This window comes from Malaclemys terrapin, chromosome 21, assembly GCF_027887155.1.
Source record: "Malaclemys terrapin pileata isolate rMalTer1 chromosome 21, rMalTer1.hap1, whole genome shotgun sequence".
NCBI lineage: Eukaryota > Metazoa > Chordata > Testudines > Emydidae > Malaclemys > Malaclemys terrapin.
The window spans coordinates 8,428,719-8,490,831 of record NC_071525.1 but is presented as its reverse complement, the minus strand read 5'-3'; the positions used below and the strand labels follow the sequence as shown (position 1 = coordinate 8,490,831).

General features: G+C 47.6%; 2 protein-coding genes across 5 annotated transcripts; both read right to left on the bottom strand.

The window, feature by feature from the left end:
* Positions 1 to 5,976: 5,976 nt before the first annotated feature.
* Positions 5,977 to 25,184, bottom strand: RFX5 (regulatory factor X5). 3 transcript variants are annotated; one of them, XM_054011304.1, is made up of 10 exons: positions 24,915 to 25,184; positions 22,855 to 22,989; positions 20,122 to 20,155; positions 19,500 to 19,582; positions 18,904 to 19,026; positions 18,021 to 18,137; positions 14,048 to 14,129; positions 12,977 to 13,175; positions 8,045 to 8,142; positions 5,977 to 7,487 (listed from the first exon to the last, which is right to left on the bottom strand). In XM_054011304.1, exons 2-10 carry the CDS (start codon positions 22,971 to 22,973, stop codon positions 6,195 to 6,197), a joined length of 2,148 nt encoding a protein of 715 aa, XP_053867279.1. In that variant the 5' UTR covers positions 22,974 to 22,989; positions 24,915 to 25,184; the 3' UTR covers positions 5,977 to 6,194. The 3 variants fall into 3 exon arrangements, with proteins under 3 accessions (XP_053867279.1, XP_053867280.1, XP_053867281.1); XM_054011305.1 differs by having other exon boundaries at positions 22,855 to 22,985; XM_054011306.1 differs by lacking the exon at positions 24,915 to 25,184 and having other exon boundaries at positions 18,904 to 19,028; positions 19,501 to 19,582; positions 22,855 to 22,911.
* Positions 25,185 to 36,980: 11,796 nt separating this feature from the next.
* On the bottom strand, positions 36,981 to 60,844 carry SELENBP1 (selenium binding protein 1). Of its 2 annotated transcripts, none has more exons than XM_054010719.1 (12): positions 60,713 to 60,844; positions 53,581 to 53,634; positions 52,647 to 52,759; positions 49,986 to 50,171; positions 48,514 to 48,634; positions 46,951 to 47,133; positions 43,611 to 43,789; positions 42,015 to 42,093; positions 39,777 to 39,898; positions 39,503 to 39,595; positions 38,954 to 39,072; positions 36,981 to 38,102 (listed from the first exon to the last, which is right to left on the bottom strand). In XM_054010719.1, the coding sequence occupies exons 1-12, from the start codon at positions 60,714 to 60,716 to the stop codon at positions 37,940 to 37,942; spliced, it is 1,416 nt and encodes a 471-aa protein (XP_053866694.1). In that variant the 5' UTR covers positions 60,717 to 60,844; the 3' UTR covers positions 36,981 to 37,939. The 2 variants fall into 2 exon arrangements, with proteins under 2 accessions (XP_053866694.1, XP_053866692.1); XM_054010717.1 differs by lacking the exon at positions 60,713 to 60,844 and adding an exon at positions 54,791 to 54,875.
* Positions 60,845 to 62,113: the final 1,269 nt, after the last annotated feature.

The following is a 62,113-nucleotide window of genomic DNA, read 5'->3' as shown; positions in this document are numbered from 1 at the left end:
CTGATAAGGAAGCATGTGCATGTGCACGTGTGCTTGCGTGTGCATGCACATATGTGTATGTATATGCGTGTGCATGTGCACATGTGTGCACGCATATGCTTGTGTGCATGTGTGTGTGTGAGCATGTGTGCATGTGCATGTGTGCATGTACATGCATGTATGCACTATCGCCAGCACCTCGTTCCTCGCAGGAGAGTCAGAGGAGCCCGCTGTATTGTACCCAGTCGCCCGCTCAGATCTGCTGTTCTAACACCAGGGAGAGCATGGGGCCTGGCCGCGGTGATGGATCCACCCCAGAGCTGGTTCGGGGGCTTCTCTGGTCAATGACCAACATTCCCCTCCTAAACCCGAGAGCTCTCCCTGCACCAGAGCCGAGCAAACGCCTTTGGCACAACCCAGCCCCCAACTGGAAGAACCAGAAGAGCAGGAGATTGAGATGCATGTGTGGACATAGCAAAGTCAGGCAGGTTCCCCAAGTCACTCGGCCCACCTGGGCGTGGGCTGGCTTTGGCCAATACGGCTCCGGGCCTCCCTTTGCCCAGCTCAGCGATGAGGCTCCTGACCCTCCTGGTGAGTAATTAGTGTTTGCAAAGTCCAGGGAAAGATCATCCCCTTTGAGGAAACTAAGACACAAGGAGGCTGAGGGACTGGAGCCAAGGTCGCACAGCAGGTCAGTGTTAGACCTGGGACCAGGGCCCCAAAATCCTGACTCCCAGACACCAGCTCTAACACTAGACCCACTCATACCCTGCGGGGAGGGGAGCTGTGGGGCAGGCTTGAGAGGCATCGGTAGGGCTGTGTGTGTGTAGCACAGGATTGGAATAGCGGGGGGGTGAGTTTGGGATTGAGGGGGGGAGTGAATCAAGGGCTGGAATGGTGGGCAAGGGCTGTGGGGCAGTGTGTGTGTGTGTGTGTGTGTGTGTGTGTGTGTGTGTCCCAAAGCTTGGGTAACAGGGGGCTGTGGGTTGGATGAGGGGCACCAGCAAAGCTGTGTGGGGAGAACTGGGTTGGAAGTGCAGGGATTTGGAGGTCAGGACCGAGCTGCATTAGCCGAGAACGGGGGGAAGTGTGTGTGGGGGGGTACAGGGGGTGCTTGCACAGCCTCACCCACACCACACCTGGCTCTAACCTGGGCTATCAGCCCCCTGAATTACCCCCTCCCCCATTGTCACACAGCCAGACACCAGGTGCTCACACGGCTTATGGTGTTCGCCAGGGAGGAAGAGTCCGTTTGCTCCCCGTCCTCCCACCACCCCAGAGCAGCTAAGGTAACGCTTTGGCCTCACCAGCCCTTAAGGGGCCGGTATGTGTGGGGTGGGGGGCAGGGGCGCGGCTCCTGTTCCCACCCTGGGTCCCCTGTGCCACAGCCTGGCAGATGCAGGGGCCCTCTGCTGGGGTCTGGCAGTATTGAGCCCTGTGCTTCAGCTCCCTTGCAAAGCTCATTCTGCACAGAGGAATCGCACTGTTAATTAAAGGCCGGGGGCCAGGGAGGTATACATTTAGGACCACACACTCTCCTCAACCTACAGCGGATCTCTCGGCCCTAGGTTCGAGGTTGGAAACTGACTGTCACATAGGACCAGAACTTTGAGCTGTTATAATGAAGTCGGCATCAGTCGGAAAACATGTTCTTCTTGAAGTCCCACCAACATCTTCCCTTCCCTACATCCATTTCCCAGTCCCCTACCTGTGGGATTCACACCCAGTCCCTTCCTCGTATCACTGCGACAAAACAAAAGGCAATGAAATAGTTAATGCTGACATTTAAAGGGGTAGCATTAGCATCAGCAACCCCGGGGGGGAGGGGGGGGGGAGGGGGATTCACGGCAGGTGGGGAAGTTCACACCTCTCCCAGCTCAGTCTGGCTGCAGCTTCAGGCAGACACTGGGGCAGGGGCGGATTAACAAATTTGCCGCCCCTAGGCCATCAAAAAATTGCCCTTTCCCCTTGCCCCCCCACCAGCTCTCCTCCGTGGCAAGCCGGGGAGGTAGGGGGGAGAAGGGGAGTTGTGGCGCACTCGGGGGATGGCAGCAGTGGAGCAGGGGTGAGCTGGGGCAGGGAGTGGTTCCCTGCCCCCCCTCCCAAGAGTTACTCCCCGTGCCCGCCGGCCCCAGCTCACCTCCACTATCCCCCAACGCGCCGCTACTCGCTTGTCCTCCCTCCCTCCCAGCCCTTTCGCGCGGCAAGCCTGGGAGGGAGGGGAGAGAAGGGGAGTTGCGGCGCGCTCGGGGGATGGCAGCGGCGGTGGAGCAGAGGTGAGCTGGGGCAGGCCGGGGAGCAGTTCCCGGCCCCGTTACTCCCCGCGCCCGTGGGCCCTAGCTCACCTCTGCTCCGCCTCCTCCGAGTGCACTGCAACTCGCTTCTCCCTCCCTCCCAGCACGGCTAGCTTGGGAGGGAGGTGGAAGGAGGGAAGTGCGGCGCGCCTGGGGGAGGAAGCGGGCCGGGGATTTGGGGAAGGGGCGGAGTTGGGAGGGGGCAAGAGCAAATTTGCCGCCCTAGGCCTAGGCCTTGTTGGCCTAGGCAAGAATACGCCGCTGCACTGGGGGAATCAGCTACACTTGCTTCAAGTCTGGATGGTTACTGAGACACCCCGTGAGGGGTGCAAACTCCCCTTTTCTCCTTAAAATCAAAGCTGAGATGCTGCAGATGGTGGCCATGTGGGCCACATAAATACACCATGCAGGCTGGACCTGGCACTGCTGTAAGGATTCCCAATCCTCAGATCCACCTGGGCCCCACAGACACTGAGCTTCTAAGATTTATTGTTTTAAAATGGTTTTATTTGAAATTGTTTTTAAAAACAAATATTCTGAGCCAGGATCTGCTGTATGTGGGGCAAGTTTTCCAGTTCACCTCTAAATCCATCTCAGAGAAAGCAGCTTATAAAAACCCTTAAAGGTTAGACCAAAACCTGGTTCTCAGATCCACAGGGGCAGCCTACTCACCGCTACTCCTTTCTCCTGCCTGGGCGAAGGCTGGAAGAACAGTTTCCAGTCCCCTCCCCTCCATCACCTCCATGCAGGACAGTATGGAGGGCTTTATTCATGATGCAGACAAAACATCGCTGTCACTGGTTTGATGTAGCCCCCACGCTGGGGCTAGCGGCAAGTACAAGGGCACCAGATACCAAGCACCCCTCTGCATGGCAATGCTAGAGGCTGGCTAATGCAGTTGGAGAACGATTGCTCAGCCAGCCCATCACTTAAAGCTCCTGTGGAGCAATGACACACCTGAGGAGGGTGTATCAGACAGAGAGAATCTGAGAGGTTCCTCCTTATTCCCGCTGTTAGCTCTGAGCGCAGGCCGAGCTGGCTGGTGGTGGAAATGCCAGCTGTTCAGCTGTACTAGCGCTTCCCGCTCTATGCAGCTGGGGAAGATGCAACAGTGCTAGGGGATAAATAAAATGTGAATGCAGACAGGGCCTGGGTGGGCACGAAAGTTAGTGAAACAGGGACATCAGGAGAGCGAACACTGAGCTAGTGAGAGGGGTGTAATCAGTTTTTTTTAGGGTGAGGCCTATTTAACTCCAATGACTAACTAACAGTTTGGATACAGGACATCTTTGTTAAAGAGCTAACATCCCACGTCTTTCGGTTAAGGGAGAAACCTCCTCGCAAAACCCGGGCAGACTGGATTTGACATCCCTGATTGTTCCTAGGATTGAAAAACAAGAGATGCCTTCTCTACGCTCTTGTTCTGCACAATCAAAGGTTGTGGGGGATTCTCCATCTTTTTTAAATCAAGATTGGCTGACCTGCTCTGGGAATTAGTTTAGGGCCTGTGTTAGGCAGGAGGTCAGGCTAGATCAGTGGTTCCCAAACTGGGATTCGCAAACCCCTGGGGGTTCGCAGAACGTTACAGGGGGTTCGCCAGAAAAATTTCACTAATGGCGGACAGAGGACCCTGGGCATTGGAGACAGCAGGTGGGACCCGGTTGCAGGGCAGACACCCCGAGCCCCAGGGAGAGTGGAGCCAGGCAGTTGGGGCTGGCAGCCCGAGCCCTGCCACCGTGAGCGGGGGAGCCGGCAGCCTGAACCCCAGCCCGAGCCCCAGGGAGAGAGAACAGGGCCAGGCAGTTGGGGCCGGCAGCCTGAGCCCTGCCCCAGTCAGCGGGGGAGCTGGCAGCCTGAACCCCAACCCGAGCCCCAGGGAGAGCGGGGCCAGGCAGTTGGGGCTGGCAGCCTGAACCCAAGTGCTCTGTGGGGGGCTGGCAGCCCGAGCCCCAGGGAGAGCAGGGCCAGGCAGTAGGGGCTGGCAGCCTGAGCCCCGCCCCCATCAGCGGGGGAGCCAGCAGCCCGAGCCCCAGCCCGAGCCCCAGGAATTTGCCAAATCTCATCTAAAGCCAGAACCACGGCCCTCCTTGTTACCACCAGCCACAACCTCACCCAAAACTAGAGGTGGGTGAAAAATACCAAGCATTTTTCACAGAAACTTTTGAATTTTTTTCACATTTTTCAAAATTCCCCCCCCAAGAAAAATTTACAAAAAACTGAAACGGAAAAATGGTCCATTTTCAAAAACTGTTTTCATGAAACATTTCCTGATTTTTGAAAACCAAAAATGAATTTATTTTTATTCGAAACCATTTTTTTTTTTTTAAATAAAAGCCAAAAAAACATTTTACAGAAACATCTTTGGTTTCTGGTTTTTCTATGTTCATTAAAAAAAGTTTCAATTAAAAATATTTTTCAGAGGTTCATAGATTCCGGGGCCCGGCCGTTGGGGCATCCATCACACTGAGGAAATTTAAACTTAAATCCCTGAAAATATTCATTTTTAGGAGGGGGTTCACGAGATTTCACAATTTAGTGAAAGGGGTTCGTGGCCTGTTAAAGTTTGGGAACCACTGGCCTAGATGGTCACACTGACCCCTTCTGGCCTTGGAATCCATTACACCCCAGACAGCAGCAGGAGAGCCCAGTTTTGTAAAGGCCACCTCTCTTTGAGCCCTTTCAAGCAGAGATCTTTGCTCCCTAGTCCCAAGGTGGTTTAGATTCATAGATTCCAGGGCAAGAAGGGGCACAGGCCAGAGACCCTTATGCAGCCAGCTCATTTCTTAGGTTAGTGATGCTCGTGGGCAGATCAAAACACGGACCAAAAGGGAGAAATTAAAGGCGAGACATCACAATAACAACAACGATATAGTCACCCAATGCTTGAGCTTTAAAATCAAACCTGGGATCAGCGGGAACACCAGCTTCCATCCTGCGGGGTGCTTAGCGCCTGCAAGCTGGGGCAAAAACTCCCTCTAGATGCAAGACTGGCGGTGTACCCCAAAAGCCTCTGATTTCAGCAACACAAGTGATGCTGCGTTGGAGCGAATGGCATTAACTCCAGGGGTTTGCTTTGGGGCAGTTACACGAAACCAGCCGTGCTGTCCAGTATCCCAGAGCAGCGTGATCTACAGAGGGCACTGTGAACACGATCTCTTGGGTTACTTCTACACTGCACGCTTAACCCGGGTCTGTGGGACCTGGGCTTGTGGACTCAGGCTGCGTTTGAGCACTGCAAACCTGGGTTTCCAATGGTGGGACCCAGGTCTCAGCCGTGTGAACCTGTCTGTACTGCACTGCACTGACCTTCTGATGCGAGTCTGCGGCTCACGCTGCATCCCCACTGCAAAATGACAGGGCTTGGACCCACCTCCCAGCAGGGTCCTGAGGGCTCGCTGACCCAAGTCACTGGTTTGGTGTGGACGGAAGGGGGGCTGGGGCTTAAACCCGAGTCAGAGCCTGGGTGCAGTGAGCAGTGTAGACGCCCTTGCTGGCTGAGGTTGGAGAGATGTTACCCAAGTCATTTCTTGACCTCAGGGCTTCCTACTCTCCAGCTGTATCTTTTCCACCCCTGGAAGCAGCAGCCCTTTCCTTCCGGAGGGGGCAGGAGTGATGGTGCGTTGGCCTGGCCTCCCAATGCAGCAAAACCAAATTGCTGGGCCAGAGGAAAGGTGACGGTTGCCGATCACAAACAAACCGTGCGTGGCAATGATTGGCTTTATTTAATTGCATGGCAACAGGGAGGGTGGGGAGGAGGGGTGTTATTCTGCAGCCCTGGGAAGGGACGGAGGCAGTTAGCAAATGAATATCATTTTAAAAATCTTCCCTGCAAGGCATCCGGTTGCGGCAGAGCGCCCACTCCTGGGCGTGGGCAGAGGACGAGTTCGGCTTGCTGAGGCGTGGGCGCTGCACAGAGCGTGCTCAGGGGCGATCCGCTGTGGACTGGGGGCTGTGGAGCCTTTTGGAAGCAGGGCTGCGCTGGCGCCTAGCGGCTTTGTCCTCGCTAGCGCCGGCAGAGTGCAAACCCGCCGGCGCCGACTCGGCCGAGCCGGACGCATAGCACAGCAATTCGGGAGAGCTCCCGGAATCGGATGGCTGAGCGTGGTCGTCAGGGGCGGAAATCGCTGACAGCAGGAGCAGGGCCGGGCTTTTTCCCAGGCTCTCCCGTTTGGTGTCTCCCAAGGGAGAGCGAGGGTGAGGTCTCCCCTCCTGGGGGCTGTGGGATCCTGGTACAGAAGCCTCACCTGGGTTCATCTGCACCTGCAAATCGTCCTCCAGCTCCGGCTCCTGGGCGTCAGCTTTCAGCCGGCTCTGACCACTGAACCGGCTGTCCTGGATGACGCTCACCTGGGAGGCGCCCGTGGCTCGCTCAGTGTCCAGCGAGCTGCCTCTGTTGTCAGCACCGGGCAACACTCCCTTAGCCCAGCTGTCCGGGCCCTCCACACAGAGCCCTCCCGGCTCTCCGGGACACGGGCTGGGTGACCCTCCATTCCTGCCCGAGACGAACGAGCTCCGTGATGTGCTACCCTCGTGGCCGGCGTCGCCCCCTCCTCCGCTCTCAGGGGCACCCCCCTCCTCCGCGCCGCTACATTTACCCGGCGAACAGGCCTCCGCCTCATCCAGCCTCTTCCGGGGCCGACCGCGCTTCCTCTTGATGGTGGCAGCCTCACTGGGCGACTCCGGGGGGCGTTTGGCCCCTTTGGCTCCCTGCGCCTCCTGCTGGCTGCCGGCCGGCCCCTCGCTGCTTTTGGCGGGGCCGTGCCTCTCGCTGCCGCCCCCGGCTGCGCTCTTGGGGTTGGCTGGGATTTCGGCCACGGGGATGCTCACGCTGGCGGGCACGTTGGGTAGGATCATGTTGATCACCGGCACCGCCGCTTGCTGGCTGACCAGCCCCGCCGCCCCGTTCACGCCTGGCGCCAGGTTGATGGGCAGGGAGGAGGCGGTGCCCACCGGCAGCGGCAGGGCGGCCATCTTGACCGTGCCCCCGATGGGCGTGGCCGTGATCTTGGGTGCCAGGATGGGAGGGGAGGAGCGCACGGCCTGGGCACCCGGCGGCATCAGTCTCTCGCTGGCCTGGATGCGAGGCAGGAGGAAAGGCAGGCGAGCCACCAGGGCGTTGACTTGAGGGCTGCTCACCGGCTTGGGGGTCTCTGGGGTTTTCTTCCTCTCGGCTCGGGGCGGGACGGAGGGTTTCGAGTTATTCTCCTTTTTGTTCTGACAGGCAAAGACAGATGGACGGACATTGGCAGAAAGGGCATCACCACACACCCATACTGTGCCCATCTCCAGTGCCTCCGCCAGACACCTACACCCGACTAGGGCTCAGCGATAAGGGCCCACAGCCCCACTCCTGAGGCTACTGCCACCCCCATTTTATAGGGGGAGACTGAGGCACAGAGAACTGACTTGCCAACGGCATGAATTCAGTGGCAGAGGTGTGAAAGAACTCAAAAGTCCTGGCTCCCAGCCCCCCAGCTCTAACCCTAGACTCCACTCCCTTCCCAGATCTGGGGCTAGAACCCAGGGGGCCTGGCTCCCTGCTCCCTCTGATCTAACCCTAGACCCCAATCTCTTTCCAGAGCTGGAGCAAGAACCCAGGAGTCCTGGCTCCCAGTGCCCCCCTGCTCTAACCACTAGACCCCACTCTTCCTTAGATTAGTAGTAAGCCGAATTCCAAGCAGGGGCTGACCACACCAGCCTTTCAGCTCTTAGGGGAGGAGGGCGCTAGTCATAGTGGGAAGGTTTCTCCCCACCACCCAACACTTTCTCACCTGGGCCTGGGTTTTGACAGCGCTGTCCGATGTTTCCAATCCATTCTTCCTGGCAGTTTGCGACGGTCGAGTGTCTCGGTGGATATTTTCTGAATTTTCTATAAACAAACCAACCAACCAAAAAAAAAAATTCAGGGACTTGACTGTTCTTAAAAGAACACCCTCTTTCCGTTTAAAAAAAAGAGTTCCTTCCCTTAAATTATTAGTGCTTTGAGAGCCACCGATGAAAAGCACGGGGATTATTTATTATTATTTATTTGGGAAAAATGCATTTACTTTCCATCCTGGATATTATTTATTATTGTCACAGGCCAGGAAAGCCCCAACTCTGCTCTGCTTGACAGGTCTATACAAGAGAGCTACCCTGGTTTAATTCAGGGTTTGTCTACACTTGAAACACTACAGCAGCAGCGCTTCAGAGTAAACACTGCCTACATCAAGAGGAGAGGTTCTCCCATCCTGGTGGGCAATCCACCTCCCCAAGAGGCAGTAGCTAAGTCAACAGAAGAATTCTTCCGTCAACCTAGGTACTGCCCCTCGGGGGAGTGGATGAACTACAGCGATGGGAGAACCCCTCTCATCACGGTAGTGTCTACACTGAAGCGGTGAAGCCGAGCAGCTGCAGCATTTTCAGTGTGGACGTGGCCTTAGTAAGACGGGTGCAATCCCCTACTTCAGTTTCAGGGTGGGTTTATTCTGGTTCCGCTTAAACCAGCTCCTGAGGGCTTGTCTCCACATGAACGCTGCACCAGTATAACTTAAGACTGGTCTTTAAATGGACATTAAACCAGCAAGCGGCTGCGTACGTGGCTATGTCCGAAAGTGGTGGGCCCAGTTTATTATTAAAGTTGCAGGTTTGACGCAGGCACACCAAAACCGGAACTCCCCCCCCCCCATGTCCAGCCCTGTTCCCCCCTCTATGCCCCATATCCAGCCCCGCTCCCCCCACCCAGGGTCCCGGGGCGGGAGTTGCTATCACACCTCTGTGTACCTACACCACCTCGTATAATGGGGCCCTGGTGTTCCCAGGGGCGACTGTAATACACCTAATAAATGATCCTAGACGATGCCTGTCTCAAAGACCTTATAGTCTAAATACAGACCATACAATAGAGATAATAAATAGGGATGCACCAGTATTACCGCATCAACATTAGGGCTTTGTATTGCTTTAACTAGGCCGGTATGGTTAGAGCGCTACCGCTATTGGTTAGCCTAATCGAGGTGGGCGCTGTCTACACACAACAGCCGTGCCATTTTAGCCACACTGGCACAGTTCGAACGGTGCAGCTCCTCCCCGTGAGTTATACTGGTGTCAACAGTCTGCAGAGGCACTAATGAAAACTGGGCAACTGACTTCAAATGCTCTCGCTAAGGGAACGTCCCACTGAGTTCTACATTGAGTCACAGCTGAAAGGGTTAATCTCAGGTGATGACGGGCCCCCCGCTAAGAGCAGAGGGAACTTTGCCTGTGATTTCCCCAGGAGCAGCAGGGCCCAGTCCTCTGTCACAGGGCGGCCGGTCCCTTTAAGGGAGATGGGTCCAGCCCCACCTGTCACATAATTAGCTCACCTCCCTAGGTGGGGAGAATGAGAAAAGTCAGGCTTCTGGGATAGAGATGAGGCAAGGAGGTGGAATGGGGAGTGGGGCTTTAAATTCTCATCTGACAAAAGTTAGGGAACAATAGTCACTAAAAGGAAAATTGAACGAGATTATAAATTGTATCTATATGGGCCGCAAAGAAGCGTAGTTAAAAGCTTCAAATTTTTACAGGTGATATTTAGCAGCAAGCTCACATGGAAGGAGCATATTGAAAATATTGGAGACAAGGCAGAATCAACCTACTTAAAAGTATTTCTGGAACTTCCCAGGGTGGCGAGCAGCAGTAACGCTGCACAGAACGCTAATAAGACCAGTTACTGATTACGGTGCCAGGATTTCAGTTCGGCATCAAAAACCACTTTGAGAAGGCTTGACTCAATCCAAGCTCAGCAGATGGTAGCATACTGCATGTGGTGCCTTCATCACAACGCCGCTGTGAACGGCAGATAGCTGGCGGTGAAATGCCCATTACTTTAAGAATGAAGCTTTTAGATGTAGCCTTTGGGGCTAACATCATTGGAAATAGTGAAGAGAAACACTAAGTTGATATATGATGAATGCTGGGAATTAAATGGTCGACGTGCAGGGCAAAAACTCAAAATGCCTCATGTAAGGAGGGTTAAAGCGTGGACAAAGGATCTTAGCATAAAGACCCAGAGGAGGTTGAAATCTATAGCTTTGGGAAAATGCATTAACATTGGAAAATTATACCTTCGGAGGTAGATACAGAATTGTCTAGTGAAACTGAAAGAGGAAAATATAGCAAATCAATACGTCTGTGATAAGTAGCGGGGAGGGATAGCTCAGTGGTTTGAGCATTGGCCTGCTAAACCCAGGGTTGTGAGGGGGCCATTTAGGGATTTGGGGTTTAGTTGGGGATTGGTCCTGCTTTGAGCAGGGGGTTGGACTAGATGACCTCTTGGAGGTCCCTTCCAACCCTGATATTCTATGATACTAACTACTGCCAAACATGTATGCTGACGGCTCCAAAGATATGAGAACAGGAAAAGTGGGAGCTGCATTCCTGCATGTGGTATCAAGAAAGCTGTAGAGCTATCAAACTTTGGGGCCGTTTCAAAGACTGAACTGGCAGTGAAAATGCTGGCATTAAATTGGATTATAGATGTTAGCCCAGTCGCTGTGGTCCTCCTGTCTGATTCCTTATCAGGACTCCAGGCGATCAGAAACCACTCTTCGGATAGCGGCAAGGCGCCATGTAATGAAACGTTACCGTTAACAACGGAACTGATGAAGCTGGGTGTAATCACAGTGATAGCACGGAACCCAGCGCACGAAGGGGTGGTGGGCAATGACAATGTGGCAAAAAATGCCGTTAAACACGAGCAAGTTGATTTAGACACCCCTGTAAGTAAACTGGAGTTTAAAAATCTAATTAAAAACGAGTTAACGGCAGGAAATATGGGCCCAAAGAAATAAAGGGGAAAAGATGCAGTGAAAAGGTTGTCACAAGAAGGAGAGAGAAAAATTGTTCTTCTTAACCTCTGAGGGCAGGACAAGAAGCAATGGGCTTAAATTGCAGCAAGGGAGGTTTAGGTTGGACATTAGGAAAAACTTCCTCACTGTCAGGGTGGTTAAACACTGGAAGAAATTGCCTAGGGAGGTTGTGGAATCTCCATCATTGGAGATTTTTAAGAGCGTTAGACAAACCCCTGTCAGGGATGGTCTAGATAATACTCAGTCCTGCCATGCGGGCAGGGGACTGGATTAGATGATCTCTCAAGGTCCCTTCCAGTCCTATGATTCTATGAAACGTGCCCAAGAGTAGAAAATACTCATGTGCTCCAAGGCCCTGAGAGAATGAGTGAAGTGGCTCTATTTAGAATTTTAACTGGTCACTGTGGCTCAAACAGTAATTTCTTTCTAATAAACAAACATGAAGACAGAACAGGAAAAGGTCCAGGAAAGAGGTGATCAACTCCTTTGGGACTGCAGAATGTACCATTGAAAGGGGATATACAGAAAGCTTTAAGTATCCAGACCTTTAAGTATCCACATTTTCACTGCAACACCTAGTAAGCGCATCAGGAAAATGGAGACCTATTAAAAGCAACACTGCAATTCTTAAAGGACGCTGGAGAAGGGGAAAGACTTGAATTATTTCTGGTGTCCAGTGCTTGGCTGTCATAGGCCAGGGCTACCCTAAAAAGTTCTGTCAAGCCAGCTACGTCGCTTAGGGGTGTGAAAAATCCACCCCTCCGAGTGACACAGTGAAGCAGACCTAGCCCCCGGCAAAGACAGCGCTAGGTCGGTGGAAGGGTTCTTCCTCCCATGGCAGTGGATTAACGTCAGCGACAAGAGAGCCCCTCCCATCGCTGTCACGAGGGTCTATGCTGAGGTGCATCAGCGGCGCAGCTGCCGTGGTTTAAGCTTTGGCAGAAAGCCTGTGAAGACTCAGAGGAAGGAGAAGGGTGACTCAAAGGAGGAGGGGGGCTGCATGAGCTGCTCTGCACGGAGTGACCCAGCCAGAGAGCCCAGGGGTGCAGCCTGCAGGTGGAGAGCAAGTCTGCTGCTGACGCAGTGGGGACAAGACGGCTGGAGCTGGGACACCGGACGGGGAGGGCCATGCTCCGAGGTGGCACCGAGCATTCTTCCCGTCAGCTGCTCGGCTGGCTGGCTCTTGCTCACATGCTCAGGGTCTAACCAATCGCTGCCATATGTGGGGTTGGGTAGGAATTTCCCCCAGGTCAGCATGGCAGGGACCCTGGGAGTTTCTGCCTCCCTCTGCAGCACGAGGTGCCGGGAATCTCTCACTTCATTCTCTGCCATTGCAGAGGCCTCGGGCATTGGTGCACCAGGATCCTTCCGCTTCTCTGCCTGCGGCAGAGAACTGTCTAGTCTCCTGCCGGCTGGGATACTTTGGTCTCAGTCTGGTTGCTTTTGGGGTGCGGGTGCTGGGTGGGGTTGGTGGCCTGCGATACACAGGTGGTCAGGTTGGATGATCTCTATGCCTAAGAGCGTTGCGGGGTGGGAGCCAGCCGGGAGGCTGGGGTGGAGGGGAGTGCTTGAGTTTCCCTGGGAATCTGAATAAACCCAGCCCCATGAAGGGGTGTTTCTCAACACACGCAGCCCTATGTCCGTTACTGGGGAGTGGATGAAGAGGAAACTAAGGCAGCAGCTAAGCTGAAGCCAGCCTGGGTAGACAGGCCTGCGGCACCCTCAGTAGCCCCAACCCTGAAACGAGCGCTGCACGGGGAAGTCCCAATACTCCACCGAGCCCCACGCTAGGCAATGGGGATCCCGCCTGCCCCCCACACACAAGTACAGGAGCGGGTCCTGCGGTAGGAATCCCCTTCTGAACGCCCGACCCACCTGAGACCACCATGGCCATGACCAGGTCCGCGCGGTCGGAGCGCGAGCTGATGAGGTGCTGCTGGATGAGGAACTGAGCAACCTCCACGATGCTGTTGAAGGAGCGCTTGAGGATCTTCTCAGCCCAGTGGCAGGTCAGAGCGCAGGCCGCGTCCACCAGCTCGTCGTGGTATGACTGCACCAGGTCTGTCAGCTCCGACTGTATCAGGGAAGGGGAGTGAGGTCAGAGACTGGCCTTGTAGTGCTTCTGCTCCCCTCCCTGGGCACAGTCATCGGGCGCCCGAAATTCCCGGGGCGCTCCTGACGTACGCCCAGTTCTCCCACCTGAATTCACAGGGGGTCATCATGAGGACAGCTCCCACGGATGGGTCACCTTATACGCCAACATACAAGAGCTGGTGGGGGGGGGGGGGGAAGAATCGATTTTCTGGCAATGGATGCGCTGGCATTTCCGAAAAGTCAAAATCAATCCGTTTCGGGTCGAACAAAACGTTTGATTTTTGACCATTTTTAAAAGGTTAAGAAAACGATATTTTGAGCCAAAACTCCAGAAGGTCAAATGTTTAACTTTTTTCTTAACTTTTTTTTAGGTTTTTTTCAGTCGTAACAATTTGACGGAACTGAGATGAATTCACACAATGGCTCCATGTTGCCAAATCTGCATTTTTTTACAACAACAAAAAATTGTTTTGGGTGAAGAGTTTTGCCCAGCTCTATGTACAAACCCCTCTACACTCCTGCCAGCCCCAGACATGATAGTGGGACAAATACCCCAAGATTCCCAGTGCCCACGGTAGGGGGAATATACAACCTCCCCACTACCCTCCTATAGCCGATGGGGCTGAGCTAGGACCTTCCCATGGCCAATGGCATGAAGGCAAAACAGACTCATCGCTAGATCTAAAATTCAGAGCAGGTGTGTTAGGTAGCTAGGGCTGGGGCAGTGACATGGCAGAAATTGACGGAGACACCCCCTAACCATGAAGGGCTTTAGAGTCCATGAGCACCAGGATGGCCCACTAAAGCTCAGGAAGCCTTCACGCTAGGAGACCGTGCTTCTGGGGAACTTACAGTATCGGTAACTTTGAGGTCCAGGCTGGGCAGGGGTGGCATGCTGACCACTGTCTTCCTCCTGATCCCGCTGTAGCAATACGTTTGGCAAGGTTAAGGGATTTCAGTGGGAAGTTGAAAGGAACTAAATAAAGCTGCAAAAATGAGAAGTTAAAGCTTGAAAGGAGGCAGTTTATGTCCTTAGTGTGACTCCTTCCACCTCCAGTTACAGATCTGGGAATCACAAATCCTCTTGCTTTTCACTGCTGATGCAATTTATACTTCACTGTGCTCCAGACTAGTTCGGTCCACTTCTCAGTTCCCATCAGCTAGCCCAGATCTGCTCGACGCCCACCATGAGTGGAAGAGGAAAATAAACTTTCCTGCTTTTTCAACTCCCAATCTCAACTTTGACAAATATTCTCTCTGGACTTACAGAAGAGGCTATTTCTGTCCCCCGCTGGATTAGTAGGTCAACAATTCAGACTGGAAATGAGGCATCCCTGTTTAACAGTCGGGGTAATTAGCCATTGGGACAATTTATCAAGGACGGGATGGATTCTCCATCACTGGGAATTTTCCATTTAAGACTGATGTTCTTGTAAAAGATCTGCTCTTGTTCAAACAGGAATTATTTTGGGGAAGTTCTAGGGCTTGAGTTATATAGGAGATCAGACTGGATGATCACAGTGCTACTTTCTGGGCTTCAAATTTAGGCTGTCAAGCGATTAAAAACATTAATCTCGATTAATCGCTCTGTTAAACAATAATGGAATACCATTTATTTAAATATTTTTGGATGTTGTCTACATTTTCAAATATACTGATTTCAATTGCAACACAGAATACAAAGTGTACAGTGCTCACTTTATATTTATTTTTGATTACAAGTATTTGCACTGTAAAAAACAAAAGAAACAGTATTTTTCAATTCACCTAATACAAGTACTGTAGTACAATCGGTCATGAAAGTTGAACTTACAATTGTAGAATTCTGTACAAAAAAATAACTGCACTCAAAAATAAAACAATGTAAAACTTTAGAGCCTAGAAGTCCACTCAGTCCTACTGCTTGTGCAGCCAATCGCTAAGACAAACAAGTTTGTTTACATTTGCAGGAGATAATGCTGCCCCCTTCTTATTTACAATGTCAGCTGAAAGTGAGAACAGGCATTTGCATGGCACTGTTGTAGCCGGCGTCGCAAGATATTTACGTGCCTGATGCTGTAAAGATTCCTACGTCCCTTCATGCTTCGCCCACCATTCCAGAAGACACGCGTCCATGCTGATGACAGGTTCTGCTCGATAACAATCCAAAGCAGTGCAGACAGACGCATCATTTTCATCATCTGAGTCAGACGCCACCAACAAAAGCTTGATTTTCTTTTTCAGTGGTTCAGGTACTGTAGTTTCCGCATTGGAGTGTTGCTCTTAAGACTTCTGAAAACATACTCCACACCTCGTCCCTCTCAGATTTTGGAAGACACTTCAGATTCTTAAACCTTGGGTCAAGTGCTGTAGAAATCTCACACTGGTACCTTCCTTGCATTTTGTCAAATCTGCAGTGAAAATATTCTTAAATCGAACATGTGCTGGGTCGACATCAGAGACTGCCATAACACGAAATATATTGCAGAATGCAGGCAAAACAGCAGGAGACATACAATTCTTCCCCCAAGGAGTTCAGTCACAAATTTAATTAATGCTTTTTTTTTTTTTTTTTTTTTTTTTTTAAAACGAGTGTCATTGGCATGGAAGCATGTTCTCTGGAATGGTGGCCAAAGCATGAAGGCGCATACGAATATTTAGAATATCTGGCACGTAAATACTTAACAATGCCAGCTACAACAGTGCCATGCAAACACCTGTTCTCATTTCACTGTAAGTAAGAAGCGGGCAGCATTATCTCCTGTAAACGTAAACAAACTTGTTTGTCTTAGTGATTGGCTGAACAAGAAGTAGGACTGAGTGGACTTGTAGGCTCTAAAGTTTTACATTGTTTTGGTTTTGAGTGCAGTTATGTAACAAACAAACAAACAAAAATCTACATTTGTAAGTTGCATTTTCACGATAGAGATTGCACTACAGTATTGTATGAGATGAACTGAAAAATACTATTTCTTTTGTTTATCATTTTTACAGTGCAAATATTTGTAATAAAAATAATATAAAGTGAGCACTGTACACTTTGTATTCTGTGTTGTAAATTTCAAATATTTGAAAACGTAGAAAAACATCTAAAATATTTAATAAATTTCAGCTGGCGTTCTATTGTTTAACAGTGTGATTAAAACTGCGATTAATCGCAATTAATTTTTTTAATCGCAATTAATTTTTTTGAGTTAAATCATGTGAATTAACTGCAATTAATCGACAGCCCTACTTAAAAATCTATCAGGGGTTTAAAGATGATACATTTCCTTTTGTATTAGCTTTCATCAGAGGATCCCAAAGTGTGTTCTACAGTAACAGTACTGCCAATCCCACATGTTCAACCATTATGAGTCAGACACCCCCCAAAAAATCACCAGATCTAAAAATAATAATAAAATTGGGTTCTTTTTTATTTGCCTTCTGGTTTTTGCGCCTTTAGGGTTTGCATTGACAAGCTTTTCTTAGCAACTATGAGAGCTAAAAACTTGGGGTGGAGGTTGTCATAGGAAAGCCAGGTTTCTCATGGAATCACATGATTCTAAGAGCCGGGGCTTTAAGGTAACTGCCAAATACCATGAGAGTTGGCAACACTGTTTTGCTAGATATGAGAGGGGTAGCCCTGTTAGTCTGTATCCAATGGACACAAATCAGACATCAGGAATGGTAACATACAAAAGCCAGGAGGAGAACACTTCAATCTCCCTGGACATTCAATAACAGATTTAAAAGTAACCATCCTTCAACAAAAAACTTCAAAAACAGACTTCAAAGAGGAACTGCAGAGCTACAATTCATTTGCAAATGTAACACCATTAATTTGGGCTTAAATAGGGTCTGGGAGTGGCTGGCTCACTACAAAAGCAATTTTCCCTCTCTTGGTATTGACCCCTCCTCATCAATTATTGGGAGTGGCCCATATCCACCCTGACTGAATTGGCCCTGTATCTGTAATTTTCACTCCATGCATCTGAAGAAGTGGGTTTTTGACCCACGAAAGATTATGCCCAAATAAATCTGTTAGTCTTTAAGGTGCCACCGGACTCCTCATTGTTTTTGTTTTGCTAGAGCACTGGTTCTCAAACGGTGGGTCGGGACCCCAAAGTGGGTTGTGACCCCCTTTGAATGGGGTCGGCAGGGCTGGCTTAGACTTGCTGGGGCCCAGGCCTGAAGCCCAAGTCCTACTGCCCAGAGCTGAAACCAAAGCTTGAAGGCTTCAGCCCTGGGCGGCGGGGCCCAGGTTGCAGACCCCCTGCCTGCGGTTGAAGCCCTTGAGCTTCAGTTTTGGCCCCCCTACCCAGAGCAGTGAGGCTCGGACTTTGCCCCCCCCGCCCCCCACCAGGGGCGGTGGGGCTTGGGCAGGCTCAGGCTTCAGTCCCCCCTCCCGGGGTCGTGAAGTAATTTTTGTTGTCAGAAGGGTCACGGTACAATGAAGTTTGAGAACCTCTGTGCTAGAGGATCCCACAGCACTTTGTTAATGAGAGCTGGGAACAGAACCCAGGAGTCCTGACATGCAGTTTCTTATTTCAGTCATTCACTACCACCCCCCTCCCAGACGCCTGTCTCCCAGCCCCCCTGCTCTAACCACTAGACACCACTTTCCTGCCAGAACTAGGAATACAATCCAGGAGACCTGCCCCCAGTTCCCTGCTCCAACCGCTCCATTCCCCTGTGGTGCTGCAAAAGGTAAGGACCAATCAATTAAAAACAAATCATTCCCATTCTCGTTCTTTAAATTTTAAAAGAAGCCAACCCTGTCCACACAAAACGAAGCTGACATCGTCCCTTTGCATGGGCTAGTTCTTTGAGGTGTAGACAGTGGTTATTTAGCATACAAGGATATTTCGATTGTCCTCGTCCTCCCAGTCTTCTGGCTTTGATGTTTGGGAAGATCTCCCGGATGATCTTCCCGAAGTTAGCAGCACTCAGAGGGCGACAACAGAGGTTATCACAGTATCGCCTGCGGGGTGAGACAGAGAGAGGGGTCAGAGGCGAGAGAGTTTCATCCCAATAGCCAAGGTCCTGCACTTGATACTATTGTCTTGGCCGGGCATTCAATTGCTTCCCTGTGGATTATCACCAGCAGTTCTGAACACTGGGTGCTGGCCCCTCTTCTAGTTAAGTCATATTACGTTTATCACAGAGGGTCTTTGTAAACTCAGCCTCCGCAAACTCAACGTGATCTACTCCCTATACAGAGGGAAATCACTCTCCACCACTGAAATGCAGCCACCTCTGGGTGAAACGGCATTTTAACAGCTGCCCTACACATTACAGCCTGGTGCTACAATTCTGACTCGGGCAAAAAATCCATTGCCTAAGTAAGAACAGCAGGGTGTGGTCCTACGCTGACGTGGAGGATAATATCTGCGTGTGTCTCTGAAACACCATTGGGAATTAGTAACGCTGAGCCTCACTAGCAGAGTTGGCATTTGGTCAGGATTATTTATTAGGTGTATTACAGTAGCACTTAGGAACCCCAGACATGGACCAGCGCTAGACATTGTACAGTCGCAGAACAAAGAGACAGTCCCTGCCCCAAGGAGCTGGTAATCCAGGATGTTATGGGTACAAACTGACGATGAATGAACCGAGGCTGGAAATCAAAGGCCTCCCAGTCAAGAACTGATGCAGCCAGTCCCTGCTTAGCCTGCAAGATCCAGAGGGTTTGCGACGCAAGGCCGCTGGCTGCATTGGCTCCCGCTGGGCCCTGTGCGCACGCTCACTTGTAGGTGTCGTAGACATCCTGCTTGGGGAGGCACGTGTCCGTGTGTTCCTCCAGGTGATTCCGGATCCAGTTGCACGCATGCATGTGCTCAGCAGTGCTCAGGGAGCTCAGGTCCAAGCTGCTGCTCCCACGGGGTAAGCAGACATGATCAAATTAGAGACAACATTCATTAGCACAGAGACAGCATCAGTGGGGGCAGACTGAGAAAGGTTGCCAGGCCAGGCCTACATTCCTCTCTGTAGCAACTTACAGAGGATCATAGGCATTATTTGGAGACTCCTTCCCTCCCATACCCATGAGGCTGGGAAGTAATATAAAATGGGTGGGGGGTAATACATGGGAAAACTGAGTTACAGTGAATCAGTGGCATCAGCTTGAAGAGAACCCAGTCATGCTGCTTAGATCACCAGGCCATGATCCCTCCAAGAACCGGCAACAGAACCCAAGGGTCCAACTGCCCAGAACTCTTGCACTCCCTTCCCAGAACTGGCAACAGTCCCCAGGAATCCTGATCCCCAATCTCCTCCTGCGCTAACCACTGAACCACTCTGTAGTGAAAGACAAGGCACAATGGTATCTTGGTCCGTTCCCTACCTTTTTTCCCCAGAACTCGGACCAGACGGCAGCTGTAGGTACAGGTAGAGTTTATCGTTGTCGGAAAATTTCTGCACATCTTGCTATTGTCGGCAGGGACGTGGGACGGAAGGGACAAAATGGTTAGAGACTCAAAGGAGGTGGCAAAACAACTAGATGTTCAATTACTTTGCTAACTGCCATGACTAAAAAGATTTCTTAGCAGATAAGATTCTATGACCAATAATTATGTTTGCTGCTGGGCAAGGCAAGGTAAATAAAATCGTATGCATCAGGCCATGACTTGACCAATGAAGGGGTCAGGAAGGACGCACGCCTTCTCCCACCCCTCTATTTAGCAATACAAGGGCTGCCCGGGGGAGGATGGTCTGATTTGCTCTGAAAGATCATGCATTGCTCACTGCTCCTCCTGGAGATCGGATCCTGGACTGACTGAACCACTGAATGGATCCATTATGGCAGGATGACAGGATTAGGTAGAACTGAGGGACTGAGCCAGTATGATGAAGCAGAGCAGCATGGGATGTTGCCATTGAGGGAAGATCCAGGGTTGACACTCACGGGCGCTGGTCTCTACGCTACAGGGCTTTTAAGCAATGTAAGAGCTGCTCAAGACACTCACCAGAATGCTGTCCACTTTGTTCTGCACGGATTTGCTGTTTAAAACAGGAGAAAAAATAAAGCGTCAGTTAGGTTATGAAGCAGGACTGTACAGCACTCCCTGTGCTAAGCAGAACCACAGGGATGGAAAACACCTCTTGGGTGCCCAGCCAAACCCCACTGCTGCCTCCAGTACATTGGCGTCAAAGCACAGCCTCTGTGCAGAACAGAGAAAGCTTTCATGTGCTGTAACAGAACGTCTTCTCAGTCAGCAGTTGCTTTTACATCCATCCCACAGATCCACTTCCCCGCCAAAGACGCATCCGCTTAAGGATTAACAAACTAGGAAATTAACAGGCAAAAAGCTTTGTTGGGAAACGTTTAGGCTTGTTACACACACACACAGCCTACCTGACTCAAACCCACACAAGCAATGAAATGTTAAGCCACCTAATCGTACATCCCCTCTATTCCTCCACCCATAGGCATATTCTTTTCCCTTGCTACAACTACCATCCACCGAAACACCTTAACACTGCCCTACTCGCACCAGCAGGGACAGCTTAAGGCATGGGCAAACTGGGCATGTGCCCAGGGCCCACGACACAAAGGGGGCCCCAGCAGTGATGTGTAAGAATTTTTTTTTTTAATTGAATCTATGATGAATATTGAGTCTGGAGTGATTCAGGAAATTGGATTTTCAGAGGTCAGTTGTCGCTTTGCTGCCTGCAGATGTTTTTAAATGAGCAGAACACATTCAACACTTTTTCTGTTACCGCTACATCGTGTTTTATTTCCCAATAACATTTTACAGGCAAGAATTACTATTTATTTTCTACTGTAATGTGGTAGGGTCCCCCCTGCCCCTCCCCAAGATACACTGTGCCCAGGGGACTCTGAAGTCATTAAGATGGCCCTGCACACTCGGGGTGTGAGCCTTTTGTCACCCCCTTTACCAAACTGCCCTCCCCCAACACACCACCACTCACGGAGTCATGATTTCTGGGCTATGTCCCAGCCTGTAAGTAGTCTCCTGGGAGTGACCCCCAAGGACCCACACAGATCCACAGAGGCAGGCCCGTGGCCTCCAAGACTGGTTCTTTAGCTCCAGCGTTCCCTGTCCCTCTCCATGGCTCCCTGGAGCGAATCCAGTCAAGCCAAACTCCTACGGGAGGCTTGTACTGGGCCTGCACCGTGCTCTCAGGGAGTATTTACAGCAACACAGGCAGCCTTTTTCGGAACAAGGGAACCACTGATGAGTCACCTGGCTACAGAATCTGAATGTCCTTGGGGTAGCACAGAGAGGCAGAAGTTATGCCATAGTCCACTCTGGTTAAACCAGTGCCCTGATGAGCCAGCCAAGCTGTGATGGACTCCACCTCTGGCTCTCGTTCCGTGTTCCCTCTTTATCTCCCCAGCTCCAGGCTCCTGAGTTCCTCCAAAAGGGTCGCCCTTCCTCCAGTCACCTGACACCTTGTTCTCCAGCTCAGTCCCCGGTCCAGCCTGCGGGGATTTCCTGCTGTTAGGCGTTCAGTCCTTGGGGCATCTCTTTGTCTTGCTGGACACTCTGACTTGGGTTGGTTTGAGCCAGTTCTTTACTGACTCTATTCATTCCCCCCCAGACAGTGAGGTGACACACGCCCCTCCTGCCCTGTTCCAGGAGCAGGGTTAAACCACTGGGTAGCAAGAGGGAAACTGAGGCATACCTAGGATTCATAAAAATATTACAGAAACTACCCACTCTGTCACACCTCTGCACCAAACACTCACAACAAATAGTGTCAGGAGGGGATAAATTGGTAATCAGAGTCCAGGGTCTGCGTATCTGCCTGTGTATCACTCTGAAGCCTAGAATGTTGGCTGAGTCAGCGTCACCAAATCATCACACGCTCAGGGTCTACTGAGGACCAGAGTGGGTGTGAAGCGACGGACACAGCTACAAACAGGGCTGAACAGCTCTTTTTGTTCAGCGTATCACCGGTTGAATCATTGCCGGTTACCTTCCAATTTTTAAGTTCTCCGCCACTTTCAGGTTTGTTTGTTTTTACTCTTCAGGAATTACATCCATATGACAATGTGGGCTTTCACCTAGCAAATAACAACACTGACTAGTTTTTAATATAGTGCTTTTCATCCATCAATCTCCAAGCACTTTACAAAGGAGGCCAGTGTGAAGGAGGGGAGGCTATGTCAGGGCAGAGTTAAGGTTACCATGTGTGGGCTGGGGTAGCGGTAAGGGAAAGCAGCGTGTCTGTGGGTGGAGCATGTAGGGCCACGTGGCTTGACTTTTTCTTTTCCTTGCTCATGTGGGTTTCAGTCAGGCATGTTGCATGTGGACAGCAACCCTCATTGCGCCACAGCAAAACACTTTGCCTGTTAATATTTAAAGACCTTGAGCATCATTTACATCTAACGGACAGCTAGATGTGGGATCAGGAAGGAATTTTCTCCCAGGCCAGATTAGCAGGGACGTTGGGGGGGGGGGGGTGAGGGTCCCTGTGGGCTGTGATACTTCGGTCTCGTTTCGGTCTCGTTTCGGTTGTAGGGTTTAGCGTGCGGGTGCTGGAGTTGGCCTGTACTAATCAATCGCACACAGCACCAAGCACTACGAGATCCTGACACTACCACAATTCAAAGAGATAACAACACCTAAGGTGCAGAGCAACGCAACGTCTCCGAGGCTGGGCAGCCAGCCCCTTTCACTACCACCTAAGAAGCCGGCCATCAAAAAGCGAGAGGGAGATGCTGCCCTTACGAGATGGTGCTCTTCAGTTTCTGTAACAGGGTGCTGGGCTCCGTGGCATCCCCTCGGGAGTTTCCAGACTGCGAGCTTCCCTTTTTAGAGACCTTGGGACCAGCTTTGTCGTCAGCCATGACATTCAGCGACTGCCTAAAAGACAAGAGCCGTGAAAAAAGCAGCCCAGAACAGATTGCCCCGCAGCAGACGGCCACCCGACCGGTGCAGAAGTGCCATTTGTTATTACAACCGAGCGCCCGGCCCCTTCTCCCTGCTGCTTGGGGAGAAACCTGACAGCTTAGGGTGAGTCAGGTGTCGCTGACGAGGCAGCGGTCCAAAGGCAGAGTCCTATGTTTGTGCAGCACCTCACACCTTGTGTGCGACTGGGGCTTATAGATGCTGTCACAATACAGGGAGTCATTTTGCAATTAAATAAATGCGTGAAAATACAACTCACGCTTGTAAGGCTGGTTAGGAGAGCTGGGAGCAAAGGCTGATGTCATCTAACTTGGGGGCCTAACTCTAGGGCCCCCACATCTGCATTTAGGCCCCCAAATAAGGTGTTCAACACCCTCAATGCCCATCAACTTAAACAGAGCAGTTAGAGGGTCGCATTGCGGGATAAGGGCCAAGGAGAGGAAGCGTGAGGGAAGGAGAATCCCACTGAAAGCATGAAAGGGAATTTTGGCTCCTAATTCTGAAAGGAGAGTAGCACAGAGAGACATGAAAGGCAGAGGCGCTCCACGTGGAGACAGAGCTCTGCCTGGAAAGAGTTCCCTAGCCTTGAATGAATGCAATAACCCCTGCCGGAATTTGACACCGGGGCCTAGATTCTTGCAAAAAGTGTCATGTGGTCATTAAAGACTCCAAACAATTAGGATCTCTCCCCCCACACACACACTTTTCCTGGTAGGTCCCGACCCTGGAATCGGGTCTGTGGGCTTAGATTGTAAACCATTCCTACGAGTTTGTACAGCACCTAACACAGATGCTGACTGAGGCGACTGGACACTATCGCAATGTTAAACTAATCAAGAAGTAAAAAAAATCAACGTCAATAATATGGACATAGAACTCAAGCGGAGAACACTGAAGAAATAACGCTTTCTTATGTCAAGTGATTTTCCCATGGTCGCCCAGCAAGTTGGTGGGTGTCAGCGCTGGGAACAGAACGCTGCAGTCCCAATGCCAAGTTCCCCTGTTCTGACCACTAGACCGCACTCCCTCCTAGGGCCAGGAATTGAACCCAGGAGTCCTGACACTCAGCCCCAGCTCCGACTACCTGCGCCAGACAGCGTTCTTCTTCTTCTTGTCCTATTTCCCTTCCAAACAAATAAATAACAAAAATCAAATCAAATGAGCAAGCCCATAAGGTTTTTGCTGAGTTTTTCCCCTGTTTAATCGCGAAAGTGAGAATTCAGCACAGCTCAAGGAAGCTCCATTAATAACCCTGCATTCAACAGAAGACTGGAGCTAATTTAATTATTAGTTTTTACAAGAAATTTGCATGCAATGCTACAATTCTGCAAACCTTAGCTCCGGAGTAGCCTGGTTAGCTACAGATCCTATATCTAGATTTCCTTCTTCAGGGAGAGGTGCTCCCACGGAGAGGAAATCAATTAACGGCTGGAATGCCCCAGGGGGGAGTGTGGGGGGGAAATCCCACGAAGAGGGAGATTTAAATATCTGCAGTTGGACTAGGAGCCCCAGCTTCAGACCTGCCAATTCGCGCTCTCCCCAGGCTGGGGAAATCTCCCTCCTCCGCTCTCAATTTTTATTTTGCAACCGGTGTTTCCAGATCTCATCTTTTATTTTCAGGGGGGGGGGGGCTGAAATTTCGCACCTCCACGCGGTCCCAAGGTCGGACAGCAGCCGCAATGCCCAGACACAGCGTGGCCCAACTAAGACTACGGTTTTCGGTTTGGAGAAGCAGATTCTTGGGCCCTCCTTTGATGACGATTTTGCAAGACCGATTTCCTCTCTCGGGAAGCGCCCGGTACTTTGTAACCTTCCCACCCCCAGCCTTGACTATGTTGCAAAGCAAGAAAGAGATTGGGGACAAAACAAAGGCAACTCACCTACTCCCAGCTCTCCGGGTCGCCACAACCCCCCTCTAGAGCGAGGCAAATTGCCCAAGGGGCGTTTGCAGGAACGGAGAAGTAGGCACGCACCCCGGGCGCCGAGTCCACCGCCAACCTGCCCTTTCAGTCCCAGCCTTGCAGCCCCGGTTTGCAAGAGCGCCCCTGCAACATGCTTCAAGCCCCTGGCTCGCCCCCCCTCGCCAAGCACCCACTACAGGCATGGGCAATTACAAAACAGAAAAAGAAAGTACCTAAGCACCAACTAGCCTTGCAGGGGGGGGGGGGGGATAAAAAACCCACCCCAAAATCCCCTGATTGCCGGTGTGTTTTTCTGATTGGCTCACACCCCTCGGAGCTGCCCGGAGACTTTGGCCTTTCATTAATATGATTGGCTGCGGCTGGCTTTTCTACCCGGATACAAATCAGAGTTGTCTGTTGATTGGCCGGCTGGATTTCAACTCTGCCTAGTAACAAGCTGCGGATTGGTAAAGGGAGGGGCGGCTGGAGGAGGAAGTTGGGAGGGAAAGTTGCAATGCAGGTGGGTGGGAAGGTTTTGCTCACGGGGCAGCTGGGGGTCACCGCTGCAAGGGCTGTCCCCTGCCAGAGGCCGGGCCTGAGCCTGGCTGCAAAACTAACACCACCCCATCCCTCACAATAAAGCAGGTCTCTCTGATCCGGCCAGCAATGCCTGACCCGCCAAGGACAGCACCATGCATCCCAAACCGGCGTTATCTGGAGTTGTTTTTAAAGCCCCAGCTCCCGGAGGCATGTGATTAGGGGAGCCGCTCAGCTTTCGTTCTATCTCTAGCTCTCCTGGTTGCAGAGGAAGGCATGCAAACGTGGCCGAAGGGCCCCCGAAAAGTTCAGAAAGCAGCAGATGAATAACGCAAGGCCCAAATGTATTATTTCCAAAACAAACTCATTGTTTTTACGCAACTCTCATTATTTTTGGAGGCTTGACTTCAGGATTTTTGAAGGCTGGGGGTGAGGGGTGGGAGGTGGTACCAAAAAATACATCAGAACCCTGCCCCCAAAATGATGAGGGTTTTTTTAATCATGAATTTTAAGACAAAGCGTAGGTGGGGTTGTGTCTGCCTTGTGGGGTTGTGTCTGTCTGTTTCTGGCCTTTAGAGATCAAGTGTTTCTCTACCAATACACGGGCCACGCTTTGTTTCAACACTGGAAGCGGCAAGCCTCACGTAGTCACGTGACTCTGGGAGATGGCGCGTCAAGAAAAACACGGCAGATCACAAGCATGGGCAACACCGCACTGGCACCTGTGCAAAGCAAGTGCTGCCAGGCTGCAAGGACCAGCGTTTTACAGCCACTATGTGCTGCTGTGCTTGGGTGCTTCGGGGCTGGAGCACCCATGGAAAAAAAAAGTGGGTGCTCAGCAACCACAGGCAGCCCTGCCAATCAGCTCCTCCCCCTCCCTCCCAGCACCTCCTGACCACCACAATCAGCTGTTCAGCGGCACGCAGCAGGCTCTGGGGGGAAGGGGTGGAGTGGGGACGGGGCCTGGGGCAGAGTGGGGGTCGAGCACTCAGGAAAACGGCACCTCTGCTGGTGTGAATGGCTGCCCAAAGGGGTGTGGTAGCAGGGCAGCAGGCCCAAGCAAGGTCAGTCCTATGATCATGGACTACAAACAGAGAGGTTAGATAAAAACATACATATATCTTTGCTGGAAGATTGCATTGTAACACAACTTTATTTCTTGGTATTCAGAACCCTGACAGATAAGAATCAAAAACAGAAAGAGACAAAGCAGGCTGCTCCCTAAAAAAAACCCACCCCACTTTATTGTAGGCTGTCTGTCTGCAGAACTGACTCTGATCACATGCTTCCCTACAGAGTCCCCTGGTCTGCATGCAGGACCAGGAAAACCCTTAGAATTTAAGGTGACCGCTTGTCATTTTTTCCAACATTTTCAATATGCCTCAGCAAGCCGCAGGGTTGGGCCCAGACCCTCATCTCCCCCCCTCCTTCTATCAGCAGGAGGGCAGCCAGCATCTAAACCAGCTCCACGTCCTATGCAGAGGGTACCACACTGGGAGGAAGCTATTTGCCCACAGCCAATCTCCCACTGCATCAGTGGTTCCTCAGTCTGACCTCATTTTCCCCTTCCTCTGGCAGCAAGATCTAGGGGGACAGGGAAATAACTTGGCACCTACATCTGTGGGGTGTGTGATGGGGTATATAAACCCCACACTGGACAGGAGGGGGTTAACGAGCAACTCTGGGCTAAGGAAGCCCCACCCTTCCATCCATGCCCAGCATCCTGGGGTTGGAGGCGACGACGTTTAGAAGGCAGTCAGGCACTCAGTCTGGGGCTGGCAGGCCAGGTAGAAGGATGTGCTCTGGGAGGTCCAGGGAAGGACATGAGCCGAGCCTGTGAATGGGGGAGCTGCAGCACCCGGAGAATGGGACCAGGGCTGGAAGTCCGAAAGCGCTCTCCAGGGATGGATGGCGGCTGGCTGGGATGCAGCGGGAGGGAAGCCATGATCCGGGGAAGCTGACCTGAGGGTGGTGCAAGGCACCACCAGGGTGAACGAAGCCAAACCACTCTCCCAGCCCCCTGGGTTGGAACCTGGCAGAGTGAGAGGGCCCGGGTTCCCCTACCCCACCAGGAGTGGCACCCATTAGGTGGCAGATACTGCCTCCCACACCCCGGGGGAAATATCCTGGCACCTCCATCACAACCACCTATTCTGTTCTTACCCCACCTCATTGCTGTCATATCTAAGCACCTTCCAGCTAAGCAATATGACTAACCCCATTGTGCACAGCTCCCTCTCGCTCATCCTCTCCCCGTCGTGCATTGGAGTGGTTTGTTTTGGTAGGGTTTCATTATTATTTGTTCCACATGGCTCCAGGTCTGCATTAGAGAAGACAGGCCGAAGTAGAGCACCTCACACAGGGAGTGGAAATGCAAGAGCATGTTGCCAAGAGGTTTGGGGCAAATGGAACCAAAGCTAAGCGGCCAGGTTTCCTGCCCCACAAATCATAACAGGGGTCCCAATCCAAATCCCTGCTAGAGTGTCCCCGATGCCCACTCCTTTCGCCCAGCGCTCAGGTGAGAACGTCAGGATCAGACCCACAGAACCTGAATCAGGTGGTTATGATGCTCTGAATTTAGAGCTCCTAGGTCATCTCTTTCTGTCAGCTGCTTCTGTGTCCAGAACCCAGGTAGGGACATTACACTAGTGCAAACACCAGAGATTTATAAAAATAAAGTTTAGGCACTTTTCACATGCTGGACATGCATGCCCACGTTCATCTAAGGTCAGCCAGTCTAAGGAGCCAAGGCCTGCCTGGGCCCTAATCCAGGATGGAGGTGTGACAAAGTCCCAAAATAAGTGACTCATGCCAGAAATTCAAAATGCTGTGGATTCCTTAACCCTCCAAGTGAGGGGGAGGGGACACCAAATCCAACTCAAAAGTGCTGATTCTTGGGACATTTGAGAAGGCGTAAGCCCAGGGTTAGTATTGGCTGTGAGGCAGACTGGCCTTGTATATCAACAAAATATATATAAAAAAATCAAACCCCAATATTTTTATTTTAAAGTCTTGTGGCTCTGACCAAGCAAAAATCTGACTTTTCATCCACATTGCATGTGCCAAAAATGCTGTTCAAAGTTGAGTTTTACTGCGTAGTCAAATATGCAAGAGGAAGTTATAAGCATCTGTCTGAAACAGGAACTCTCTCTCAGTGCATGGGTGGAAGGAATGTATGATTTGTGTTTTTTCTACAATTTCAGTTCCAATTTGTTGCTAACTTTGCAGTTTTTAGATCATTTTTGAGTCAGGGCTTTTGTAAGATGGTAGAGATGACGTCTCTATGTCTGACATGTGATCTCACATGGCTCAGATTACCTATAGACCTACTGACTGACTAGGTAAACTTATAGATATGTGGACTTTTCGAGCCCAAAATTACTGGAACAAGGAGGTTCATGTCATAAAGGTGACCTCATCAAATCCCTCTGGGTAATGCCCATGATTTCAAATGGGGAGTGCTTCATTCTGATTTGCCAGAGATGTAGTCTCCATATTGCCTTCAAGTTGGGAGCAATTTGACCCTCCCTCTAACCCCTATTTGGCTGAAGCATAAATCTATCAAGTGGCATTGAGAGTGAGAATACCTTATTGCTTTTGAAGCTGATGGCTAAAGAAAACTCCCTCTTGCTAAATTATGACACAAAGCTTATAAGGAACTGTTTCTTCCCACAACCTGCAAACTCGATTCATTTGATCTTACTCACTTTCTTTTAATCTGATTTGTTTATATGGACTTTATTTATGCTTTCGTTTCATTAATAACATGTATAAAATTGGAAACCTGGGTGGTTGGCTTTGTCTTCCCCAGACATCAGGCCGCTGGACCTGGGATAGATCAAAGAGACAATTGCATGACCCAGGATGGTGGTCGACACAACCTTTTTGTAGTCCTCCCATAACTAGTGGCCAGACAGGAACACTGCTAGATTTGAAAGAACATTGACGGACTTATTGATAATCTATTTCAATAAGTAACATGGGTTCCAGAATCTTTGGCATGGATACCAACCTTAAAGCTGACCAGTTCCCCATAGTGAGTTCGTAGTCCCATGGCACTAGGGTGAATACAGTCTGGATAAAATCAGAATCTTCCCAACTCTCGCACTCAACCTTGTTTGAAAAAAGTTTGAACTTTCCTGCAGGTTTTCTTTCATTCCAGCATGAGCATCAGACACCCCTTGAAACAGGAGCCTAGTTTTGCCCTCCAAAGCCCAATTTAGATAATCTTTCAGGCCAGCTCATCTACTCTGAGCTCCTGCAAAACATAAGCCAAAGAACCTCATCCAATTTCTGCATCAAACCCATAACTTCTGGTTGAGCTGTAGCATATCTTTTAGGAAGGCATCCAGTCTTGATTTAAAGACTTTACATGACAGAGAATTCACCGTGTCCCTAGGTAAGTTGCTCCAAAGGTTAATCACCCTCTCTGTTAAAAATGGGCACCTTATTTTGCAGAGCCAAGGGGTCTTCATCCAACTACCAAGGTGTTTATCTGAGTGCCAGACATCCTGGAGGCCCCACCAGTCACTCGCTGGCACTTGTTCTGAAAACTGCTGACTGGTCAGGATTTAAAACAAACAACATAAAGCTGGAGACGGAGCTTTGCCAGAACTAGAGCTCCTGTCTCCTTGGCTTATGCTCAGGTGACTGGCTCCTCCAGTCACGCACAGCTGCTCCGGGCTGAAATGCACCTCGCCCTGCATTTTGCTGATGAAACCAGACTAGGAGTAGAGAGTTTACATGGTGCGTGAGATCAGAAAGGTGTTTGTTTTTAAACTGTTTTTACACTTCATTTTTACACTTCTTCCGTGCCAGGCCCCTCTCTGCTTGCGCCAGTAGCATTCACTGCAGAGATCACTGCTTGTACCTTCTGCAATTTGCTCCCCTCCTCAAGCAGCAGCACCCATTCACTGGCATCAGCCACCCCGAGCAGGTGGTGGTAGTTGGCATGCATGTGTTTTTTCCCCATGTGCCCTGACAGCTGGGTGCTGATCGCCAGCCCAGCAGACCTTGATAGTATTACTCAAAGACCACAGACTCGGTTTGATGGCGAAGGCTCGGCCAGGTTTATTGCTAACGAAGCACGGTTCTAGTGCCCGGGCAAATGGTTACAGGTATGCTAACACATGTATGCCCGTCACAATAGACCAGCGAATTCAGCACCGGGACTTTCTGCTGCCCCCTAGGCCGGACAAGGCTCCCCTCCTGTGATTTCTCTTTTATATGTTAATACAAACAGTGACATATGACACTTCTGACACGGAAACTTACCAACCCTACACCTTGTACCTGCCGGCTCAAACAAAACATCCCCATTCATAATCTGTCCTCCCATCCTTGTCTTACTTGAGGTCGGTGTGTTTCTATACCATTTTCCAGGAATGTGTCCATACCATAACTTTATGTTGGGTGTGCTTGTACTAGTCTTGTGAAATGTGTTTACATGAATACCTAGTGCCTAGGACTTCTTAGGAATGACTGTGTTTTTAGCAATCCCAGGCATGTTTTTGCCAAGTTCATGTACCGGACAGCAAACGTGTAAACAGGCGTTTGGTTTATGACAGGACCTGACTTTTGCTTATAGCCTGGCTATTGCTGACTTTGGTTCAGGCCTCAGGCCTTGAATTCCAGGCTCTCTCTTTCTTTGACAACAAGAGTATACCCCTTAAGGCCATTTCTCCCTCCAGCAAGCTGCAAACATATTTGTTCTGTTCTAATCTCCTTTCTACCGTATGTCTTTGTAATTTCCCTACATGCCAGGCCTGTGCTCATTGCTAGAAGGGCAAATACAATAGCATTGCTTCAGCGTTGGTTAATTCAGAGGAGCCTCTTCATCATCCCTCCAGTTTCCTATGCGGGTTCCTCAGGGCTCTGTCCTTGGCCCCTTTCTCTTCTTCTTCTACACCAGTGGTTCTCAATCAGGGGTCCGTGTACCCCTGGGGGGTTTCAGAGGTCTTCCAAAGGGAACATCAACTCATCGAGATATTTGCCTAGTTTAACAGGCTACATAAAAAGCACTAGTGACGTCTGTACAAACTAAAATTTCATAGACAATGACTTGTTTATACTGCTCTCTATACAATACACTGAAATGTAAGTACAATATTTATATTCCAATTGATTTATTTGATGGTGGTAATGAGAAAGGAAGCAATTGTTTAGTAATAGTGGGCTGGGACACTTTTGTAGTTTTATGTCTGATTTTGTACGTTTTTAAGTGAGGTGAAACTTGGGGGTACACAAGACAAATCAGACTCTTGAAAGGGATACAGTAGTCTGCAAAGGTTGAGAGCCACTGCTCTATACCCTTGTCGCTGGGTGAGCTTGTTTGCAAGCAGAACTTCATTTACCCTCTGAGGCTGATGACCCACAGATCGGCCTACCCACTCATTGTGGCCCAAGGACCCCTTGATGCCAACTGGCAGAGGGGTACATAAAGGTTACAGGGATCCTCTGGGTCTGATATTTACATGCTAGTCTGCCAAAGAATGTAAGATAAAGTCTCTGATGAAAGCATGTGTCTCACTGGTCCATAGGTGCTGAGTTTTTCTTTTCCCCAGGGCCCCGCTCCTACTTCACCCTCTCCCCCAAGGCCCCATCCTCACTCCACCTCTTTGCACCCCCGCCCTGCCCCCTCCCCGAGACCCCATCCGCTTGCTGCTCTCTGCCCCCCGCCAGATCCCTTCCTCCGCTGCCAAACACTTATTTGGTGGCACCGCCAATCAGCTAATGGGGTGCGCTGCCAAACTGCTGATTGGAGGTGCCACCAAACAGCTGTGGCTGGTGGGTGCAGAGCACCCCCTATTTTTTTTCTGTGGTGCTCCAGCCACAGAGCACCCACAGAGTTAGTGCCTATGCACTGGTCAGCAGAATCATTGTGTGATGTATGTGTGGAACATCTGTGAAGAGTAATACCTAAGGCTCTACTTGTATCGTGAGAAGATTTTCAAATAATTGCAGCTGAGTTGTGGACAAGACATGGAAAATCGTAGAAAAGTAATAATGGACCTGTATTAATTGCGGTAATTTGGACAAGCCAGAGAAGCCCTATTTGCTTAAGAAAAATGTGCTGGAATAATATAAACACTCAAGTATTATGCTATGCCTGGTAAATGTTTTTTGATATCAGACATTTTGCTGCCACTATATTACAGTCATTAATGTGCGGGGGTGACTGCCAGAGCCCCAATTGCTGTCTGCTCAGGTAAATGGCGTTCTCCTGTACTAATGGGGGCGTAAAGTGCGTGTTGCAAACCTCAAAATGTGTGCAAAATTGTGGACTGTGCAAAGTAAACTAATTAAAATCAAAATTGCGATGGAAACCTAATATTGCGGGATCTGCAATTTCCGCAGTATTGCAAATTAAGTGGGGCCTTAGTAATGTCTAGATGCTAAAAATTATTCCCTACAGGTCTGTGAATTAAGGCAGGTCACCAAAAGGTGATCCACACACTCCTCTCAGGCAGCGAGGATGAGGGGTTTATTGCACTCTGGCTGGTCACATGCAAATTGAGTACAGTGTTGAATGGTTCACCAGGGCCCCACATTTACATTCTGAGCAAAATGTTAATCAATAGATTGTGGGGGCTGCAGGAAAAAGCAAACAAGTGTGATCCTGGTTAGGAGACAGAATGAACTTTTGAAACTATAACTGCTGTGCAGGTGAGCCCCCAGGTATTCCTTCCATCCGGGAGGCCAAGCTTCCAGCAGGCTTGATCTTTATGAGAAGGGAGCTCACCCAAAATGGTTGAAAACACTGGGAAAAGGTCTTGGGGTAAGCGATCCTGTAGGGGACAGGGGAATGCCTTGCGAGTAAAGATTAGGCTCTAAAAAGTGGGTTATGGTTTGTTTCCAAAAGTCTTACTTTCTATCACTTGACTCTGTTCTTTGTTAATAAACGTATTCTTGTTTTCACTATAAATACATGTGAGTGCTGTGTGGTAAGCAGCGTGAATCAGTGGGCGTGTGCTGTTCCTTTGGGAGGAGAGGCTCTAAGAGATCTGTGAATGATCGGTGGAACAGGCTGGGTGCTCCGGAGGACTCGGGGGTTGGTGTGAGCCTATTGTTGACCTGTACCGAGCGAGCGAAGAAGCCGGGGGTGGGAGCGCACGTGGGAGGCAGTGCTTGCATTCCCAGAGGCTGGTGGAGAAGGGGCAGGGGATGGGCGGGGCCTAGGAGAAAGGGTGGGGTGGGGCAGGGGGGTTCGGTTTTATGTGATTAAGAAGTTGGCAACCCTAACTCAGACCCATAACCTCGGCACCCTACCTTCAACTTGGCCCTCTCTCTACATCCTTACATTCAGGAGGCGTCTAAAAGTTGCCAATTCTTCCTGCATCCTATCTTTAAGATTTGGCCTTTCCTTGTCATCCACCCCACTGGAGCTCCCATGCAGGTCCACATCATCCTGCTTTTCAGCCACTGCACCCTTCTCTTCTCCGGCCTGGATGAATCCCATCCCGCCCCCTGCCCATCCATTCAGAATGCTGCACTGAAGATCGCTTGTCTGGCTTACCACCCTCATCCCCTTTGACTGCATCACCCCTCTCTCTGCAGCCCTGCTCTGACTCCCCTTCTCCATGCATCAAATACAAGTGACTTGTCTTCACTTTCACAGCCTAGCCCCACCTACCTCTTCTCTCCTTTATTATTGACAGCAGAGAACATCACAGTTATGTGTCCACACAGCACTCAGCACCGTGTGGGGCCATGCTCCATGACTCGGCTCCCGTTAGTTACGAGAACACAGCTGGTAACTAACTGACTCCCTGCCCCCTACATATCACCCACCCGCAAAAGGGAAGTGGTTCCCTCTTGATAGTGGTGGGTGGAGGGCTGAGACTCATGCCTGGCTTCCAGGGGAAGTGGGGATTTCAGTGTGTGCAGCTAGTGTAATTGATAAGAAAGAAGCAGCTTGCAGAGCTCCGGCAAGAAGGTTAAGGTGACAATGATTTGCGGAACTGAAAGCAGTAATGGAGTGCAGCCACCACATCTCTAACAAAAACAGGGTCAATAGGCTTGGCCTGCCAGCGTTCCGAAGGTTTGTTCTCTGCAGAGGAACGCATCCAACTCTAAAGGGGTTCTTACCCCTCGCTGGCTGCTTCAGAGTCTTCCCAGCCCTCACTGACTTGTCCTTGCCTGGCAGAGAATGCTGAAGAGCAATGTTAGGAAGCAGGTGATCGCAGCAGGTGACATGCAGACATAGGTTGCCATTTAAAAAGAATACTCCATGTCTGGCAATAGTTACCACTGGTGCTCGGAGACACTGTGCTCTACCATTAGGGTAGACCTCTGTGGAAATAAGTGGCAAATGCTGACATTTTAAATGGCAAGTGAGTTATTTTCCCTGAGTTAAAATCAATGTGAAAGGCTTTGTTCCCTGCCCCCCCATCCCTGAACATTCCCCACATCAGAACACCGGACTTTGTATTCACTTCAATTGTAGGTTTCACCTTGGCAGCTTGCTAACCTAGACGTATGCTTTAGATCTTTTGTTCTTTGAAGTGTTTTCCTTCTGTCACGAGCTCTATCACAGCCCAGGGAGGCAGATCACATCCAGGAGTCCAAGGAAGAAGGCTGGCAAGAGCTGAAGTTTGTCTCTAGGTTTTAATTCAAAGTTGATCTTACTGCCGAAACAAAAAATCTTCTGACTGAAAAATCATCCAGAAGTCGTCACCCCATCAAGAGGCTTGGAGCAAGTGGAACCAAAGCTAGGGGAGTCCAAGATACACAGAAAGCGTTTGCTGCAAAGGGTGCATGTAACTCTACCTGTGAGGATGGGAACGTGGGAGAGTTTGCAGGAGAGTTAGGATGGGAACGTGGGAGAGTTAGCGGGAGTTCAGTATCACTGTCTAGGAAGCCCATGGCAAAACGCTGGAAGAGCAGAAACTAGATCCTGTTTAGATGGAGGGTTTAATCTAATTTATACCAGTGTAAATCCAGAGCAACTGTAGAGAGCATATTAAATATCTTATCGGGACCGGGATCATCTTGACCAAGATTTAAAAGGTGTATTTAGAAGGTTTCAGTTACCCCATTCTGCACTACACTGCCCTGTCTGTGCTAGACTGATGCGCTAGTTGATCAAGGTGAAGTCCAAATATCCTCTTAACATCAACTTGACCAGATAACCAGTGTTAAAGGCCATGCTAGAGCGACACAGCGATTTCTACACACACCTTTTATCGCATCCGAAGAAGTGGGTTGTAGCCCACGAAAGCTTATGCTCTAATAAATTTGTTAGTCTCTAAGGTGCCACAAGTCCTCCTGTTCTACCTTTTATCCTAGTCAAGATCAACCCTATGAGAACTGAAAGGATCATGCCGATAATAGTTCCAACTAGATTACACTAGATCCTCTATGGGACCTATATGGCCCCCAATACTGTACTATCTGAGCACTTCACAATCATTAGTGTATTGATCCTCCCAGCCTTAGGGCTTGTCTATACTTACCGCGCTGGTTCGGCGGCAGGCAATCGAACTTCTGGGTTCGATTTATCGCGTCTAGTCTGGACGCGATAAATCGAACTCAGAAGTGCTCCCCGTCGACTCCGGTAATCCTGCTCGCCGCGAGGAGTACGCGGAGTCGACGGGGGAGCCTGCCTGCCGGGTCTGGACGGGGGTAAGTTCGAACTAAGGTATGTCGACTTCAGCTACGTTATTCACGTAGCTGAAGTTGCGTACCTTAGTTCGATTTGGGGGTTTAGTGTAGACCAAGCCTTAGTGTAAGGACTTGGGGGTGGCTGATAATCCCACAGTGCCACTAGGAGGTCATGCAGAGGTACAGCCAGGGAGCTGTGAAGAGTAGGTGCTGCAGGAAGACCCAGAGTGACAGTACACTGTGGCCCTCTGATTGGCCAACTCCGCCTACTTAACCACAGGGGTTGCCCCAGAAAGTTGTCTGGGCAGCCATACAGACCTTGGCCTGCTGAAATGCCAGACTTCGCCTCATCCTCTGGTCTCTGACTCCAGCCTGACTTCGACCCGGATTCCTGCCTCTCAGTTCTAACCTGGTATTACCTCTGATCTCCAGTCTTGGACCCCAGCCACCAACCTTGACTCTTGTTTATGGGACTTGACCTTGCAATTCCTCCAACTCCAGCCTAGCAACTCCTGTCCCGGTGGGCAGACCTCAGCCCAGCTGTGACTGCTAGGCAAGACTGCCTATGCCCCGGTCCCTTACTCTCACAGTGGTATGGCAAAGTGCCATTATCCTCATTTTACTGATCAGGAACTGAGAATATAGTTCCTAGACAAATGCTATGTTTCAGTGTCTTTGACTGCAGTAACACAAATATACTTTGTTTTTTTGGGAACAGGAAGACCTTGTACCAGCTGGTTTCTGGATTTTTTTTTTTAATTGATTTTGGAAAGTCTCCCCCGTAAGAGATTTCAGGCACACAGGTCGTCTTAATTTTCAGACACATGATTCATGAATCACCATCTTACATTTTTCTGCTCCCTGAAAGATGCGGAAGAGTTAAAAATTATGACATGAGGATTTAGCTGGTGCAAAGAACAATTTTATTATTTGTTTGTTAAAGCAGTTTAAGTGCTGCATTACTGCACAAGAACTGAAATACAATCCAGCTTCAGGAAACAGACACCAATTTGCAGACTACAATCAAATCCTGTTTACATAGTACTGTGCAATAGGGCATTGACTAAGTAATAAGTGTATTAAGCTAAACAGAAACAAGTTCTCTGTTCTGGAATAAGGATGTCCCTACATGCAGTTATTCAGTTATTGTGCTTTAAATTGGCACCCTACCTTAATCCGTTTAATGTTTGAGCACAGACAAGCCCTAAAGCTTGAATGATTAAAGTTTACAGAAAAGAGAAAAAAGTGTTTAATCCCATCTCTTGTAAAGTTAGTTAACTAAAAATCTAGTCATCTCAAAGAGCTGTTGGACCCTTTGGGGGTCAGAGGCTTGTTGTATTTAGTCTTGGCTACAGCTCTGGGCACACAAATCACAGATTCCTTATTGTCAGACCCAGAGACTGGGGTGAAGAATTTAATTCTAAACCTAATTGTATGTGCTCAAAATTGTAGCTCTGCCCTCTCCATTAACTCTGCCAACTTAGGAAGTCTAGCAGATGTTAAGGTCTGTAGCATCGTTTCGGAGACATTGGCATGAAGGCAGCTGCCAAAATCCATCTCATCAGGACTCCCACAACAGAGGGAGTTATACACCTTGAAGTTTACGGCCATCAGTGAATAGACAGGCCGTCAAGAATAGGGGAGGGTAGAGAAGTAAGCGAGACATCATGTTTCATGGCTAAACACACTCACTTGGCTGCCTCAGCCAAGTGTGCAAGCAGGTGCAGGGCTTCTGTGGCTCAGCACCCATGGAAATCTAGACATCTGTAGTGGATAGAGCCCCAGCAGATCAGACCCACCTATGCCTTTTTCACACGTATAGTTAGGATATGAGAGAGAGGGGCGGGGACACCCACACACAACAGTTAGACCCAGATATCAGAGCTGCAGTCTCCACCAGGGTAGCGGATCTCATGAGCAAGGACGGGTCCATCAGGTTCTGACCCAAAATCCACTAGGAAGTTTTTATTCACCTTCAGTCCACCTTTCACAGTGTCCACATCAATCTGCAGCATGACAGAGCCTTCCCTGAACAAGAAACAAGAAAGCAGATGTTGGGAGGAGGGGGAAAAAAGAGGCTGTGTCCTAGTTTAAGAGATTCCTACACTTTGTTCTTCTCTTCCAGATTTTCTAGTTAACCAAAAGGTCTTTTAGACAGAGTGGAGACGAGCCCCCCAGCTGCAATGTTTGGGCACACCAGTATTCAGGAGTGTTTGGAACAAAAAAATTGTTTTGGTCTGGGACTCAGACTGTAGTGCCCACTGTGACAGGCAAAGGTTTCAGGTTCACTGCACTACACTGAACCGCCCAACAGAGGCCTGGGGGTCACACTCAGAAGCATCCTACGGAGAGTTACACTGCTCCATTGAAAACCTTGACTTAGAGCTGCCAATGAACCGGAGGGTGCCAATAACTAGATGTGCAGTTATACATTAACTGCAAGTGATGGGCAAGCCGCACCACGCCCTCATGTGGTCATGCGGAAAATCATCTGCTTTATGTAATAAAAATAATGTATTTGCGGGTGCTTTGAAGTAGGCTAGGTCATCTTCAAAATACTAGTATCTAATGAATTCTTCCACACCCCCACCATTAGAGGAATGATTTCAATATCAGACATTGTTAAATTTCACAGATGCTCAGAGGCTGTTGTGCCTATTAAGTGTGGCCTGATTCTTACTGGTGTGTGAAACCCTGATATGGGTTAGTAGTATGCAATGAGCTAATAAAGCCAGTCCTCTTGCACACATCAATGGGCCCTTGGAGGTGGTGCAATCACCACCCACTTCCGCTGCGGGGCTCATGAAAATGGACTTCTGCTGCAGGCACAGCTGCCTGTGGCTGGCCCTGGGATTTCCCATCCAAGAAAGTTTTCTTACTTGACAAGGTCTGGGTAAAATTGCTTGTCCCATCCACTGTAGAGGGAAGTGGAGACATATAGTCTCTTGCCATCCAAGCTCAGCTGGATCATCTGCGGTCCACCTTGCACCCTCTTCCCCTGGTGTTACAGGAAAACAAGACCTGGGTTTATAAGCTGCTAGTGGCATCACAAGGAAAGAAAAATGCAACAGGAGGGAGTACAGCAGCATGGCAGGTTCTGTTCCTGGCAGAACATCTGACAACCAGCATTCCTGAATGCATGGGGTGGTGAACCCCTGCATTTGGGCAAGGAGCAGTTCTAACCAAGACTGACTGCTTGCCTGACGCAGGTTCCTGGCTAACCTGTGCACACACAGACTGGGTTATGCCAGAAAGGGCCTGATTCCACAGCATCTACTCAGGCAAGTCCTATTGTACTTGGATGAGAGCTTTGCCTCAGTAAGATGTGCAGAATCTGGCACTCATATAGGAGCTGGCATGCACCAAGAGACAGCTGCCAGTAGAGAAGTATTAATGGAGCAGTGGGGAAAATAGCCAGCATTGCTCACCTTGATCACAAAAGGCTCTGGCTGACAGTTCAGCTCTTGGTCTTCCACCACAACGATTGGCCCATCTCTTGGAATCTTGCCTCCCAGGAACACCTGTAAGCAAAGATGTCACAAAGATGTCAGGGTGTCCGTGTATGAAAGGAACATGGCCATGAGGGTACGGAATTGACCATCTAACCCCTATGCAAAAGAAAACTGTCCTTTTCTCTCCTAAAGACATGGGATTCCCCAGCTTCGCAACCTAGTAATAGAAGCCTTTATGACTCTGACTTACCTGTCCCACCAGTCTGGGCTTCCGAGTGTTGGAAATATCATACTGACGAATGTCTCCATGGAGCCAGTTGCTGAAATACAGGAACCTGTCATCCAGTGAGATCAGGATGTCGGTAATGAGACCTTGGAGAGGGCAGTCAGAGGTGGAGTCAGGAAACACACAGAGAGCAGCAGACAATGACAAGCCTCATATGGCCATAGATCTGTCTTTTTTAGAACCCCAGTCCTACAGCATCAGCGCAGACCCAGATCAGACAAATCTAGTTCAGATATGAAACCCAGGCCCAAAGCAAAAGGTGGTCTTAGCCATATCATTGTATTCACTCTGTTTCCTCTCCAGGTCTCTTTTCGGCCCTCATTAATTACCAGGATTCCAGCCAGGATCAACCCACTCCCTGGAGAACACAACTATTGTGAATTCCTGTTGAAAGACACAGGGACTCCCACATTCTTTCTAGAGACCACTGTCTGTCAAGCTTCAAGCAACCAACCTGGGAGGAGGAGCCAAACCCTGTCGCCTGCACGGTAGTTCACAAGCAGGGCTGAGCAGAAGCCACTCTTCAACCTAGAACGTTCCCAATTAGCAGTTGGTGACAGAATATAGCACACTACATATGGGCCCAGACCAGGTACTATGTTGGAGAATCCAAACCCAACCTATTCCAGGATCAGCATGTTTAAGCTGCTTTGGGAAGGAATAGGACACCCTGTGCTACTCTGAATCAAACCTTCAGGCCAAGACAAAAATGATGCAACCAGTTTGTCACGGGCAAGAGAGTCAGGCCCAGCCTCATCTGTGACTGATTGGCTCCCTTTCCATCTGATCCTGGACAGCTAGAGATCATGTGGCTGTTTAATTATTGTGCCCAGCTGGGAGGGGGTCCTGGGTTGCCTACAAAGGGTGAGAGCTCTGCTAGTGAGAGAAGCTGCAGAAGGGTTCTTGGCTGCTCTGGAAGGTGCTGGAGAAAGGTAACTTCCAGACAAACGGCTTGGAGGAGGGCTGAAGAAGGACAAGAGGACATGGCCTCCAGTAGTAGGTCCTGAAGCAGGCGGGACAGAGAGAAAAAGGGGGGAAACCCCTGGGAGCTGTAGCCCAGGATAGGCTGAGGAACGGTTTTGTTTATGTTTTATGTAAGGAGAATAAAAATGTGCCTGGAAAAGACTCAACGTGGCAGTGAGTCCTTCATGGGCTGGGGAGACATGCCGGCAGCGTACTGCTCCCAGCTGCTCCTTTACAGCCACAATTTCCACTGTTGGAGGCGGGGCAGGGGGAGAAAACGGCAAGAGGTGATGTCATGGTCATTAAATTGGAGAGGTGGGGGAATTGGAGGCATGGATTTAAAGGAAAGGGTCCAACTGGAAAATGGGCTCTCCCCTGACCAACCAATGATTGGGATCTCAATTGAGAGGCCCTCAAGTCCCTTTGGATACAGAAAGGGATCTCCCAAATACAGGGACCAGTTGGTATTCACCAGCCCATAAATCTGCTTTAGGGGAACCAGCTACTTGAGGGAGAATGTGATAACTATTGTGTAAGGGTGATGACAAGAGGCAGATACATGGTATCACAGGCGCTGACCTTCCAAAGTGCCAGGGGGTGCTCGACCCCCAGCTCTGCCCCAGGTCCTGCCCCCACTCCACCTCTTCCCCCAAGATCCCACCCCAGCCCTGCCTCTTCCCACCCCTTCCCGCCCGCTCCCCCGGGCATGCTGTGTCCTCGCTCCTCCCCCTACCTCCCACAGCCTCCAGCATGCTGTGAAAGGGCTGATTGCGGCACGTGGGAGGCATGGGGAGGGAGGGGGAGGCACTGATCTGTGGGGCCAGCCAGTGGGCGGGAGGCGCTGGGGGGGTGCTGATAGGGGGGCTGCCGGTGGATGCTCCAGCCCCAGAGCACCAATAGAGTCAGTGCTTATGGATGGTATCCAAAGGGCACCGCAAAAGAATCTTCCATAGGAAGAGACACTGGCCACCTCCTTAGAGCGTCAGTCAAGATGAGCCAGATTCCCACTCATAACACACATTGGGAGATCTTAATACAAATAGGTATGCAATTGGCAATTCTAAGCCATTCCCTCTTTGGAGGGACACTTGCATCTCTTTGAAGGTATGCCAAAGTCCTTGTCTAACTGATAAGCTCCTCCATATGTTTCATGCAAAAAGTGTTTGTCATTCAATGATAAGATGCTCAGCCCAGCTGCAAAGCATAAGGAGGAAAATTTTGAAACATGCTTACACTAACCTGGCATGTCAGGAAAAAGCCAACCGTTCACCTTCTTGCTGGGGACTTGAACCACCTTCTCTGCTGCCCAATTTCCATTCTGTACAAGAGTAAACATAATATTCCCTTGCGGTAAGTCAGCAAGAACCCAATTATACATGACAAAGGCAGAATAAGCATGTGATGGTGTGTACCTAGCATATACAAAGGTACTGCAAATAAATGTTAACAATTGATGTGAATAGTAAATAGGTGACTAGCTAGAAACACAGAGTTAATGATTATATATCTGTCAATACTAAAAATAGAAGCATTGTCCATTGGACCTCAACAATAGCCTAGGTTTTGGAGCACAGCCATGGAGTTATGTCTACACTACAGATGCTACGGTGGTACAGCTACAGCACTGCAACTGTGCTGCTGCAGTGTAGACACTGTAGTTAACCAATTCACCCCTCTGAGAGGCAGTAGCTAGGTTGATGGAAGAATCAATTGACCTAGCCGTGTCTACACCAGGGCTTAGGTCAACTTAAAACTAAGTCTCTCAGAGGTATGAATGTTTCACATCCTATATGTTGTAGCTAAGTCAACCTAACTGTTAGGTATAGGCCAGGGAAAGGGGGATATATACATGATGGATTAGGAGGCTTTGTGCAGTCTATGGAACTGGGGCTAGATCTCCCCAACATAACCACCTTGCAGAAGCCTTTAGCACAGGCCATAAAGAACATGGCAGGGAAAATATAGTAGCCACTGGGCAGTTAGTTCACTACAAAGAGTCTACATAATTATACACGCACATAGAAAAACCAGTTTAATTCTATTTAAGCTGTTCTCTAGATCCATCTTAAGACGTAAAATGAATGTCCCTTATATCAACTCCACTTTGTATTTAGCTGTGACCCAGTACTTTTCCCAGACCTGAAGAAGAATTCTGGGTAAGCTTGAAAGATTGTCTCTTCCACCAACAGAAGTTGTTCCAATACAAGATATTACCTCACCCAGCTTGTCACCTCAAATTAACTCCATGAATAAGAACAATATTGTAAGAACAGGTTGTTTGGCAAGACTCCTCCAAGCCACCAGTTCTCAAGAGCCAAAGAATTCATTTTAAAGTGGCTAGTGGTTGAGGGCACATTATTTCACATGGGGATATTGGCTCTTTTTGGGTTCCCAACATAGCAAGTTTTGGATTTATTAACTATCTTTTAGTTTCTAAATGCCCACTGGCTTGTAATGGCACTGGCAGGGCTCAGTGCACACTGAGAATTTCTACAATGCAAGTGAAACTCAGCCAAAGACAGAGAACATTAGGAGCTTGTGGGAGTTCCCAATGTAAGTTGACATTGGCCTATTGATTTCCTTTGGGAACAAGTAGTATTTTCCTGGGCCTTCTAGAGCAAAGATTTGGCTCCTATCCAGGGCCTTTCTTGGAGGTGTGCTGTTTCATAGAGCCATACAGCTCGATCAACTTGATGAAACACAAAAAACAGATGCTGCCCAAATCTATCCTAACTGAATTCCATTGTCTAAGTGACCCATTGTTTAAGTGGCTTTCTGAAACATGCTCACGTTTAACCTTGCCTTCTGTCACATGGCAGCTGCTAGAGTGCTTACCCCCGTCTTGTAGAAGCGATGAATTGCACTACTCAGAGCACAGCCAACATATCCTTCTGCTGCATCGGGGTTGTGGAGGAATCTGATTTCCAGAGGGATGGAGTCTTCCCCCAGGTCAATTGACTGAGTGAAGACATGAGTGGTCCAGTCCCACACGTTAATGTGACGGCCATAGCTCCCTGAAAGATCAAATCAAACAAAAATAAAGTCAGGAGAGTTGATTTTAGAATTGGAGAACCACCAATTCCAAGAGTGCAGACAGATAGCTAAACAATTAAATGCCTCTGGCAAGGAGAGTTATTGCAGCTGCAGCCTATACTAGGATTGATACATTAGAAGCAAGAGGAAGACCCAGGACAGGACAGGCCCATTACTCAATGAGGGGGAAAAAACAAACAATAACAGAAAATGTGGAAATGGCAGAAGTGCTAAATGACTTTTTTGCTTCAGTTTTAACCAAAAAGTTTAGTGGCGACTGGACATCTAACATACTGAATGCTAGTGAAAATGAGGTAACATCAGAAGGTAAAATAGAGAAAGAACAAATTAAAAATTACTTAGACAAATTAGATGTCTTCAAGTCACCAGGGCCTGATGAAATACATCCTAGGATACTCAAGGAGCTGACTGAGGAGATAATTGAGGCATTAGCGATTATCTTCGAAAAGTCATGGAAGACGGAAGAGATTCCTGAGGACTGGAAAAGGGCAAATACAGTGCCCATCTATAAAAAGGGGAATAAGGACAACCCAGGGGATTACAGACCAGTCAACTTAACTTCAGTACCCGAAAGATAATGGAGCAAATTAAGCAATAAATTTGCAAATACCTAGAAGATAATAAGGTGATAAGTAACAGTCAGCATGGATTTGTCAAGAACAAATCATGTCAAGCCAACTTTAAAGCTTTCTGTGATAGGGTAACAAGCCTTGCGAATAGGGGGGAAGTGGTAGATGTGCTATATCTTGACTTTAGTAAGGCTTTTGATACGGTCTTGCATGACTGTCTCATAAACAAACTAGGGAAAATACAACTTAGATGAAGCTCCTATAAGGTGGGTGCATAACTGGTTGGAAAACCATTCCCACAGAGTAGTTATCTTTGGTTCACAGTCAAGCTGAAAGGGATATCAAGTGGGGTCCTAAAGAGATGGGTTCTGGGTCCAGTTCTGTTCAATATCTTCATCAATGATTTAGATAATGGCATAGAGAATACACTTATAAAGTTTGAGGATGATACAAAGCTGAGAGGGGTTGCATATGCTTTGGAGGATAGGATTAAAATTCAAAATGATCTGGACAAACTGGAGAAATGGTCTGAAGTAAATATAATGAAATTCAATAAGGACAAATGCAAAGTACTCAACTTAGGGAGGAACAATCAATTGCACACATACAAAATGGGAAATGACTGCCTAGGAAGAAGGACTGTGGAAAGGAATCTGGGGATCATAGTGGATCACAAACTTAATATTGTATGAGTCAACAGTGTAACACTGTTGCAAAAAAAGCAAACATCATTCTGGGATGTATTAGCAGGACTGTTGTAAGAAAAACACAATAAAAGTAATTCTTCCGCTCTACTGTGCGCTGATAAAGTGTCAACTGGATTACTGTGTCCATTTCTGGGCGCCACATTTCAGGAAAGATGTGGACAAAGTTCAGAGAAAAGCAACAAAATAATTAATGGTCTAGAAAGCATGATCTGTGAGAAAAGATTTAAAAAATTGGGTTTGTTTAGTTTGGAGAAGAGAAGACTGAGGGGGGGACATGATAGCAGTTTTCAAGTACATAAAAGGTTGTTACAGTGAGGAGGGAGACAAATTGTTCTTGTTAACCTCTGAGGATAGGACAAGAAGCAATGGTCTTAAATTGCAGCAAGGGCGGTTTAGGCTGGACATTAGGAAAAACTTCTTGTCAGGGTGGTTAGGCACTGGAATAAATTGCCTATGGAAGCTGTGGAATCTACATCACTGGAGATTTTTAAGAGCAGGTGTTAGACAAACACCTGTCAAGGATGGTCTAGATAATACTTAGTCCTGCCTTGAGTGCAGGGGACTGGACTAGAAGACCTCTCGAGGTCCCTTCCAGTCCTACGATTTTATGAAAGGTTTCAAGGGTTTTAATAGCACAGCAAATGGACCTTTGCTCTTAACTATATAATCATGCCAAACATCTTCACCCATTTAAAAATCGTCACAGGTGAGGGGTCAGGCATCAGATTGTGGGATTCTTGTCACTACAACATCTTGGCCCGTGTGCAGTAGAAAACAGAGAAAGACTGAGTTCAATGGGAAACCGGAGGACAGAGGGTCTCAATCCATTGATCCTTCAGAGCTGAACACCCCAGGTTAGCTACATATGGGTCTTTTCAAAAGCAGTATGAGTGGCCTCCAACATTTTGGGTATGTGACTGTCTCCTGTGGAGGTGATAGAGAAGAGCAAGATGACTTTTTGAGAGGAGGTCAGACTAAACTGAGATGCCCCTCCCTCCTCACAGCTGAATTCTGACACCTCCAAGAAAGGCCCTGGATAGGAGCCAAATCTTTGCTCTAGAAGGCCCAGGAAAATACTACTTGTTCCCAAAGGAAATCAATAGGCCAATGTCAACTTACATTGGGAACTCCCACAAGCTCCTAATGTTCTCTGTCTTTGGCTGAGTTTCACTTGCATTGTAGAAATTCTCAGTGTGCACTGAGCCCTGCCAGTGCCATTACAAGCCAGTGGGCATTTAGAAACTAAAAGATAGTTAATAAATCCAAAAACTTGCTATGTTGGGAACCCAAAAAGAGCCAATATCCCCATGTGAAATAATGTGCCCTCAACCACTAGCCACTTTAAAATGAATTCTTTGGCTCTTGAGAACTGGGTGGCTTGGAGGAGTCTTGCCAAACAACCTGTTCTTACAATATTGTTCTTATTCATGGAGTTAATTTGAGGTGACAAGCTGGGTGAGGTAATATCTTGTATTGGAACAACTTCTGTTGGTGGAAGAGACAATCTTTCAAGCTTACCCAGAATTCTTCTACAGCTCCATAGCAGCCCTTGTGGCCAGTCTAGTTCATATGTGCCCAAGGTTTTGCTGAACTTCTGATGTCACCAGCTAGAACTATTAAAGAACACTAAGAGTAGGTTTGTCCTGCCTTGTTCGGGGTTATATACATTGTGATCTTTAACAACTGATGTAAACTAGCTCTGCAGACATCTTTACATGACAATTTTGCCTACGTACTCTGAAATCACCAGCCTCCACTGGTGACAGGAGAGTCCCTGGATGCAGTCCTCGCTTTATTGAAAGCTGGACCAGAATGTCACCGAATTTTAAACAAACACGCCCTCACCAGTCTTTAGGTCTGCTGGGTCTAACCCATTTGCCAAGACTTTTGGGATTCCCCATTCCGTGCTCATCAGGACATTATGCCGTGGCTGGTACCAGAAGTCATAGCCAAGTGCAGGGATGTTGGATCCTTTCTCCCAGTTCCCCTTCACCTCAAAAGTCTCTCCATCCAGCAAGATAAAGCCACCTGATGCCAAAAACAAAACAAATTGTTTGATTTTAATCACCCAGTTTAAGAGCTTAAGCAGGATAAGACACAATGCAATAGTGAACTCTTCCTCTAATAGGCTGTAGCATGTTACATGTACTCTGAGGGAGGGTGGAGAAAGCTTTCTGGAAGGAGATGTTTTTTCTGTGCTTTCCACTGCAAGGGCTTTCATTAGTATTTCTAACAGTAAGCAAATTAACTCAAAGAGAATTTCCTCCCAAAGATTCAACAATGAAGTATCTTAACAGAAGTGTCCTCCTAACCAGATACGTATGCCAACTGACCAAGCAAAGTGAGGCCCAGCACAACTCAATGGCATTTCTGTTGGCCTGTATGCGATAACTTTGGAACGGAGGATCTGATCAATTCCAAAATTTCAGTGAACGATCTAGGTATCGATGGGCACAAGATATTGATTTGGGTGCAAATCAGAAAACGGTAAAAGCCTGATTCAGAGGAAAACCAGGGGCCCCAGACTGCCTGGTGCTGCAGGCAGAGGAATTTCTCTCCTGCTGCCAACATATATCAGAGGCAGCTGCTTAACTTGCCTAACGAGGAAGTTGTCTGTAGACTGGACTAACAGAAATCAGAGCCTTACAAGGAGGGTTTGTAGGGGTGCAGTGGAGAAGTTGGGCCTGAGGAGGACTGGGGGAGAGTAGTGGTGACGAGGGAAGCAGGGATCTGGATAGCGGGCCTGGAGCCCCGGGCAGAGGAGGAGGAAGGGAATGGGGACAGAGCCACAGAGCTCCAGACATGTAGCATTCTCTTCTAAACCAAAGTGTTTCAGTTCCCTGTGTTCTGAAAAGCAATGCCAGCACATCTGGGGGATCAGCCCTATCCTAGTTAACAACTGACAGCAACCATGCAATAAGAAAGTCCTATTAGTCTCAGCCTAGTACACCTGCTGGCAAGTGTCCAAACTACAAACATTCACAATTGTCCCCTTGTTAGGCTCAAAGCTCTCAAGGGTAGGTTAGATAAATGTCTATCAGGGATGGTCTAGTCAGTATTTGGTCCTGCCATGAGGGCAGGGGACTGGACTCGATGGCCTCTCGAGGTCCTTTCCAGTCCTAGAATCTATGAATCTATAAGGATTGAATGCACCCTAGATCCTGAACTCCCCTATAACACTGGAGGTGGGTACTCCAAGTCAGGATTGAATCACATTGACAGGGGACTGTGTTTGTGAAATTTGCCCTCCCACGCCTCCTGAAGTACCTATTCTGTGGTAAAGTAGAGAACTTCTGGCTACAGGGCTGCTAAGCTGGCCAGCAGCTCAAAAGGATTGCAAGTTCTCAACAAGGCTGCCAGTTTTGTAGCAAGGATTCCTTCGCTTGAAGGACTAAAGGGGATAAATACCTTTGCCATTGCCAGATGGGTCTCCCATGCTGCTGATCATGATCTCACCATTGCCCAAGCAGTGAGTTGTGTGGGGATTGGCTAAGTCGCACTTCCAGAATACATCCACTGGCTCAATCATCTAAGGAGAGTTTATATGCACATAGTCAATCCCTTCTTGGTCAGCCCACTCCCAGTCAAAATCAGAGTGTCAACCCCCATCCCCATCGAAGAGGGTTTCCTGCCATCTTAAAAAACTCTTCAAAGTTCTAGGCTGTTGGATTTTTTCCACTTGAAAACTCAACCCCTGTGTGTTCTGGGCTTGGCCAGACAGAGAGAAGGAAGCTATGAATAAAGCTGGGCAAAAATTTTCAACCGAAAAATTTATTCAGCAAAAAAAAATGCAGATTTGGTGACATCGAAACATTTCATGAATTCATGTCAATTTCACCAAACTGTTTTGGTGGTGGTGGGGGGGGGGGGGGGGGGCACATCGAAACTATTCAGGAAAAAAATTAAAACATTTAGATTTTTCCCATTTGATGAATTTTTGTTTCAAAATTTAAAAAAAAGTTAAAAAAATGCTTGAAATTTAAACAAAATGTATCATTTTGGGTTAAACAAAATGTTTTGTTCAGCCCCAAACTAATTTCCTTTTTAATTGCAAGTGAACTGAAAAATCTGTTGTTTGCCCAGCTTGAACTATATAAAGACAGAATAAACAAAACCCCAGTGCTTTACTTGCCTGAAGTTCAAAGGTACAAGTTTGTATAAATTTTAATCAATTCCACTGTCACTAAGTGGTTCTCCTGAAGAACACGTACCCTGCTGCTACATTGAGAGCATGTCTCTATTTAAAAGACAAGTTATGTGAAACCAGTGGCCCCGAGTTACTCAGTACGTCTGAAAGTCAGAGCTGTCTGTGACACACTGGAGTTGTCTGTTCCCTCAATACATCTCCAGGAGAACTAGATGGAGTCTAGTCTGTCTGTGAATCAGCAAGATACCAGTCAGCTAAATTGTGACTGCAACATCTTTATTACTGGGGATTGTATTAAAGGCAAAGAGAACACTGCCTGATTTTCAAGTGCCAGCTATCAAGTGAGCTAGTTCAAAGCAGACGTCATTGCTCTAGAGCAGTTTCCCCCCCCCTCATCCCCTTGTATGTACTGTTTAGTCATGCTTGTTACCCAAAGAAGCAAAGTTACCCTGAACTACAAGTTGTACGTTGCGAGCATCAATTTATATCAGGTTGAGGGAGGGGGTGTTGCTCTACATATAGAACTCAAGGATTTGAGAACTTACTCTTTTTCCACAGCCAAAGAAGATTAACTTTCTTAAAAATTCTAAGACTTTTGAGACTGACCAGTTCTTAAGGTTCCCCAAAAGCCCTAAAAAATTGTTCTGGATTTCCTCATTCACATTCATAAGTGGGAAATTTTAGTTCCCATCTCCTAAGTGAGATACATCTCTTGGAGTCACCTCAGACATACCTTATGAATCCTGGGAGCCCGCATGTCTGTGCCCACATCCACCACATAAATGCGGGAAGAAATCAGACTGGGAAGAAGCAGACGGTTCCGTTTCTTTGTGACATCCCCAAAGCTGCTGCTGCAGGTGTTCCACCCAGAGTGATGGAGCTCGTCTCGGAGGTTGGGCATGGGCAGGCGGTGGATCACCTATGAAGTCAAAGGCATGGTTCAGATTCAGTCTGTAAGACAGGCAGGCCTAAAAAAAACCAGTTCTTTAGAAATACAGACATAGCATAGGAAACACGAGGGAAATTGTTGATGTTATCCAGTGAGTAGTTCTAGGCCGAGATTTTCAGAGTAGTTTAAGAACCCCTTGATGCTCAATCCCTTAGGTGGTTTTGAAGAAAATCCCATTCTGGGTCTTTAGCACAGGAGACCAGGAGCCAGGACTCCTGAGTTCTATTCCTGGCTCTCTACCTCCATCACGTGTGATATTGGGCAAATCACTCTCTGTGCATCTGTGACTGGGTGTCCATCCCACACAAGGCATGAAGAGGTTAAGGTGGCCAGATGGACCAATTAAATGCTTAGGCTGCACCTGGAGGAGGAGCCAGGGAACAAGGAGGACTAATTAGAGATGAAGCTCAGCTGAAGAGGAACAGGAGGGGCCTGTAGCTGAGAGTGATGGGCAGGCATGCATTCACTGTTAGGGTGAGAGAAGGTGAGGTCACCCAGGGATAAAGCAGTAAGGGATAGGACTATGCAGACCTTGACACCTTGTTGTAGGGTCCCTGGGCTGAAACCCAGTGTAGAGGGTGGGCCTTGGTTTCCCATGGGCTTGGGATCCCCTAGAAGCCACTGGAAGTGGCACCATTAAGGGGTAGTGAAAGAGAAGAATGACAGGGACAGTGAGTCCTCAGACACTTTGAGGCACATGATTTCCCCAGAAATGGAAAACTATAATGATCTGGCTGGAAGGCCAAAAAAATGAAGCAAGAGCAGTTGAGTCCTGAGAGAGCAAGACAGAGTGACAGAGTGCAACTGCAGGAAGGGTTGTTGGCTTGGCAGAGATAATTCCCAGATGTAGCCAGAAGGAGGTGCTCTAGCGGTGAGTAGAAAGCCCCGTGACAGCATCGCACGTGAATTTGGACATCATGACGTCCTAACATTTGTTTTTTACTGGGTGTGCTATTAAATGTATCTAATATTTGGAAGGTAGAAAGACTGGCTAGCAGTTGCAAGAGACACAGAACAGTGATAGAGAGAAAAGAATAATTGTATCTAGGCAGCAACAGTCTGACTTTACAAGGTTTATCCGATTTCAGCTGGGACAAGTTGTGGCAAACTGACTGGAGTTAATAATACTTTACACTCTGGCGGCTGGTCGTTAGTAGCATATTGTGTACATTTAAGAAACATGGAGAGATCAGTGCTTAAGAAACTTTAAGAAACTGCATCCCTCCAGTAAGAGTCTTAGCAATAGTTATGCAAAGGAACAGTTGTGACAAGATGTCTTGTCAACACAGATAAACTGCCCCTCAGGTGCATTGTAATGCTAAAGATCTGAGGCTAAAATGCATTAAGCATTTTGAGACATAGAAATATCTAGTATTTTTAAATGCAGTTTAGATTACACTTTTTTAAACCATGTACCAATTGGTTCTAAAATACAGTTTTACCAGCTAACTGAAAGTAGTAGTCTTGGCCAGGAAGATTGTGCTTTCCCATTTTATGAAAGAACAGATTAGTTTTATAGAGTTCCTAAAGCAGGATCAATTTACTCACCTTAAACAAACAAGTAACTGTCAAACCTGTTGGATACTCCAAACAAATTTGATCCTGCAGTGATTAGTAATCTTGCTCAATACCTACTGACAATGGGGTTTCAGAGGGAGCTACTCAAATGCTTATTAAGCACAGAAAGGCTTTGAAAGAGACCTGGAACAACAGATAAATATTAGCCTTCAGTAATCCCTGGAAGATTCCCAAGACCAAGTTTAGAAAGGGGCTGAAAACTCAAAGCAAACACACGGCTAAGCCACCAAGTTTCATCTAGCTTCTAAACCAGGCAAATCCAAGAGGAACCTTTTGGAGGAAGGTTGAGTTTAGAGTTTCTAATGAAATAGGAAACAAGTTGAGTTACCCATGGTTTGGGGTTTCATTGTGAACTGGCTGCACATCTCTAAGAAACGTAACATGAAGTTAGATTGATAGTCAATACTGAGACATCTATTTGAAAGTGGTCATGGAGAAAGATCTACTAGAATCAAATACCAAGGAGACAGCAGACAAAGAAAGATTAAGGCAGGACCCTTGGGATCTAACCTTAATTTTAAGAGGTCCCGGATAGGATAGCAAGAAGTGGAGCAGAAGGAGAAATGGCAACATAAAGCTGACCTGCCCCATCTGGCAGGAAAATTAATGGCTTAGGAGTGGGCACAAGACAAAAATCCATCCAGGATAGATAGATAGGTATGAGAGAGAGAGAGATTGTTCAGGGTCCTCTAAATTATGGTGCATCAGGTCCCCATTTAGCCACCACTGGCAAGCACAGAAAATTTTTCCCTTTGCAGGGGTTCAAGGAGCTGCAGCTACAGAGTGTTACTAAATGGCAGTAAAGCTGCCTGGAGTCAGCCCAGGCTAAGTAAAGAGGATTAGAACCAGAATCTTGATGGGGAGTACCTGGCAGTAGTGTGGAGATTTGGGGTCAACATCCACTGTTGCCAGATAGTCAGGCTTCTCTATCCCAGTGTTTCTGTAGATACAGGGCAGGTACACAATCTCCTCTCTGGGACCTTGCAAGGCAGAGAGCTTGTTTAGGTCAACACAAATCAGCTCCACGCTATCCCCAAAGTAAGCCTTGGAGGAATCTCTCACTGGGTTGGATTTGCCCAACTGGAGCATAGGTGCTAGGGGTTCTGGGGATGCTGCTGCACCCCCCAGCTTGAAGTGGTTTCCATTATATACAGAGTTTACAGTTTGGTTCAATGGCTCTCAGCACCTCCACTTTAAAAATGGTTCCAGCCCCCCTGAACTGGAGGTTGGGAACCTTCCTCCTTAGTCTTCTTCAGGGGTGGGATGGGGTTAGGGTGACCAGACAGCAAGTGTGAAAAATCGGGATAGGTATGGGGGGTAATAGGAGCCTATATAAGAAAAAGACCCAAAAATCGGTACTGTCCCTATAAAATCGGGACATCTGGTCACCCTAGATGGGGTAGATATTATCAGAGTCTTCATTATGCAGGAAAGCACACTAGGCAGGGGTCAGTCTGAAGGGGATTTCCCTGCCTGTGGTGTGGCCCATTCGCAGTTTGGGGTTCTATTACCCCATCTTTGCTCCAGGAGGACTCATCCCTGGATCAGAGATATTTCTGAAGGGCCCCATGAATGTAAAGTGCACACACCTTCAAAAAATTATCCTGAAGATGGAGAGACCAGGGAATCTCCCTACCCCTTACAAGGGCTTGTCAGCCCTTCCATTATGCCAGCTGCAGAATAGAGTTAGCTAATGCTACACCCAAAAGGCATCTCGTTAATCTTCACTTAATCTGAAGGTAGTTCAATAAAGCTCTTTTTTTGATCACCTAGATTTCAGAACGCAATTGACAGGACTTGCCTTTCATGGCATCTAAAGGAGTCTTGTACCCAGGACCACATGCTCCACATTTTGCTGATGAAAAAGAGGAGGGAAAAAAAAAAGGTTAGATATCTCCAAGTTATTCACCTGCACATTTTCCAAAGAGGTCACTGACTTTTGGTGCTCAGCTTAAGAGATCTTAGACCCAGTTTTCAGAAGTGCCACCCACAAATCCCATGGACCAATAAAAGTTGAGAGAACTCAAGACCTCTGAAAACGAGGCCCAGCATGTCAGGTTGGAGATCCAAAAATGGAAGAAAGTTTGGGTCTTAGTTTTCAAGAAGTCCCATCCTGCAATTTAACACCAAATGACTGAATCATAAGCAGTCAGATAAACATCGGGGATTTAGGAAGACTTGATTTGTGAAAGGTTTTAGGGATTAGTAGTGAAGCACTGTCAAGACAGATTGCTCCATTTGACCAACCCATTTTATTATTGTAGGAGCACTGTGCAGGCCTCTTCCGGGTATTAACCCTGGGAGTGGCTGTTTCTAGAGATTTAGAAGCTGGTTGGGGGCCAGTAGTGCAGAGTGTTTTGCTTAGTGGGAATCCTCACCTGTACCACCTCCTCACTGCTAGAAACTCAGTTCCCCAGCTTCTGCTCCTCAGCACTCCATCCTACCTTCCTGCTAACTGTAACCTTTATTGATCCCTCTCTTCAACTAGTCTCAACCAGCAGAAGTGGGGGCAGCTCAGCTGCGAGTCCACGTTCCCAGAGACTGGGAAGGAACCTGACAAGTGTCAGTGGAGGAATCTGACAAGCAGCAGGTGAAGTTCAAATCTGGCTGGAGACTCAGGGCTTGTTCCTTTATTATTAGGGGAGATAAAGCAGTAGAGGAACTGAAAACAAGTGTTCTTCTGTGCTTTAAGGGTTCACGCAGGAATTGAATGGATTCAAGGTGCATTCCATGTGTAGCCCGATCTATGAATCATATATTAACCATATTGAATACTTAAGAATTCTCAGTTATCACTTTGAGATTTGACAGGTTCTTGTCCCAAAATCAGGCCCAGTATTATTATAATTAGTTCAGCTGGGAACCCCACTGTGCACAGTTGCAGCACTCACACTTTGGGAAACCTTCTGTATTTGCAATAGTTTATCAATACATTTAGCAAAGTCACAAACACTCTAACCCAGAAAGACAGAGAAACTACAGAACGTAGATCTGAACATGTATCTACTCACACCATCCCTTGCAGAACAACCTGAAATGGTAGCCATTGTCTTCCTCATCACCATCACTAGTGGTCATCATTCTGGCACCACCCAAGGGCTACATCTCTTGCTCTCCCTGCCCACACTGGGATACAAATTTTATAATATGGTATGCTGATGCCACTATATTTAATGCATTTTCAGTAGGGGTTTCTCCCCCTTCCTTATTTGTATTTCCTTGCCCTACTAATGTTGGGGTGCCCTTCCCCTATAGATTAGTATATTAAAGATCTCAACTTATCATATATGTCAATTCATTGACATGGCACTCTTGTGGTTAGACATCTGAAGATGTTCCCATCCTAAGTTATCCAAAAGCTGGTGTTGGTCATGTTCCTGTGGTTGGCTGGTGTCATTATGGACCAACTTCCCCCTTAACCGTTCTATTCTCAGTTCCCCAAAATTTAGGAGTGACCAGTAGGCCATTTATCAGTGCCAAAGTCCATAGGCCTCAAGCCTTATGCTAACCGCTGAAGCCAATGTCTTACAGGATACAGGCCTGCAGGTTCCTTACATTACTGCTGAATAAAATAAATGCTAAAGCTAGCTCCATGGACTACACATGTTTCTTTGGCACAAAACCTCACAATTTGGAGCTGTTGATCACTTTCAAATCAGAACTGTGATAAACACCATACCCAGGTCATGTAGAAGTAGTAGTACAGGTGCATTCTTCAGCAAACAGACACTGGACAGACAGTTGCCAGTTACTAGCCTTCTTTCTAAAGGTTTCTTGGCTCCCTTTGTATCAATGCAGGAGCATATTCGTTTTAACTACTTAGGAGCACGATGGTTCACAGTCGAATAAAATAATAATAAAAATCTACTGTATAGCAATTGCTACTGTAACAGTCAGTATTCCAGACAGTCACAGGATTCCTGTTTCAGGTTTACATTAACAAATAACTATCTAGGATAAAGAAAATATTATCCTGACGCACTGTTTAAAAACACATCAACACCACATGGCAAGTTTATACACCTTATCAGAGTATACAATTCTGCACTGCTATAGTCACAATGCTCCAGTCCTGCTGAACCCATTCCAACATGGATGGAGAGTCCAACTGCCCCCCCGCCCCATCTTATACAAATAATAAGCAGCAATGTGATAAATTGAGACAATTTGAGCAGGACCAAATAATGTAATGCCCGCTTTGCAGCTGAGTGCAGTGCTTCAAGCATCTGCCTGATAAATGATTTGCCATTTTGCTCATTTTCACCCCTGTGTTATAATCTTATATTGTGACAAACAAGTTCTTCAAAACAAACCCTACAGAATCCGACACCTTCAACTCAATAGGATGTGACAGCTGTATTTCCCCATTAAATCAGGCTGCTATTCTTTAGGAAACAAAGATGACAAGTTACTTTGTAGAATCCACTCACTACCTTCTGAGGTTTGTTACTTTAAAACATGATTTCCTCAAAAAGCGAGGGCTCTTTAGTACTAAATAGGCTGTCTTAGAAGATTGTCTGAAAATAGGCAAAAGGACAGAAAATCTGATGTATTCCACACCATTGAATGTCTAAGCCCTGAAAGGCACAATGTAAACTTTATTAAAAATAGATACATATAACTAAACTCCATCCTATTTTTCCTAGTCAGCTAAATTAGCAGGGACGAAACATGGATTAGACCAGTACTAGATTAACAGTGCACAAATACGTTGTTCTTTTGCAGATTAATAAAGGAAGAGACCGTTTAAACTAGAATGTTTGCTAGAGATAACCTAGGGCAAGATGGTGACATTCCCCGCCTTTCCTCTTCCCCTCCCCCCCCTTACTCCACTTCCTTCCCTCCCACTTTCTCTCCGTTCCTTCCCTACTTGTTCAAATATTCTGTTGTAATAAACTGTTGAGCATCTGTTTGAAGTTGACATATAGCTTTCACTGTATTTTGGGTCAGACTCTTCATGAACACACACGTCATGAATCTGCTATTTGTACCATTTTTGTAGCAAGATGTTGATAAAAATGTTTATATTAGAGATATTAACGTGTCATTACACATACTAATAGTCGTCATTAAATGCAGCTTCCCAGCTATCTTGGTGTCTGACTGAATGTTTAGAATACCTTGAAGGTGGACTGTATTTGTAATAGAAATCTAGCGAAAGACCAACATGCTTTGCAAACTACTGTCATTTATCATAGTGTGACTGGGATAAGTAGCTAGTTCAGTTTACTGCTAGATCAGGAATTGAGGTTTTTCCCCCCCAAAATGTGGAGGATATCTTTATTGACACAGCTTCTATGCCATGCAATCCACCTCCCCTCTCGGTCACCATAAAGATAACAGCCTTGTGGCAATTACAGCAATTGCTCACGTGGAAGCTGTTTTTAGTGCAGAGTGTGTTGTCCTTTTTCACAAAGATGTCGCACTAGGCTTGATTCTTCGTTTCCCTGTATCTTGTGCAATCATTTGCCCCTGTGCAAAGTGAGAGTAAGACACTGCCATTCTGATGTTGGTAGATGTTGGAAACCCATTTACAGCAAAACAAATGGGATTAAGTCTTTAGTTTTCCTCTTTATTTCGTCTTCCTCTTCTATCTGTCCTGTTTCCCACATCTTAAATCAAGAGGTGAGCCAGCCCCATGTGAGCAGCCAGCTCATAATCAACCAACCACCAGCACGTGCTCCACAGGCCACAGCTTGGCAACCTCTGTTCTAGTTAACAAGAGGGTATATGGATGGCCTGCTGCAACATTTATAGTTGTTTTGAAGATATGAACCATAATTCCCAACAGAACAGTGAAGGAACAGACCTCAGGGGCTTTCTCCTGCCATCCAGCAGGGTTTAAAGTTGGGGGAGACAGTTTTCATGACCTCATGGAAATAGTAAAGGGCCGTTCTTTTGATGATTCCAAGGACCCCCATACAACCAAAAGTCATCCCCGAGAATGATAGTACATCCCCACCCTAGTTTTTTAACCACACCAAGTTCTGCTAAATGATATAACATGCTGTACAATGTCAGAAAGTGAAGACTGTATCCTTTACTCCAGGGGTTCTCAACCAGAGATCTGGGCTCCCCTGGGGGGCTTCAAGCAGGTTTCAGAGGGTCTGCCAAAATAAACCAGAGAGCAGGGCTGGTGTTAGACTCGCTGGGGCCCAGGGCAGAAAGCTGAAGCCTGAGCCCTGCCACCATCCTGCCACTCAGGGCTGAAGTTGAAGCCCAAGTAACTTAGCTTCATGGAGCCCTGGGCAATTGCCCTGCTTGCTATCCCTAACGCCAGCCCTGGCTTTTAATCTAGTGGATATGCAGAAAAACAGTTATGGTGGTGCAGGCGGCCCATGAAAATTTTTATAGCATGTTGGGGGGACCTCAAAAAGAAAAAGGTTGAGAACCCCTGCTCTAGTCTGGTGGTCAGAACAGGGGACTAACCTCAAGATGCCTATTTGTAGCTATTGCTGACTCACTGTATGATCCTAGGGCAAGTCACTTGATTTCTCTGTGCCTGTTTGGGAATAATACTTTCATAGATTCTAAGGCCAGAAGGGACCATTGTGATCATCCAGTCTGACCTTCTGTATAACACAGGCCATAGAACTTCCCCAAAATCATTTCTAGAGCAGATATTTTAGAAAAATATCCAATCTTGATTTTAAAATTATCAGTGATGGAGAATCCACCATGACCCTTGATAAATTGTTCCAATGGTTAATTACTTTCACTTTTAAAAATATGTGCCTTATTTCTAGTCTGAATTTGTTTAGCTTCAACTTCCAGCCGTTGGATCATGTTAGTCCCAGGGGGTTGTAGACTTTTAATAAATAGCAGTAAAGTGCTTTCAGATTTTTAGGTCAAAGATACCATGGAAATACAAGGAAGCCCAAAGACACTGGGTACCATGCAAGTGATAAAAATGGGAAGTGGGAGCCTATTTTCAGTATAATTTCTGAAAAGAACAATCTTTTAAAAATAAAAAGGTCATTCCCTTTATGCTTAAGCAACCTGGCTGTTACATTATATGGCTGAGCTATAAAGCCAATGAAGCAGCTACAGTAAATTTGCAGACTGTTAGGATAAAATGGGAGTTGTTGGAAGTCTGCCTAAAGAGACTAGATTTTATAGATTTACAACATGCAATATGATAATAAAAACTGTTTTAGCCTCTGAATAGAGTATTGCATGCTAGTTAGTTCAATGTAACAGACATTTGCACAATCAAGGGATACCTTCCTACATAATTTGGTTTAAAGCAATATGTTTGAGGTTAAAGGAGTACGAAAGATTCCAGCATGTTTAACTACACCACTAAACAAGTACCCTTTTATGTATATGATTGCACAATTTCTGAATTAGACACTGTGTCCCATGATTTAGCAACAGTACATTTTTATAGACAAGTTATAACTGCCTCCCCTAAAACAAAAACTTGTATCACGAGCCTAAAAGACCTTTCACATTGATCAACACAGCCCACCACTACTACAGTATGCTTTGTAAATTAGCTTACATTAAAGCATGTCTGTGCTATACTCTTTTTTGGGGGGGGCAGGGAGAACCCATTTACAGCAAATCAAATGGGATTAAGTCTTTAGTTTTCCTCTTCATACTGGAAGCATTAGATTGGTGGAGTGTCTTTTGCACATCATCTGCTTGTTAGAGTTTGAACAAACTGGCAGTTCTCTTATCAAGCTACAAGATTATGTTTAACTTATCCGGTAACATATTAAAAAAGAAGGAGGTAGACAAATAAGTTAGTTTTATGACATAACTTTGCCCACATTAAACTGATGGGAGTATACAGCAGACCTGGAGGACAACAGCAGTAATTATGCCATTGTTCAACAGTCACAACCTAAGCATTAGCAGGATGAAAGGGCCAAAAGTAACACTCCTGTGAAAAAGCAAGACAAGACCTCACCCCACCCAAACAACAGATCACTCATGATCATGGAGATTGAGGATTCTGTCTCCACTCGAAAAGCCTGTACAAGAGGGCTTCACCCTCACTCGCCTCTCCCATCGGAGATTAATTTAGGGCTCATCAGAAATCCATGAAGCATGGCACAGAGACGTAGTTTTCTCTACATGTATGGTATTCGGATCACTCTTTAGGCATGTACACTGGCGTCATTATGACAGGAGCCTTGTCTGTGTTACTAATCAAACCCTCCTAATAAACAAACAGACCCCAAATTCTAGTTTATTTTTCACCATTTATGCTGTCAGAACTGCAAAAAGGAAACATTCAGGTTGGACAGTTAAACCAGTCTAGTCAGTTTAGCTTTCTACCTCTATAAGTTTTTTACCATGGTCTCCAAGCACCTTTTCATGTACCATGACAAGCACAATATACTAGTTCAGGTTGTAAATATTATAGGGGAATATTTATATCTAAAGAAAAAAATTCTCTACTTGTGTTCATTGTTTCCCCGAAAAATGTTTCCAAAAGGAGTTTACATTAGTAGTAGGATTTGCAGAAAGCAAGTAAATACAACGTTAAATGTTGGTCCTTAGCTACCTGACAGTCTCCCTTAAAGGAGGGGAGAATTAGTCACTCAGCAAGATTACTGTTATCACACATTTCATGCAGCTTCCAAATTCTGAAACAAACAAATGCAGCTGTTGCTCACATACCAAGAGATGCATTTAAAGATTTTAAAACTTAGTCTTATTTTTAGTTAGTTTAAGTAGCTTAAAGAAAAACTTTTTATCAGTCCAACAAAACTTTAGCCTACACTGTTCCTTACATGTATTCTGCATTGGTTAGGCAGTAGCAAATCCGCAAGTCCCTGCGTAGGGGAAAGGTAGGAAGTTTCAAAGGATAAATGCTGCCGTCTGCAAATACCAACAGCAGCAAGATAACAGGTTGGAAACACCAACTAAAACCGTGGGTCTTCATGCCTAATGCTATTTGCAGACTGGGGACAGTTTCTTACCCATGTTGAGTGCCTTCTGGTCAGATCTTCTCAGCTGCTTATGACTTGGAATAAGCAGTGTTTGCAGTGGAACAGGAGAAGATTCCACAGAGCAAAGGCTGGTATTGCGGGATCATATATAGCAGTTCAGTGGGCGGGCAGGAGGGTTTGGAAGAGGAGGGGAGGTCTAACGGTGGAAAGCATGTGGGAGGTTCCAGAGTAGCACCCCACCTCCTTCTTTCCCTGCTAATAATACACAGGGAAGCTTTGAAGGACTCTGCTGCTCCCTTCCCCAAACGCTGGGTAATGCAGCTGGTTCTGGTGGAGCTCCCACCTGCTTCTACTCATCTACTAGGGACGTGTGTATGTTTGCTGCACACCAATAGCGTTCTTACACAGAGAAAAAACAGGCTTTTAACAGTGAAAGGGAGAGGAAATAATTCTGTTCATAAAACTCTTGCTTCTGGGCAATATTTCAAGTTCTCCAGCAGGCAGTGAATGCATGACCTAGTTACAGCTCCCAATTGTCTCTTGTTTGGCAGGCCGGTGTTTTTTTTCATTGACATGTTTTTTCAACCCTCTAAGCAAGACAGCTGCAAAAGCTCTTCCTGCTAGTTGCAGTTTGATCCATTTCTCCCATGAAAACTTCAGAGCTTAATTTTTTTTTTTGAGGGGAGCCCTCTTTCACAATAGACCCCCCCCCCCCCGGCACACACAACCCAATAGCTGATTTGAAGGGAAGGATTATTCTACTCCCAGGAAAGATCGTTTTCCACTTTGGATAATGCCTGATCGGGAACGAATATAATATTTCCCCCCTGGCTTTCTAAAGAGCAATAATTTTTTGTTCTAGAATGCAGTCGTTTTGCCCTCCCATTTCCAAAAATGTTCCCGGGGAGGATGTAGCAGTGTAGAGCCGCTCACCTATCCCTTCCTCCACAATCCACAAATTACTCAACTGAAACCCTAACCGCTTCTCAAAACCCACCATTGAGAACCCCCTTGACAATACTAGAGCCAAGGGACTGGTAGGTAGAATAAAATGAACAAACTGTAGCTAACTATTTATTTGGTGAGTTTAGCCCTTTTTCCTGTATGCAAATTGTACATGAACAGTTTGCATTTTTTAACTATTTTGTTTGCCATTCCAAACCACTTGCCAAATGTTTTGTGCAAATAAATTCCAGCTTAATGGTTGCTCGAAAATTATTTGCTGTGAATTCCTCCAAGTACTTGATAGTTACAATTCAATATTCCAGCTATGTGATGGGCCATTTAAGTCACATGGCATTGTTTCTCTTTCCTGTTTGGATACTCTGGCCTCTATCAATTGCTTGTTTTGTGATTAAGTTAATGTTGACCACGGGCCTGAAATCTGTCTTCTGCAAATGCTTGAATGAACAAAGCTTCACTTAAATGACA

Excerpts from the sequence above, each read along its gene's own strand:
- RFX5 (XM_054011304.1), bottom strand. The coding sequence starts at position 22,973 with ATGGCTGACGACAAAGCTGGTCCCAAGGTCTCTAAAAAGGGAAGCTCG. Across the intron at positions 19,583-20,121 it reads ACAAAGTGGACAGCATTCTG|CAAGATGTGCAGAAATTTTC; the intron begins GTGAGTGTCTTG and ends TGCCGACAATAG. Across the intron at positions 19,027-19,499 it reads CCGAGTTCTGGGGAAAAAAG|CAGCTTGGACCTGAGCTCCC; the intron begins GTAGGGAACGGA and ends CCGTGGGAGCAG.
- SELENBP1 (XM_054010717.1), bottom strand. The coding sequence starts at position 54,860 with ATGATGACCACTAGTGATGGTGATGAGGAAGACAATGGCTACCATTTC. Across the intron at positions 47,134-48,513 it reads CCCATCTGGCAATGGCAAAG|GTGGCTTTATCTTGCTGGAT; the intron begins GTATTTATCCCC and ends TTTTGGCATCAG. Across the intron at positions 43,790-46,950 it reads CCCAGCAGACCTAAAGACTG|GGAGCTATGGCCGTCACATT; the intron begins GTGAGGGCGTGT and ends TTGATCTTTCAG.